General features: G+C 36.6%; 2 protein-coding genes across 6 annotated transcripts; one reads left to right on the top strand and one right to left on the bottom strand.

The window, feature by feature from the left end:
- The first annotated feature begins 11,303 nt into the window (after nt 1-11,303).
- Nucleotides 11,304-19,374, top strand: LOC147405914 (vacuolar-processing enzyme-like). Of its 2 annotated transcripts, none has more exons than XM_086433805.1 (9): nt 11,304-11,590; nt 14,832-14,996; nt 15,105-15,180; nt 15,583-15,668; nt 15,760-15,956; nt 16,340-16,388; nt 17,664-17,876; nt 18,448-18,654; nt 19,073-19,374. In XM_086433805.1, exons 1-9 carry the CDS (start codon nt 11,393-11,395, stop codon nt 19,253-19,255), a joined length of 1,374 nt encoding a protein of 457 aa, XP_086289931.1. In that variant the 5' UTR covers nt 11,304-11,392; the 3' UTR covers nt 19,256-19,374. The 2 variants fall into 2 exon arrangements, with proteins under 2 accessions (XP_086289931.1, XP_086289930.1); XM_086433804.1 differs by having other exon boundaries at nt 11,306-11,590; nt 15,105-15,261; nt 19,073-19,372.
- A 3,959-nt stretch (nt 19,375-23,333) lies between these two features.
- On the bottom strand, nt 23,334-57,000 carry LOC147405913 (uncharacterized). Of its 4 annotated transcripts, XM_086433800.1 has the most exons (12): nt 56,654-56,999; nt 56,261-56,356; nt 54,669-54,753; nt 46,539-46,685; nt 46,060-46,211; nt 45,460-45,572; nt 38,910-38,988; nt 37,369-37,397; nt 34,484-34,577; nt 33,918-34,007; nt 33,641-33,836; nt 23,334-23,960 (listed from the first exon to the last, which is right to left on the bottom strand). In XM_086433800.1, exons 5-12 carry the CDS (start codon nt 46,201-46,203, stop codon nt 23,590-23,592), a joined length of 1,116 nt encoding a protein of 371 aa, XP_086289926.1. In that variant the 5' UTR covers nt 46,204-46,211; nt 46,539-46,685; nt 54,669-54,753; nt 56,261-56,356; nt 56,654-56,999; the 3' UTR covers nt 23,334-23,589. The 4 variants fall into 4 exon arrangements, with proteins under 4 accessions (XP_086289926.1, XP_086289928.1, XP_086289927.1 ...); XM_086433802.1 differs by lacking the exon at nt 46,539-46,685 and having other exon boundaries at nt 56,654-57,000; XM_086433801.1 differs by lacking the exon at nt 56,261-56,356.
- Nucleotides 57,001-72,089: the final 15,089 nt, after the last annotated feature.

Here is a 72,089-nt window from a genome sequence, read left to right as displayed (position 1 = left end):
AAAATTTTGAACTTGAACTCGATGTAGGGTTCATCAAGAATACTTTTTTTGGAGGTACTTTACAATATAAGTTTTGGTAGTTTAAAAAATGAATGAACCAGCCATGTTTTTCTACTATTGATGAAAATGGATGTATACATTATTGTATGAGCATAATTTGCAAGATGATGTTGGATTATCCTCGAGGACTAAAGAAGAAATCCAAAGGTTTGAAAGGTGAATGGCGGAATTTAGGAATCTATAAGAACCATTATGAGCTAGCCCTCATAAAAAATAAGCTTAAGGATCATGATGGAAATCAAGGAATTTGATTGTGATTGAGCTCAACTGAGAAACAAATCAAATAAACATTTTTGCGTAAACCCTTGAATGCATGTTTTACTATAAATACAAGGGGGGTAGGGGCACAAAAAGGTACGCAATCCTTTCTGCATAAAACCTTGAATGCATTTTTTTACTATGATTCTGACTAGGGCGTCAGAGAGGTGCTGTTGTAGGCACACTTAGGATCACAGGAGGTGGACATCAATCGTCTAGTGGGAATCTCAAGGCAGTGTAAGGCTTTGCATCTACAATATGTATAAATCTTAAGCTTAGTTTGCGTATTTACATGATCTAGATCATGTGTTTTTACATGAATCATTTAATAGGAGTCACTAGAACGTAACCAATCAGCTATACCAGACAAATAAATAAGCTCAAAAAAATTTGTGGGGCGTGTTTTTTTACTGTGGTGAGCTACTTTCATTTAAAAGGTCATGTGTTTTTACATGAACCATTTAATGGGAGTCACTTACTACTTTCACTCACCTAAAAAGTGGGTACAGCGAGCAATCCCCTTTACTCATACACCCCACCATCCTATCCAAATCGAATTCGATTTTCTTCTCTCTCTCTCTCTCTCTCTCTCTCTCATTTTCTTCTTCTTTGCATCAATGGAAGTTTCAACTAAGGTTTCAACAAGAATTTCGTTGTACAAGAAGTAATACACTTAGAACTTGCAAAGAAATTTAGAAATGATCCTGAAAATCTCAACTCCTAATGTTGAAGTTGATCAAAAATCTCGACAACGAAAAAAAATGAAATGAAACTTCATTTAGTAGGTCAGTACTGAATTCGTTAGCATAGATTCAGTAGGATCCTACCAAGTTGCGATGAAAATTTTCAATTGATTTTTACCGAACAAAAAGTAAGTCAATTTTAAAGTGGGTGTGACAACTAATTTCACTATTTCTTAGAAAATAACATTTAAGTGGGCGAGTCAAGCAAAAAAGATGGGTGCAAATAGCCCCAACCCTTTTTTGTTTGGCTTGGTTGGACCATAAGACAGGCCAAGTTTTGGCTTGACTTAGAACTTTGAAACCCAATTTGCACTAGACCCTGCAATTAGCCCAATTAAGATGAATCATCTAGATTTTAGACTTTTACAATCAATCCAGACAAATAAATATAAAAGAAATCCAATTTTTCATATCCTTTTGATCATAGAAACCAAATATTGAAAAATAGATTTCATATTAGCATGATGATTATTAGATTATAAAATGACCTTAATTCTTAATCAACTGCATGACTTCCTAGTAAAAACATTGATCAAACTTTATAAAAATAAAAATAAAAACATTTTCCAAAAAATTTCATAAACTTGAACTGTTGGGTCTTGATACAAAAGCTCACCTTTAAAAAAAAAAAAAAAAAAAAAAAAAAAAAAAAAAAGCTCTAAACGAATGCCAAAATAGTTTGATTCTCTTCTGAATCATAAAAGTTTCAATACTTCGAATGAGTAGGGTACTTTGATCTATTTAAATTGTAGTAATAGTATTTCAAATAATTTGAAATTTAATAAATACCGTTTGACTTCAAGGATGAAAACTAAAACCACATAACCTAAGCCTAGTCTTATGTTATTGTAAGTGAGTTCATATTTCATATCTATTTCATCATCTTTATTGACTTGTTTTGAGTATTTCTCTTGATTTTTTATGATCTTCAACTTAAATACTTTTTATGAGTGAAATTATATTCGACATTCGTTAAACATATTCACTTAAAATTTTCTTTCGTCTATTGACCTACTCTAAAATTAATTTATTTTAAATACACTCGTTTCTAATTTTAACTTTCTTAAATTTTTTGCACTCAACATAGTATCTCTATTACATTCAATTTATTGATTATGTAACATTAAGTAGCATAAAAAAGCATAGTTTTTCTGACCATCATCTTATAAACATGGTTTGGTGGAATTTTTTACTTCAAACTCATTTTTGTTTCTGAGTTTTGTAGTATTTTTTTACTTCAAACTCATTTTGGAAGAAGTTGATTATCAACAAAACAACATTTTAACACCAACTAGGGGTGCACATGATTCGGATTGGTTCGGATTTTGGCAAAATTGGAATCGAATCAAACATGATCGGTTCTACAAATTTGAAACTGAACCAATCCAATCCAATCTTGGTTCGGATTGGTTCGGATCGGTTCTCGGTTCTCATACTTATTGAAGATAGATACCTTCTTTCTCAATCCAAGCATTCTATCTCCTCCAATCTTCAAACCTTAAAAACAAATATGACTTTTTTTAAACGTGGACTTTGGGATAATAAAAAAATTAAAATGAAGAAGAAGAAAGAAATAAAAAACCGAAATTTTTATTTTTTAAATAATTACATATATCTATATATATATATGGGTCAGGTTCAAAGGACAACCATTTCTACACACATATAGACAACGTGTTTTGTCTTATATGGGCAAAAATGTTTGGAATGGACTGATTTTTTGTGAGGATGATCTCTGTGATGAGGGGATCATCCTGGCAAAAAATCATCCCATTCCAAAACTTGTAACCCCATCAAAATTGATTTACAAAAATTGGACCGTTTATAATTTTTCAACAAAAATTGGACGGTCTAGAAGTTTCTTAATGAGCTGATTTTTGGCAAGGATGATCTCCTCATCACAGAGATCATCCTCACAAAAAATCAGTCCATTCCAAACATTTTTGCCCATATAAGACAAAACACATTGTCTATATGTGTGTAGAAATGGTTGTCCTTGGAACCTGACCATATATATATATATGGGTCCCGTTCGGCACCCTAAGTTTTACCACACACTTTAACAAACGCGTTTTGTCTTACATGGGTTAGAAGTTTTGGAATGAGCTGATTTTTGGTGAGGATGATCTCCTAGAGATCATCCTCACCAAAAATCAGCTCATTCCAAAACTTCTAACCCCATCAAAATTGATTTACAAAAAATGGACGGTCCACGATTTTTCAACGTGTAAACATGGGGCTAAACATTTCGGAATGGGCTGATTTTTGGGGAGGATGATCTTCTAATCATAGAGATCATCCTCACCAAAAATCAGCTCATTCTAAAACTTCTAACCCATGTAGGACAAAAAACGTTTGTTAAAGTGTGTGGTAAAACTTAGGGTGCTGAACATTTCCATATATATATAGGGAGGCGTTCGGATGCATGTGTTTTATCAGTTGTTTTAACAAAAGAAACCCGTCCGTTAGATATTATTGAATCGGACGGTCGAGATTGTTGATTTCGTTTAAGTTAAAAGTTATGGGCTTTTTTACAGCGCCATCCCTCATCTTTGGCGTTATTAGTGCCACCTCCCTGAATGAAAAACAGCAATCAACTCGTCTTTTCTCTCCAAACGCTCGAACTATTCTCTCCAAACTCTCGAACACAGAGAGCTCTCGTCTGTCTCTCTAAACCTTCGAACCCCTCTCTCTCTCTCTCTCGCTCTCGCTCCGCTGAAACCTCAAAACCATCCTCTCTCTCGCTGCAACTCCATCGATGATAACCTCTCTCTCTCCCTCTCTCTCTCTCTCTCTCTCTCTCGCTCCGCTGAAACCCTCGAACCTCCTCACTCTCGCTCCGACGAAGCACGAACACGAACGGCTTCTACTAAGTTGCACTCTCTCGCTCTCACTGCAACTTCGTCTCACGAACACGAACGATCTCGATAGAACTGTAAGTTTATTTTTATTTTATTTTATTTTTTATTTTGAAATCTCAAAAGCAGCTTCTTCAAAATTTTGAACTTGAACTCGATGTAGGGTTCATCAAAAGACTACTTTTTTGGAGGTACTTTACAATATAAGTTTTGGTAGTTTAAAAAATGAATGAACCAGCCATGTTTTTCTACTATTGATGAAAATGGATGTATACATTATTGTATGAGCATAATTTGCAAGATGATGTTGGATTATCCTCGAGGACTAAAGAAGAAATCCAAAGGTTTGAAAGGTGAATGGCGGAATTTAGGAATCTATAAGAACCATTATGAGCTAGCGCTCATAAAAAATAAGCTTAAGGATCATGATGGAAATCAAGGAATTTGATTGTGATTGAGCTCAACTGAGAAACAAATCAAATAAACATTTTTGCGTAAACCCTTGAATGCATGTTTTACTATAAATACAAGGGGGGTAGGGGCACAAAAAGGTACGCAATCCTTTCTGCATAAACCCTTGAATGCATTTTTTTACTATGATTCTGACTAGGGCGTCAGAGAGGTGTTGTTGTAGGCACACTTAGGATCACAAGAGGTGGACATCAATCGTCTAGTGGGAATCTCAAGGTAGTTTAAGGCTTTGCATCTACAATATGTATAAATCTTAAGCTTAGTTTGCGTATTTACATGATCTAGATCATGTGTTTTTACATGAATCATTTAATAGGAGTCACTAGAACGTAACCAATCAGCTATACCAGACAATAAATAAGCTCAAAAAAATTTGTGGGGCGTGTTTTTTTACTGTGGTGAGCTACTTTCATTTAAAAGGTCATGTGTTTTTACATGAACCATTTAATGGGAGTCACTTACTACTTTCACTCACCTAAAAAGTGGGTACAGCGAGCAATCCCCTTTACTCATACACCCCACCATCCTATCCAAATCGAATTCGATTTTCTTCTCTCTCTCTCATTTTTCTTCTTCTTTGCATCAATGGAAGTTTCAACTAAGGTTTCAACAAGAATTTCGTTGTACAAGAAGTAATACACTTAGAACTTGTAAAGTAATTTAGAAATGATCCTGGAAATCTCAACTCCTAATGTTGAAGTTGATCAAAAATCTCGACAACGAAAAAAAATGAAATGAAACTTCATTTAGTAGGTCAGTACTGAATTCGTTAGCATAGATTCAGTAGGATCCTACCAAGTTGCGATGAAAATTTTCAATTGATTTTTACCGAACAAAAAATAAGTCAATTTTAAAGTGGGTGTGACAACTAATTTCACTATTTCTTAGAAAATAACATTTAAGTGGGCGAGTCAAGCAAAAAAGATGGGTGCAAATAGCCCCAACCCTTTTTTGTTTGGCTTGGTTGGACCATAAGACAGGCCAAGTTTTGGCTTGACTTAGAACTTTGAAACCCAATTAGCACTAGACCCTGCAATTAGCCCAATTAAGATGAATCATCTAGATTTTAGACTTTTACAATCAATCAAGACAAATAAATATAAAAGAAATCCAATTTTTCATATCCTTTTGATCATAGAAACCAAATATTGAAAAATAGATTTCATATTAGCATGATGATTATTAGATTCTAAAATGACCTTAATTCTTAATCAACTGCCTGACTTCCTAGTAAAAACATTGATCAAACTTTATAAAAATAAAAATAAAAACATTTTCCAAAAAATTTCATAAACTTGAACTGTTGGGTCTTGATACAAAAGCTCACCAAAAAAAAAAAAAAAAAAAAAAAAAAAAAAAAGCTCTAAACGAATGCCAAAATAGTTTGATTCTCTTCTGAATCATAAAAGTTTCAATACTTCGAATGAGTAGGGTACTTTGATCTATTTAAATGGTAGTAATAGTATTTCAAATAATTTGAAATTTAATAAATACCGTTTGACTTCAAGGATGAAAACTAAAACCACATAACCTAAGCCTAGTCTTATGTTATTGTAAGTGAGTTCATATTTCATATCTATTTCATCATCTTTATTGACTGTTTTGAGTATTTCTCTTGATTTTTTATGATCTTCAACTTAAATACTTTTTATGAGTGAAATTATATTCGACATTCGTTAAACATATTCACTAAAATTTTCTTTCGTCTATTGACCTACTCTAAAATTAATTTATTTTAAATACACTCGTTTCTAATTTTAACTTTCTTAAATTTTTTGCACTCAACATAGTATCTCTATTACATTCAATTTATTGATTATGTAACATTAAGTAGCATAAAAAAGCATAGTTTTTCTGACCATCATCTTATAACATGGTTTGGTGGAATTTTTTACTTCAAACTCATTTTTGTTTCTGAGTTTTGTAGTATTTTTTTACTTCAAACTCATTTTGGAAGAAGTTGATTATCAACAAAACAACATTTTAACACCAACTAGGGGTGCACATGATTCGGATTGGTTCGGATTTTGGCAAAATTGGAATCGAATCAAACATGATCGGTTCTACAAATTTGAAACTGAACCAATCCAATCCAATCTTGGTTCGGATTGGTTCGGATCGGTTCTCGGTTCTCATACTTATTGAAGATAGATACCTTCTTTCTCAATCCAAGCATTCTATCTCCTCCAATCTTCAAACCTTAAAAACAAATATGACTTTTTTTAAACGTGGACTTTGGGATAATAAAAAAATTAAAAGGAAGAAGAAGAAAGAAATAAAAAACCGAAATTTTTATTTTTTAAATAATTACATATATCTATATATATATATGGGTCAGGTTCAAAGGACAACCATTTCTACACACATATAGACAACGTGTTTTGTCTTATATGGGCAAAAATGTTTGGAATGGACTGATTTTTTGTGAGGATGATCTCTGTGATGAGGGGATCATCCTGGCAAAAAATCATCCCATTCCAAAACTTGTAACCCCATCAAAATTGATTTACAAAAATTGGACCGTTTATAATTTTTCAACAAAAATTGGACGGTCTAGAAGTTTCTTAATGAGCTGATTTTTGGCAAGGATGATCTCCTCATCACAGAGATCATCCTCACAAAAAATCAGTCCATTCCAAACATTTTTGCCCATATAAGACAAAACACATTGTCTATATGTGTGTAGAAATGGTTGTCCTTGGAACCTGACCATATATATATATATGGGTCCCGTTCGGCACCCTAAGTTTTACCACACACTTTAACAAACGCGTTTTGTTACATGGGTTAGAAGTTTTGGAATGAGCTGATTTTTGGTGAGGATGATCTCCTAGAGATCATCCTCACCAAAAATCAGCTCATTCCAAAACTTCTAACCCCATCAAAATTGATTTACAAAAAATGGACGGTCCACGATTTTTCAACGTGTAAACATGGGGCTAAACATTTCGGAATGGGCTGATTTTTGGGGAGGATGATCTTCTAATCATAGAGATCATCCTCACCAAAAATCAGCTCATTCTAAAACTTCTAACCCATGTAGGACAAAAAACGTTTGTTAAAGTGTGTGGTAAAACTTAGGGTGCTGAACATTTCCATATATATATAGGGAGGCGTTCGGATGCATGTGTTTTATCAGTTGTTTTAACAAAAGAAACCCGTCCGTTAGATATTATTGAATCGGACGGTCGAGATTGTTGATTTCGTTTAAGTTAAAAGTTATGGGCTTTTTTACAGCGCCCTCCCTCATCTTTGGCGTTATTAGTGCCACCTCCCTGAATGAAAAACAGCAATCAACTCGTCTTTTCTCTCCAAACGCTCGAACTATTCTCTCCAAACTCTCGAACACAGAGAGCTCTCGTCTGTCTCTCTAAACCTTCGAACCCCTCTCTCTCTCTCTCTCGCTCTCGCTCCGCTGAAACCTCAAAACCATCCTCTCTCTCGCTGCAACTCCATCGACGATAACCTCTCTCTCTCCCTCTCTCTCTCTCTCTCTCTCTCTCTCTCGCTCCGCTGAAACCCTCGAACCTCCTCACTCTCGCTCCGACGAAGCACGAACACGAACGGCTTCTACTAAGTTGCACTCTCTCGCTCTCACTGCAACTTCGTCTCACGAACACGAACGATCTCGATAGAACTGTAAGTTTATTTTTATTTTATTTTATTTTTTATTTTGAAATCTCAAAAGCAGCTTCTTCAAAATTTTGAACTTGAACTCGATGTAGGGTTCATCAAGAATACTTTTTTTGGAGGTACTTTACAATATAAGTTTTGGTAGTTTAAAAAATGAATGAACCAGCCATGTTTTTCTACTATTGATGAAAATGGATGTATACATTATTGTATGAGCATAATTTGCAAGATGATGTTGGATTATCCTCGAGGACTAAAGAAGAAATCCAAAGGTTTGAAAGGTGAATGGCGGAATTTAGGAATCTATAAGAACCATTATGAGCTAGCGCTCATAAAAAATAAGCTTAAGGATCATGATGGAAATCAAGGAATTTGATTGTGATTGAGCTCAACTGAGAAACAAATCAAATAAACATTTTTGCGTAAACCCTTGAATGCATGTTTTACTATAAATACAAGGGGGGTAGGGGCACAAAAAGGTACGCAATCCTTTCTGCATAAACCCTTGAATGCATTTTTTTACTATGATTCTGACTAGGGCGTCAGAGAGGTGTTGTTGTAGGCACACTTAGGATCACAAGAGGTGGACATCAATCGTCTAGTGGGAATCTCAAGGTAGTTTAAGGCTTTGCATCTACAATATGTATAAATCTTAAGCTTAGTTTGCGTATTTACATGATCTAGATCATGTGTTTTTACATGAATCATTTAATAGGAGTCACTAGAACGTAACCAATCAGCTATACTAGACAAATAAATAAGCTCAAAAAAATTTGTGGGGCGTGTTTTTTTACTGTGGTGAGCTACTTTTATTTAAAAGGCCATTTGTTTTTACATGAGCCATTTAATAGGAGTCACTTACTACTTTCACTCACCTAAAAAGTGGGTACAGCGAGCAATCCCCTATACTCATACACCCCACCATCCTATCCAAATCGAATTCGATTTTCTTCTCTCTCTCTCTCATTTTTCTTCTTTGCATCAAGGGAAGTTTCAACTAAGGTTTTCAACAAGGATTTCGCTGTACAAGAAGTAATAATACACTTAGAGCTTACAAAGTAGTTTAGAAATGATTCTGGAAATCTCAACTCCTAATGTTGAAGTTGATCAAAAATCTCGACAACGAAAAAAAATGAAATGAAGCTTCATTTGGTAGGTCAATACTGAATTCGCTAGCATAGATTTAATAGGGTCCTACCAAGTTGCGATGAAAATTTTCAATCGATTTTTACCGAACAAAAAGTAAGTCAATTTTAAAGTGGGTGTGACAACTAATTTCACTATTTCTTAGAAAATAACATTTAAGTGGGCGAGTCAAGCAAAAAGATGGGTGCAAATAGCCCCAACCCTTTTTTGTTTGGCTTGGTTGGACCATAAGACAGGCCAAGCTTTGGCTTGACTTAGAACTTTGAAACCCAATTAGCACTAGACCCTGCAATTAGCCCAATTAAGATGAATCATCTAGATTTTAGACTTTTACAATCAATCAAGACAAATAAATATAAAAGAAATCCAATTTTTCATATCCTTTTGATCATAGAAACCAAATATTGAAAAATAGATTTCATATTAGCATGATGATTATTAGATTCTAAAATGACCTTAATTCTTAATCAACTGCCTGACTTCCTAGTAAAAACATTGATCAAACTTTATAAAAATAAAAATAAAAACATTTTCCAAAAAATTTCATAAACTTGAACTGTTGGGTCTTGATACAAAAGCTCACCTTTAAAAAAAAAAAAAAAAAAAAAAAAAAAAAGCTCTAAACGAATGCCAAAATAGTTTGATTCTCTTCTGAATCATAAAAGTTTCAATACTTCGAATGAGTAGGGTACTTTGATCTATTTAAATTGTAGTAATAGTATTTCAAATAATTTGAAATTTAATAAATACCGTTTGACTTCAAGGATGAAAACTAAAACCACATAACCTAAGCCTAGTCTTATGTTATTGTAAGTGAGTTCATATTTCATATCTATTTCATCATCTTTATTGACTTGTTTTGAGTATTTCTCTTGATTTTTTATGATCTTCAACTTAAATACTTTTTATGAGTGAAATTATATTCGACATTCGTTAAACATATTCACTTAAAATTTTCTTTCGTCTATTGACCTACTCTAAAATTAATTTATTTTAAATACACTCGTTTCTAATTTTAACTTTCTTAAATTTTTTGCACTCAACATAGTATCTCTATTACATTCAATTTATTGATTATGTAACATTAAGTAGCATAAAAAAGCATAGTTTTTCTGACCATCATCTTATAAACATGGTTGGTGGAATTTTTTACTTCAAACTCATTTTTGTTTCTGAGTTTTGTAGTTTTTTTTACTTCAAACTCATTTTGGAAGAAGTTGATTATCAACAAAACAACATTTTAACACCAACTAGGGGTGCACATGATTCGGATTGGTTCGGATTTTGGCAAAATTGGAATCGAATCAAACATGATCGGTTCTACAAATTTGAAACTGAACCAATCCAATCCAATCTTGGTTCGGATTGGTTCGGATCGGTTCTCGGTTCTCATACTTATTGAAGATAGATACCTTCTTTCTCAATCCAAGCATTCTATCTCCTCCAATCTTCAAACCTTAAAAACAAATATGACTTTTTTTAAACGTGGACTTTGGGATAATAAAAAAATTAAGGAAGAAGAAGAAAAGAAAGAAACCGAAATTTATTTTTTAAATAATTACATATATATAGATATATATATATTTTATATATATATATATATTATATATATATATATATATATACTTGTAGAGGCCCTATCAATGGATTGTCTTCCTGGGATTAAATTATCTTGTAAGGGTATTGTACTTATAGAACTGATTTCATCTGTCAATATTATTGACCTTTTGAATAATGGGAAATTGATTTCTATATTTCCATCTGGGTATTGGATGATTGATTCAGGTTCTTTAGTTCGGTTTTCAGATTGGTTAGGTTCTATTATATCCTAATCCGAAATCAAACCAAATTAATCGGATTTTTTTTCTTCGATCCGTACCCGAACCGTGGGTGTGTTTAGTCCGAACCAATCCAATCCAATCCAAAAGTTTCGGATTGGTTCGGATCTCGGATTTACCCAATCCAATGTGCACCCCTAACACCAACTAGGCTTCTTCGAAAATGTAACGTACACTCGACCCATCAATTGACAAGTAACTTATTAAACAAATCAAAAAAGTGTTGGACCCACCAAAGGAAAACCAATCATAACCGTCACCACCTGTGCTGTGTACTGTGCAGTGTGCAGTGCGGAGCATGGTGTGATTTCAACCAATACATACGGCCCTCTATCTCTCTATCTCTCTCTCGTCCTTGAAACTTTCGTTCTGAGCCACCGAAGAAATGATTCGCTACATCGTCGTCCTACTTATTTTCCTTTTGCTTTCAATATTGACCGTTGAGAGTCGAAATGTAGTCAATGATGTGCTTACGTTACCTTCGGAATTTATCCGCAAAGATGATAATGAAGATGATTCGGAGGGGACAAGATGGGCTGTTTTGATTGCTGGATCAAAAAATTATATGAATTACAGGCATCAGGTATAATCTTTTGATTAATTTCAATGTTAATGTTTGTGTTTGATTATTTTCTCTGATTCTTTTTTGTTTTCTAGTTTTTTAATGAGGTTTTGGGGTTGTTTGGTTTGCTGTACATTGATATTAGAGTTATTTTGTTAATGCAGTTTTTTTTTTTTTTTTTTTTTTTTTTAAGGGAGATTAGGGTTTAATTTGAAGTGAGTATTGGTAAGTTTGTTTTGAGAAGCTAGAGAATGAGATTTGATTTTTTGAGAGGTTAGTTTCATTTTGGATTGTTTTTTCGATTCGGATTTTCATTGAGGAAGGCTAATTTTTTGTTTGTTTGTATGATATGTGGAGCTGAGAGTTTGAATTCTGAGGGAAATCATGGTCTAAGTTTATGTTAGAAATGAGTTGCAAAAAATTTGAATTTCCAATTCTACCAAAAATTGCTTCAGATATGAACAAGAACAACAACAATAAATTTGTAGCAATTTACTAAGATTTAGTTCGTAATCCAAAAAATTAAACGGCAATGTCATGATGTCATCCAATTGTAGTAGACTATTTAGATTTCTTGAAAAGCACTGTAATAAGAAATTTTGGATATGATATTAAGGGAGAAAGAAGGACTTATCGATAACTGATGTTCGTGCTCTGCACAATTTCCTAAAAGATAGAAATGCCCTACTACTCCCCTAGTAAGATGTTTTCAGGCTTTCGCATTTCTCCTCTCAAGATTCAATGGGCCTCCTCTTCTATATAACCTACACAGACCTAGAGAAGAGAAAACTCCATATGTTTGTACTCCAAAAAAAAAAAATATTCTCCCAAAATTTAAAAGGGGACTAAAAATGATTATGTTAATGACAACATAAGAAAAAATAAGATGAAAGAATTGATCTAGTTGCAGGGATGATTTTGGGTTGGTTACAGAGAGAGAATCTCCATGGGAGAAGAGGACTATGTGGAGAGAACATATGAGACACATGGTTCCCCCAATCCCACAAATTTCTCAAGTTTCTCGAGTCATGAAAGAAATTAAAAACCGATTTTCTAGTGTCTGCCTTTCCAACCTTTTTTCATTTTAATTAATTTAAATGAATGAAAATTAAATACGAAATCAAAATTTGGAGTATGGTGGAAAATTCATACTTGGGCAATGGGGTCTTTTGGACCTGAATCTTTCTTAGTGCAGATCCATTGGGTGTACTAGCCATTCAGTGAAATTTGGACTTGAACTGTCTAACTTTTAAAACTAAATTGAGATGATGAATCTCACATACTAACTCTTTCAGCACATTTTTAGTTATATTGATTGTGTTTGTTTCGACCCTGAGCATTCCCAAATCCCAAGTTTTTTCATGAGCACTCTAGAGAGTTGGTTATAATTCTCCTATGAAGTGGCCTCAATTCCTCACTCTTATAGATGCTTCTATTAAAGGTGTCCTATGTATCTACATCTTACTGAAATGGACAGCTATTGAAAGCATTAAGAAGCAATGACTCAACCCTTAATGATACTACTACACCATAGAGATGAGCATGAAGTACAAGTCCAGTGTAATACCCTCAACAATCATTTTAACAACTTATTTTTCCAATTGAACCTAGATCTGGAGATTTCCGGTCACATAGGTTTGGTACCCATTGTTTTTAATTAATTTTCTATTAGCTTTAAGCGCATTAATTCCTCTCGTTGTACGGTGAATTGCTATGTGTTTTATTTTGACTTCATTTAAGTCAATAGTAATTGTTATTTTACACAATTGTATCATTGACGGATGTGTCAGTACTTCGCAATATATTTTCTTTGATTATTATCTTGGATTCATGAGCACTCGAGAGAATTAATCTCAATTCTCATCGGAAGCAATCTACTTCCACACTCATATAGATGTATCTACCTAGAGTTCCATGTATCACAACATCCCACTGGACATTCTAGCTATAGAAAACCTTAAGAATCATAAACACATCCTTTAACTATGCATGAGTTCTTCTATGTCATAGAGATGGGAAGTGTAGTTAATTCAGATTGCAAATTGTTTTTAACAAAGTGATGCAGATTTAGGGAAATTTGGTTGGGGATTGGGTTAAGGATTTGGTATGGGAGACAATAGGAGAGATAAGAAAATGAAATTTAATTTTGAAAAAATAGGGGATTTGGGTATAGAGTAGATTTGATTTAGGAGATTAATGAAATAAGGGTTAAAGAAAATGGGGAAGGATTAAAGGGTAAAGCAAAATGGGGTTTCAAGAATCAAAAATCAAGAAAGGGGTTTCAAGATTCAAGAATCCAAGAATCAAGAATTCAAAATTTCTTGAAAAAAAAAAAAAAATCAAGAAAACAAAAGTTTATGGGTTGGGTTCTAAAAAGGATTACAGGGTTCTTGATGGTTCCTTAATTTCTCACAAATAAAAAATGAAGATAGATGATGAGAAGAATATTAAAGAAAAGAAAAAAAATTATATTTACCTTGGAATCACCTCAATGATTTCCATGGCATCAACCATGTTGAATGCAATTACATTCAAAGAAAACAAAAACTTCTTGTTTATTCCATTCATTCTTTATAAATAAACCCTAGTATACTTTATAAATAAAGAAAATCAGCCAAGATTCCTAATAAGATTAAAATGTCTAATTTTCGTAACTTTCTCTCTCCTAATTTTCAAACCCTAATAAACTTGAATAAAAGACAAAGTAAAGTTACTAAACTAAACCTAAATATTATACTAAGATCACAAAGTAAATAGTGAGAGTAGGGAAATCAATTGTAATAAGACTAGGCAACTGAAAAAAAAATGAATAAACCTAACCCTTTCTTCAATAAAAGTATGGAAAAACAATTTCTAGAATCCAAACTCAATAGAATGCTGAACTTCTTGTTGAATTTCCTGAATACGTTCAACAAAAGCATCATCATCATCATCACTGTTTTTGCCTTGAATAGATATTGGGACCATATCTAACACATGTTGAGGAGTCCACCCATAAACAACTTCAAACAATGACTTTCCGATAACAATTTACATTTCCGTTGTAGGGAAATTTTGCTTATGTTATTGTTTGGTTCAATTGTGAAATGTGCTCACCAAAGGCCTCCAAGTGTGACTCACAAACTTGTCATCTTGATCTCATATAATAGTTTTCATCCATCTTTTATTGATTTCTCAAGCCAATTTTCATTAAGAGTACGAGACTTTCTAATGGTATTTCTTATCTTTGATGTTGATATTGTGACTTTTGAAATTTTGTTAGGCTGATGTGTGTCATGCCTATCAAGTCTTAAGAAAAGGTGGCTTGAAAGATGAAAACATTATTGTTTTCATGTATGATGACATCGCATTCAATGAGGAGAACCCCAGGCCTGGTGTCATCATTAACAGCCCTCATGGTGATGATGTTTATGCAGGAGTCCCAAAGGTTGGTTGGTTTGTTTGATTTTTTTTTGTTAGCTTGGTCTTGGCTTTGATTCTTATTATCTATTGAGTAGTCTGGTATCTTCTCATCTTCAGGATTTTCTCATTGCAGGATTATACAGGCAATGATGTTACGGTTGGTAACTTTTTTGCTGTTGTTCTTGGAAACAAAACTGCTCTTACGGGAGGTAGTGGAAAGGTCGTTGATAGTGGTCCTAATGATCATATCTTTATCTATTATTCGGATCATGGTGGTCCTGGGGTGCTTGGTTTGTATATTAAAACAATTTTGTGATTAGAATTTACAGATATTTATTGTTTATCGAAAATTACCATAATGGTTTAAAAGCTCCATCTCCCGTTGAGCCTGGGCCATGTTAGCTTACTCAAGACTCAGATTAAGAATCTAAGCAATTTTGTTTAAATTGCAAGCCATTCATTTGAGAGAACTTGTTTGAGTCTTGATTCAGTCCTAAATAATTGTTGCAATATCTTGCAAATTCAAACATTTTTGTTCTCTTTGTTAGCGTTCTTTAGATTTTGAATGATGAAAGTGACAACTTATAGTCCATGACATGCTTTATTTTTAGGGATGCCGACCAATCCTTACCTTTATGCAAATGATCTAATAGATATGTTGAAGAAAAAGCACACATCTGGAACCTATAAAAGCTTGGTAGGTAACTTACCAGTGTTATTATTTGCATGCGTATATGGAATTGTGGTATGAGTTCAATAATTTTTTGGCGGATTCTGTGATGTTGTAGTTGTTTTATGTTGAAGCTTGTGAATCTGGGAGTATTTTTGAAGGTCTTCTTCCTGAAGGATTAAATATATATGTAACCACAGCAGCAAATGCTGAAGAGAGTAGCTGGGGAACCTATTGTCCTGGAGAACCTGGTTCTCCCTCTGAATATGGGACTTGTTTGGGGGACATGTATAGCATAGCTTGGATGGAAGACAGGTTAGAATTTTCTTTTCCACCACAAATAATTTCTTTAAAATTTTGAAGTTCTTTAAATCTGAAAATAGTAATATTCAATGTTTGTAAACATGGAGGCATGGAGCATGAACCTCTTGAACATGCCCTTTTAAGTTCACACTAATAAATAAGTTTTGTAAAAATGTTAAAAAAGAAAAGAAAAGAAACATGGCAATATCATATGGTGAAAGAGATGCCATTGTTGATATCATTCAATCTAAAATAGCTTATATTATTTAACTAAGGGTTGATGGGGGAAACAAGTTAAAAAAAAAAAAAAAAAAACCCGAACATGATCCATTCATTTACAACTGATTTATGCTTGATTTTTGTTATGATCTTAAATCTTATCATGCATTGGACAGTGACATGCATGATTTACGGACTAGAACTCTGGAGCAGCAGTATCAACAGGTAAAAGCTTGGAATCTACATTTATTTCAGTACATGTCATGTATGTATAAGGGATTAGGCCGCATATGGGTGATTGTGCATACCAAACTCCGAATTGTGCAGTAACTATATCCAATTTTTGTTGCATTATGTTGCAGCATTTTTTAAGGTGTGAGATGTACACCTCAAGGAATGCCTCAGGGAATGATCTTTAAAATTTCCCTAAAGCACAAGGAAGAAATGTAAAAATAGCTGATGCTTACACCTCAGAACAAGAGGCGTTCCCCAGAAGGTGTACGTCTCACTTGTTATTTTTTTCTGGTTTTTTCCTATACCCTTTTTTTTTTTTTTTTTTCTGTTTTTTAAACTACATACTAATGATAACCCCAAGGGGTTGGCTTAGTGGCAAGTCGAGCCTTCATAAGCTGAGGAAGGGTGGGTCAAGTGTTCAAAACTCCATGAAGCAATAAATTCCTTGGGGCCACCCTCCAGGGTCGGTTTGACCCTTGACTCAACCAGTTGCATATGGAACTTTCCAAGGGGGCTCGTGTGACAGTGGGATTAGTCTCACCCGAAGGGTGGGGATACCCCACGATAAGCAAAAAATTGAAAATTAAATAAAAAAACTAATAATTCTTCCTGTTTTCTTCTTCTCGTCTTTTCTCTCTTATTATATTTATTTGTTGCTACTGGCATGCAATATAATCAATAGAATTTAGAAACAAATTTGAATATTGAATAGTGAAATATGCAAGTGAGGCTTACACCTAGAAGCGTTGGCCGGCCAAGCACTTTGTCTCACTTCTCAGTGTCTAAAAGACATTTTGTACACTCAAATACATAAAATAGATATGGCCACCGGTTCAAAAAATGATCAATAAAATAGATATGGCTACTGGTTCGAAGATGATCAATAAAGCCAATGTTTAATATGACTGGATCCATTTTTTCCTAGAAGATATCCCATCTAGTTCTGTGCAATGTTGGACGTGAGCCTCACCTCCCTCGGCATGTGGCCCACATGTTGTGCAGGAAATAGATTAGGCGTTCTTACGGTCCAACCAAAATGGACCCTAGATGTCCTGATTGTCCTCTAGTTTTTCTTTTCATTGTGTATGTGTTTTTTTTTTTTTTTAATTTTTTAGTGTTTTTTCCCAATGGGTATCCAGACTTAGTCCGACTATTCCCATGGACTCGTGAGTCACCCCTTCCAACACGTGCCAAGTTTTCTGGCCTCTTAAAGCATCAGGGGCATGGCCAACGAGGTTTTTTATTTGAAGATGATATTATTTGCAGGTTAAAAGCAGGACTATAAACCACAAGAATATGGCTCATGGGTCGCATGTCATGCAATATGGGGATATAGTTCTTAACAAGGAACCCCTCTTCCTATATATGGGTTCAAATCCAGCATATAATAACATTACTTTCATAGAAGACAACTCTTTGCTATCATCTTCAGTGACTGTTAACCAGCGAGACGCAGATCTCCTTCACTTCTGGAACAAGGTCTGACCAACTCCCTTTTACTGTAACTTATCAATTTAATCATGCTTTTACCATGTAAAATCCCTTGCCAACTCCTATATTTGAGAGCTGCTATTGGCACTCCAATTTTTTTAAATTATTTATCACACATCAATTAATGATTAAAACACACTCTTCAAACATTACTAAGGTTTGGCTTAGTGTATAATCTCAACATTATAACACTTGTTCAAACAGTTTCAGTAGTTATTTACTATTATGATTGGGCTCATATAAAATCCTAAACTCGTAAAAATAGAAATCTAGAAAGAAAAAATGAGTGAGCTCCTATTGGCATCCCAACCTTTAATTATTCTCAGCCATTCATTAATTTTCTTTATTTTTAATTGGGGAGTAATATGTAAAAGTTGGGGTGCCAATAGCAGCTCTCCTTTATTTTCATCAAATCAAGGTTATGTTTTATTTAGAATTACAACACCTACCTTTTGAACAAGTTCTATTTGGCTCTTCTTGCACTTGTATGGTCAGCCTTCTGTATCATTTGATTCTCACTGTCACCCATATTTACAAATTCTATCTATTACTTTATTAGTTTCGTAAAGCTCCTGAAGGCTCTCCTAGGAAACTCGAAGCTCAAAAGCAGTTTGTCGAAGTAATGGCTCATAGGACACATATAGACCACAGTGTGAATCTCATAGGAAAGCTTTTGTTTGGATTTGAGAAAGGTCCCGAAGTGTTGAAGGCGGTTCGGCCTTCAGGGCAGCCTCTCACAGATGACTGGGACTGCCTAAAGTCGATGGTAAGTAGCTCCATTTTTCACCAATCTTCTTTCTCTTACATATATACTCAGTTAATTAGATTGCCACCAACTTTTTAATTACCCCAAATTAAATTAATGGGGTGTATAGAGGTGGGGATAATCATTATTGTTTTTCATTACAGCACTCTCTTCTTCTTCAAAAAAAAAAAAAACTTATCTGTACTGATTGATAATATAGACTCAAGAAAGCCCAGCTTCTAAAAATTTAAGATTCATGCAAATAAGTAACCAAGGGGGTTCAGTTGTATTAAATGGTGTGCCTGTATCCTTATTTGGTGTGTTATATGTAATTTCATTAATTTGCGTGTTATATAAGATAAAGATTGGCTGTGGCCCTTAAAGAATCTTTTTAGAATCCTCCATCTCTGAGAAAATTTTCCCTTATAATTTTGTACAGGTGAGGACTTTTGAGGTGCACTGTGGATCTCTATCCCAGTATGGGATGAAACACATGCGCTCCATTGCTAATATCTGCAATACTGGAGTTCAGAAGCAGCAGATGGCTGAGGCCTCAGCGCAAGTTTGTATCAAGATTCCTACTGATTCTTGGAGCTCCATTCACAGTGGATTCAGTGCATGATTGATGACCGATTCACACTGTTTAAGACCATTGTTATTGTTCTAATAAACCTTCTTGTGGTTGATATACGTATATCCATATATATATATATATATATATATATATATGGATCAGGTTCAAACGACAACCATTTCAACACACATATAGACAACGCGTTTTGTCTTATATGGGAAAAAATGTTTGGAATGGGCTGATTTTTTGTGAGGATGATCTCTGTGTGTTGCAATGTGTGTTGCAGGAACCCGACCCTATATGTATATATATATATATATATACACTGGAACAGAACTTTGGGCTTGCCCAGATGATGTATTATAAATACTGCTGGAAAAGCTTTTACTAGATACCATGTTTGGATCCAAGTAATATATATATATATATATATATATATTATATATATATAATATATATATATATATATATATATATATATATAGGGTCCCGTTCAGCAACAAACATTTTGACAAACATTTTGGCAAAACATTTTTCAAAACATGGGTTAAAGGTTTTAGAATGGGCTGATTTTTGGTGAGGATGATCTCTACGGTGAGGAGATCATCCTCACCAAAAATCAGCCCATTCCAAAACTTCTAGCCCCAGTTTACAAGTTGAAAAATCGTGGACCGTCTATTTTTTGGAAACCATTTTTTATGGGGTTAGAAGTTTTGGAATGAGCTGATTTTTGGTGATGATGATCTCCACACCGTAGAGATTATCCTCACCAAAAACCAGCCCATTCTAAAACCTCTAACCCATGTTTTGAAAAATGTTTTGCCAAAATGTTTGTTGCTGAACATTTCCCATATATATATATATAGGGTGGCATTCGGAGGTCTTAAAGAGAGCCAAACATTTTTTCAATGTATGGATTAGAAGTTTTGGAGATCATCCTCACCAAAAATCTGCCCATTCCAAAACTTCTAACCCCATCAAAAGTGATTTACAAAAAGTGGACAGTCCACAATTTTTCTACTTGTAAATTAGGGTTACAAGTTTCGAAATGAGCTGATTTTTGGTGAGGATGATCTTTTCGTATATATATTCTTTGATTGGTAAGCTGGACTTGAACACATGACCTCAAAGTCGACTTGAACACATGACCTCAAAGTCGCATTGCAATAAGTCAGCCAACTGAGCTATGGGTCCAAGCCCAATGAAAGTAATGTTAATGTGCTTGGTTGCTGGTATAGCGCAGGAGGTGACATGTCAGGGACATTACATGATGGGATTCAGGCCTGTTGGCCCTCCTTAGAGCCCATTGAGGGGTGGTCTCATTCCGGGAAGGGGAGAGTGGCGGAGCAGTCAAAAGCAACAGACTGTAAATCTGTTGGAAGTTTTTCTACGTAGGTTCCAATCTTGCCTCTCCCACTTGTTGTAGACTCAAAGAAGGAAAAGGAGGCATTCGTCAGTGTAGAAAGGCCAAACGAGAGAAGCTCTTTATTTATTTGGCCGTGCCATGAAGTGAAATTGTATCGAATGTTAGTTAGAGAGGTTGGCGAACTTATAGATTCCCTATCTACATCCAATCCCAATGAGAATAGAAGCGAGTTGCTTCTTGCTTTGCTTGTAGTCGTAGTCTGTTAGTCTCTGTAGTTGGCATTCCTACATGCACACACCTGCCAGAATGCCTCCTTGGTGACGTTACGAGTGCTTGTTGATGGATAATCTCTTGGATGGGGCATGGCCCAAAAACTATTGTCAGAAGTATCTGAACCTTTCGATTAAGAACTAAACCTTGGAAGATTAGAAAGAACAAGGTTTATGCTAAGGTGAGTAATTTCAATTGATCGTAGCAGTGAGAGTGAGGATCAACACAGATAAGAAATGTCTCTAGACAAAATTGGATGGAGGAATAAGATTTGTTCGGTTGACTCCAAGTTTTGGGGATGAGGCTTGTACCAATGATGATTATGATGCATGGCATGTGTTAGTGGGTCATGAGTGCCTTCATCAGTATAGGGTGGAGACGAGTGGGATTGTGATGTTTTGGATTGGGTCACCAAATCCACTGAATTATTGCCACTCTTATGTTTCCTGATCAATGTCACATTCTGGTCTAGGTCAAAAATTGAAACGTTACATTCTGAAATAGAATGAAGCATGGATATGATAATTGATTCTCATTCTGAGGATGTTCTATCTAATTAGAATAACATTTGGTCGCATCAAGTGTAGAGGTATGGGGGGACAATTTGGAGCACCTCTCTATTCTAGGCATGTCAATAGGTTGGCTTTGTTCGGTTCCTAAGGTAATTAGAATCCAACCTTCATATTTTTCTGATTTTGATTTTTGTCAATTTCATTTCTAAAATAAGTGGAATTGTCACTAGAAGTGCCAAGAAACAGGGTACTCACCACACCTTGAATGATAGTAGAATGCTATCTTCTTTACAAACAAGCTTTTTTTTCCATCATAAAATTGAAAGAGTTGCGATTTTCTGATGCCCCCGCTCCCTCTGACATATCCTTCTTGACGTGTCATGGGCTAGAACCACAGATCTTTTTTCTTGAGATACACAACTGCACATCTCCATAAATATGTGCAGTTATGTATCACGAGGAAAAAGTTCTATGGTTCTAGCACACACCATGTTAGGGGGCCTACGTCAAAGGGGGGCATCAGAAAATCATCATTCTATGAAAAATATAAGCCTTCTATGAAATATTGCACAAAGCTTTTCCATTTCAAGAACATAAGTCATTACCCAATCTCTACTATAACCCTATTAAATCTCTCAAACCACGTTTTCGGAGACTTTGAGATCATAGATGGCTTTCCTGAGTTTGCACACTTTGCCTTCCTCTCACTTGCACATGAATCCAAGTGGAAGAGAGGAAATCTGCTCAAGTAAAGGAGAGGGCATGAAAGAGACTCTAAAAGCGTTAATAACATACTTACAATTTATTCTATTAAAGATGCATGTTAATTTTTGTTTGGGTGATTTAGACATGCCCTTCTACATTTTTTCTAATATTAGAGATACACCCTATATTTTGAAATTGATGGCATGCATCATTTCACCTTTGTCTTCTAAATAAATTAAGAGAAAAAGACTCAAATGCTCTCATCTTCAACATCTTGTCAAAAATCTAATCCAGATTTTTCTTCTCATTACCAGTCATCTTCAAGTTCTCCGACACCAACCTCCATGGTATATTTACTTAACTTAATCTTTAATTCATCGTTTTCAACATAAAACTGACCCTTTGCATAAAACTCTAGATTTTTCTACTTATAATCCCATCATTTTAAATTTTTTCAAAAATCTTATTTGTTTTTTCTTCTCAAAACTAGTCATCTTCAAGCTCTTAAACCTCTAAGATAATTTTAATATATTTAATCTTAATTTAATCCATCATTTTCTACCTTACCTTTTTTTTTTTTTTTGTGTGTGTAAAAATTCATATCTTTTTTCAATCCAAAATTTCATCATTTTATACTTTCTCAAAAATTCTATCTTGCCTTTAGATTTGAAGGTTGAGACATGAAGATTACTGATTTTTAAAAGAAAATATCTGATTTTGAGACTAGAGGTTGAAGATGAGGGCATTTGAGCATTTTCTCCTTTATCTGTAGAAGACTGAGGTCAAGGGACAGCATATCTTCATTTTCAAAACATGGGGAGTATCTATAACATTTAGAAAAACATAGGAGAGCATGTCTAAATCACCATATTATTTTCGAAAAGTTAAAATTCTTCTTCCTGTACCAATAATAAACTTTTAAAAGAACTTGTCCTTGTTTAATATTAGTACAAATATTATTTAACTAAATTCAAATTTGAAAAATAGTCATGTTTGATTGATTTTAGTGTCGAATTCACAGGATATTAAAGTAAATATGGGTTAATTCAAACTAGTACAAATTGAAAGATCTTCATTTACCTCTTTTCTCATTTCAGAAATGAACAAATTCATCATTAATTAAAAATAATAATAATAATAACAAGTCAATATTTCTTATTTCCTATTAATAAAAAATAAAAAACGAGACATTTAATAGATTAATTTCTCAGAATGTAATTTTTTACAAACTCGGCATAACAAAAATTCTGAACCATCTTCCAAGACAATCCTCTTAATTTGAGAACCTCTTTTTTGCAATATTTTCAACAAAAAATTTACAATCTCTCTCAAATTGCAAATCTTTTTCATATACCATTTTGCAGTAGTGCAATTTGAAAACAATATTTAGGTCAAACCAACCGATAGCTCTGCAGTTCGTTATTATTACTGCAGTAGTTCGGTTGGAGGTTCAGCCCCAGATTAGCAATCAATCTCTCAGCACAACAAAAAATAAAAATAAAAAAGGCAAATCAAAGCACCCACACCAATTAGAATAGATTATCTTTCATGTTCCCACCAATTAGTAGACTAAAAAATTGATCTTCTCTGTCATTTGCAGGTCGATCAGTGTCAATCACTCTCTTGGGAAACCCAATTTCATTTGTTTGTGATGGTGTGGGTTTTCTTACAGACACAAATGCAACCTTTTTCCCTGATTTTGCTTCAAGTTTCAGAGATTGTGGGCTTGGAAATGAACCTGTAGTAATTGCAACTTTGCCTCTTTCTTCAGAAAAAATATTGTCAGGTGATCCTCCATGGCCCTTATCGTCATCCCCATGAGCTCTAACCTCTGTCGTATTGTGGATCTTGATGGCCTGATTTTTATGTCGCTTTGTGTCTGTGGGACCAAGTTCATCACCTGGAGATGGAATAGAAATTGAGCAAGACTGGTTTCCAATAAGCAAGAAATTCTGGATTAACTTATGGAATGCCACACTGGTGAAATCATTGGTTTAAAGTCAATTAACAGACACATCAAACTATGGAAAATGATGGGTATCATTGGACATTACTGTCAAACTGTACTTGTTTTTGCCATAGATATGGCCCACAGTCAAAGAAGAGTGGTGCCGAACATCCAATTGATTGATTCGTCTTCGATAAGATCTGTTAGCCTAAAAAATTAACCATCTGGTACATGGAATTCTCCTCTGACCCCAAGCCTACTCATCTTCCTTCGTTTATCCACTCAAAAGAAAAACAATTGATTGGTTGGATAGGATCATCCTGACTTTCCAGTTTACTGGATTTTCATGGATGGTTTCTATTGCACAATTTGCATAAAAGTATAATGTAGAGAGAGAGCTACTATATTATTCTAACAAAAAAAAAGCACCAACTTGGAAGGATGAGAAGATGTCCTGCTCTCCACATTTTCCATATCCAAAATAATACAAATAAATGTATGTAAAACTGACACACACATACATATATATGTAGGGAAGCGTTCGGAGGCCCCAAAGAGAGAAACATTTTTCAATATATGGGCTAAAAGTTTCGGAATAATCTGATTTTTTGTGAGGGTGATCTCTATGGTGAAGAGATCATCCTCACAAAAAATCAGTCCATTCTGAAACTTCTAACCCCCATCAAAAGTGGTTTACAAATAAATGCCGATCCACGATTCTTCAACTTGTAAACTAGGGTTAGTAGTTTCAGAATGGCTTGATTTTTTGTGAGGATGATCTCCTCACCATAGAGATCATCCTCACAAAAAATCAGCCTATTCCGAAACTTCTAGCCCATATATTAAAATGTGTTTAGCTCTCTTTAGGGCCTCCAAATGCTCCCCATATATATATATATAGATACTAGAGTTCACCCGTGCCTACGGCATGAGCATCCTCTCTCACGTTAAGGGGGTAAAGCAAAAAAAATAAAGTTTAAGGGTATTATTATAAAAAAAAAATTGAGATTAAAGGGATAAAAAATGAAAAATAATAAAGTGGATTAAAGAGATAAAAGAGAAAATATATAAAGTTAGAGGACGGGGCATCCTCTTTTGGGTTAAAGGGGTAAAAGTGAAAAAAAAAATAGAGTTGGAGGGGTATTATAAATTTTTTTTTTTTAGATTATAGGGATAAAAGATGGAAAATAATAAAATGGATTGAAGAAGTAGAAGAAAAAATATAGTAAAATTAAAGGAGGTGAAGAATAAAGGAAACAAAATGGGTCCTATGAAACTATAGCTTGATGAGAGGTTTAACCCATAAAATTGTAATAAAAAATTTGAGATTAAAGAAGTAAATGATAAAAAATAATAAAGTAGATTAAAGGGATAAAAGAAGAAATATAGTAAAGTTAAGGGAGGTGAAGAATAAAAGAAATAAAGTGGATCCCAAGAAACTATAACTTGATGGAAGGGGTATTATTAAAAGAAATTGAGATTAAAGGGGTAAGAGATGAAAAAAATAAAATGGATTAAAGGGGTAAAAGAGAAAATATAGTAAAGTAAAAGAGGGCATCCTCTTTCAGGGTAAGGGGGGTTAAAGTAAAAAAAATAAAGTTGGAGAGGTATTATTAAAAAAAATTGAGATTAAAGGGGTAAAAGATGAAAAATAATAAAGTGGATTAAAGGCATAAAAGAGAAAATATAATAAAATTAGAGAAGGTGAAGAATAAAGGAAATAAAGTGAGTCCCATGACACTATAGCTCAATGGGAGGTTTAACCCACAACACTGGATGATGGAATGTTTATGTCACACACAACTGTTCCAACTCAGTTGTGTTTTATTATATATATATATGGAGACAGCTCATGGAACAATAATTGTGACAAAATCTATGACAATGGTTTTTTTCTTACATAGGTTAGAAGTTTCGGAATGGGCTGGATTTTTGGTAAGGATGATCTCCTCACCATAGAAATCATCATCACCAAAAATCAGCTCATTCCGAAACTTCTAACCCCATCAAAAGTTGTTTATAAAAAAATTGACGGTCTACGATTCTTCAACTTGTAAATTGGGGTTAGAATTCGGAATAGGCTGATTTTTTGTGAGGATGATCTCTATGGTGAGGTCCCATGAACCATTGTAATGGATTTTGTCACAATTATTGTCCCATGAACCACCCGCTATATATATATATATCTATATATCTGTGTGTGTGTGTGTCTCCAAACAGGGACTTGGTAAGTATGAGATGACACTTTTGAGAAGCCCAACACACCAATACATCTATGCGTATTACCATCACCATCAAAGCCTAAGTCCAAAAATATAGGATCTGCTGGACGAATATCTTGTTTTGCTGTTGTCCTAGAAATTTTTTTCCTTAAAAGGAAATTCCTGCTGTTTTGGCACTTGGAAAAAATGTCTTTTAAGTTTCCATACATAGCCCAAGTATGAGATGGCGTCTAAACCTTTTTTCTTTTTGGCAATCGTAAAATACCAATAAATCAGGTGGTTAGAATTGACCAATCAGGACGACTTTTTGGTCCAAAGACCTCGGTTCAATCTTTCCCTTATGAAGTATAATATAAATCCCAAAAATTCAATTTGTGAAAAATTTGAGTTCTATTGGAGCGAAATGGAGAGGAGAAGAGAGGTTTTAGTGGAGCGGAAGGTATTTGAGCTAAGGGAAGTTTGGGTTCAACGCAAGAGAGGGATTGAGATTAAGGAAAAGGGAAAAAGGCTGGACTCAACTATTCAACTGGTAGCGGAGGAAGCAGTTTGGGTTTCTAAACAACTCAATCTAGCGAGATCTTCGATGAAATTTTTCAGAGCAAAGTTTTCTAAACCAGGAAGAATTTTCTTGATACAGGAAGACCAAAACAACTATGGCAGATTTTTGAAGCTCCAACAATTCTCAGATAACGTTTGTTCGAGAGATATTGTGTTTCCAGAAGGTTTAGGGGAAATGGGTGGGGGGTAGTAAGCACTGCTCTTTCAGCTTTGGTAAGCCTAGAGGAGAAGATGAAGGCAACTCAGGAGATGAAGGCAACTCGGGAGGAAGGTGCAATGGCCAACCCATGGGTGCAAGCTCTTCCTATTCCTTCAGTTTCAGAGTCAGTTATTCCGGCTGATGTAGGTGAAAAGTCGAGCTCCAGGTCTATGGTTAAGCAAGCTCATAACAACGGTCCAGTGTTCGGAAGATGGAGATGGGCTTTGATTTGTACTTCGAGTTCTTTGGAGGTAGATTGGGTAGAATTTTTGTCGGAAATGAAAAAAGATTTAGCCCAATCCACAAATATTAAACTATTAACTTAGGAACCCTGTACTCGGATTTTGATGTTGGGTAGCAAATCAGAATTTTTGAAAGTGAACTCTAGGAGGGTTGTTGCGATGGGAACCAACTCTTTTTACCTGAGACCATGGTTTGCAGATTGTAATTCCTTCAAACCAATTTGGAATGAAGGGGGTACTTGGGTAAACATTACGGGGGTACTTGGGTAAACATTACGGGGTTACCATTTCATTTATGGATGAATCACGTTTTCCGTAAGATTGGTGATCAATTGGGTGGACTCTTAGAGGTGAACTCGTTCACTCTAAGTCGTGCGAGTTTGGACAGTGCAAAGCTTAGGGTCGGTGGCTGTCCTTGGAAGATGCCACGAGGATTATTTGTATGGGTAGATGGGTTTCGTTACAGCTTGGGGGTGGAGTTGGGAATTGAAGATCATAAAGGTCAGGGTCTGCAAGAAGAGTTAAAGAAAGGAGATGTAAGTGAAAACAATCTCTCAGCGGCAATCGGTATTCAGGTAGATGAAGAGGAATTTCAGAAAGTGGAGGAAACAAATCCGTTGGAGAAGAAGGTACCTGGAGATAGCGGGTGTAGCTGGGACTTATCAAAACTAGATGGAGGTACTGTGCGAGTTAAGCAGTCGAGTATACAGAAATTCAAATTCCGCCCCATTTTAGGACACGTGTCAGACTTAGCAATAAGGTGAAGCCACACAGATGGAGTACACAGCAAGCTAAAATAGTGAGAATGCTAGCCAAAACAGCTAGAAATCTAGAGTTCATGAGTTGGCTACGCAGGAATGATTTGATTGACTCAAATAAGCCCGAGGCAGATGGCACAGATAGGATGAGTAAAGAGGCCCAATGGGCTGTGGGTTGGACTGAAGATAAGCAGGCCTGTGTATCAATTGCGAATGGGTTGGATCAAGATGGGACAATAAGAGACACTGTGGGCTTCATAGATTCAGATCGAGGCCCAATCAGGAAACAAAAGGTTATGTTTCTGGTTGGCCCACCATCATTCAAGCTTAAATGGGCTGGACTAATAAGGAGTAAGGCTTGTGGGTCTTATAATAAACAGATTGCTGCAAGAATTGAGTTGAACCAGATCGAGTCGTCTTCTTCACAAACAGGTAACGAGAGAGAGATAGCCTAGGTGACTGCAAATTTTGGGGAGGTCGGGAATGATTCTGAGAATAGGATGGGTTACGATGTCAAGGGTAATTCTAATCTGATGGAGGTAGCTACGGGGACTATTAGAAAGGAGAGAGGAAGAGAACCAAGTTTAGGCGATGTTCGGTTAGATTATAGAAGCAATAGTGGGGATATAGTTTGCTATAGGATAGGGGTCAGTGGGTTCGACAGTGGCAGATCTTGGAGCTATAGTGACATGTGGTGACCAGTCAGTGAATTTTCCAGAAACCGAGAGGAGGATGAAAGGCAGAAAGGAGCAGTCGACTCTCTATCTTGAAGAAGGAGGAAGATCAGTTTGAAGAAAGGTAGAAAGGTTCTGAAATCTCTGTCAGATTCGGAAGCAACTCAGAGGAGAAGTGGGACAGACATCGCAAGAATCTTTGTGATCATTATGGGTTGCTGCTTGATCCAGGGAGCTCGATTATGTTGAGTTTGTGGCAGGATAGCCGATGTGTATTCCCTAGGGAAGGTATTTCTAAATCTCCACCATTCCCTGTTGGCTTCTTTCTTCTCCGTCCTTTGAATAATTCTTTGTTGGCTTTTTGTTTGGGTGCTGGTGGGGTATCTGGTTGTTTCTCTGTGTTTCCTTAGTGTTTTACTAACAGGTTTCAGATTCCTTTAGCCTTGATCAATTCCCCCCTGGTCAGTGAGCTCTTTCTAGAAGATGATATTTTGAGGGAGAGTAGCAAAGATGCCCTTCGACCTTCCTCGTCGATAGTTCCCATGACTCAGACACCGGACGAGGTGACAGGCTTGAAACACTCAGAAGCGTATTTAGATGGATATTGGGCTGATAGAGGGTTGGAAGATCCGGACTCGGTTCAAGGAGAGGATATGTTAGTTCAAACAGAGATGGAAACAGTCGAATGGTTAGTAAGTCAAGCCTTGATTATGGCGAAGGAATTTGGAATAATACCTGAGACAGAAGATAAGGATTGTTCGCTCATCCTAAGAGTAGTTATAGAAGATTCAAAGGATAGAGCTCTTCTAGAGTCAGAGTTGCAGGAAATAAGCAAGGAAACTGGAGTAGGTGTTGACGAGTTGGGTCTAGATGTGTCAGATAGCCAAGAAATTCAAACCTTCAGGGATAGTCAATCGAATGAGGTGGTTGTGGTGGCTCCTATGGATTCAGTGAAGAGGCTCTCTTTGCCAAAAATGGTTAGGGGGGGGGGGGGAATTGTAGAGGTTTTTTGTGGTTTAGGTCTGGGTTTTGCTTAGGTTTCTATGTCGATTAAGATGTTGTCTTGGAATGTGAGAGGATTAGGGCATAGAATGAAAAGGGCAGTTGTGAAAGCATTCATCAATTCAAATAGGCCATTTTTAGTTACTCTTCAAGAGTCGAAGCTCTCAATTTGTGAGGATAAGGTGATTAAGGATCTTTGAAGGGGGAATATTGGGTGAGTAGCTCTTCCAGCTCTTGGGAGTGCAGGCGGGATTATTTTGATGTGGAATAAGGATTTAGTACAAGTGATCGACAACTTAGTTGGGACTTTTTCTATTTCTATCCTTTGTAAGTGTGTAAATGAGGATTTTCAATGGGTTTTCTCAGGGGTTTATGGTCTCACAATTAGTAGGGAGAGACAACAATTTTGTGAAGAGTTGGAGGATATAGCGGGTTATTGGGATAAGCCTTGGGTGGGGGGGGGGGGGGATTTCAATGTCATCAGATTTACTAATGAGATGAATGGGAGACAAAGAATTACGAAGGGGATGAGGGATTTCAATGCGTTTGTGAATAGATTTGCCTTAATGGACTTTCCCTTAATTGGTAGAAGGTTTACTTGGTCTAATAATCAAACTGAACCTAGAATGTCCAGACTAGATAGATTTTTGGTATCAGGGGAATGGGAGGAGAAGTTTAGTAATGTGATACACTCGGCAACCCCCAGTTTAGTTTTGGATCACTCCTATTGTTATTGAGGCGGGTCAAGGTCGTACTAGTCCGATTCCTTTCCGGTTTGAGAACATGTGGCTTATCCATCCAAATTTTGCAGATTTAGTCAAAGATTGGTGGGGTGAAGGTCCAACGGTGGGGTATCCAGGTGTTGTTTTCAAGAACAAGCTCAAATATCTAAACGAGAAATTGAAAAGGTGGAATAAGGAAGTAGTGGGGAAGGTTGAATTGAGAAAGGAGGAGATTCTTGAGGAAATTGATGCCATAGATTACAAGGAGGAACTAGGGGACTTAGAAATAGATGATAGAGTGAGAAGAACTGAGCTTAAGCTAGAATTTCGAAGAGTGGCTTTGATGGAGGAGACGAGTTGGAAACAAAAATCTAGGATCAAGTGGCTTAAGGAGGGTGATAATAATACTAAGTTTTTCCATAAGATGGCCAATTATCATAGAAAAAACAACCATATGGACAATTTGATGATCAATGGAACTATGGTGGAAGGGGAAGAGGGTATTAGGGAAGGTGTAGTGAATTACTACAAAGAACTCTATAGGGAAAGAGAAGACAGGAAACCTCGTCCTGACAATCTCGAATTTAATACGTTAACGCAAGACGAAAGGTTGTGGTTAAAAAGGCAGATTGGGGAGGAAGAAGTGAGAACAGTAATTGCTTCCATGGGTGGGAACAAAGCGCTGGGGCCAGATAGTCTTACAATAGAATTCTTTAAACACTGTTGGGCTATTATTTGTGAAGACTTTATGAAGGTGGTTTGGGAGTTACAGGAAAATATTGTTTGGATTATGCCTTTAATAGTACTTTTGTGGCATTGATCCCCAAAAGAATAGGGACGGTTGACTTGGGCGATTTCAGGCCTATTAGTTTAGTGGGTTCGGTGTATAAGATTATCTCCAAGGTGTTGGCTAACAGATTGAAAGAAGTAATGAAGAATTTAATTGGGTATGAACAAGGCGCTTTCATTAAGGGAAGACAAATTTTGGATGGTGTGCTTATGACTAATGAGTGTTTAGATTCTAGGATGAAAGATGAGAAGGAGGGGCTTATTGGTAAAATTGATATGCAAAAGGCTTATGACCATGTGAGTTGGGATTTTTTGAAGTATATGTTGGGTAGGATGGGATTTGGTTCTAGGTGGATCGGGTGGATTATGAAATGCATTACATCGGTTTCTTTTTCTATCTTAGTCAATGGTAGTCCGGCAGGGTATTTTAGGAGTTCCAGGGGCCTGAGACAGGGTGATCCATTATCCCCTTTTTTATTTCTTATAGTGACAGAGGCTTTGGGAAAAATGTTCAGGAGGGGGGTTGAGATAGGGAGGCTTTCGGGTTTTAAAGTGACGAATGAGGGTCCTTTGATTTCGCACTTGCAATTTACTGATGACACTTTAGTGTTCTTAGATCCTTCTAGAGAACAAGTGAGAGCTCTTAGGGTTTTATTATGTTGTTTTGAAGCGATTTCAGGTTTACATGTCAATCTTCAAAAAAGCAAGTTATTTGGGGTTGGCAAGGTTCAGAATCTCCAAATTTTAGTAGCTACACTGGGGTGTAGCAGTGATACGCTCCCCTCATCCTATTTAGGTTTACATATAGGGGCTCCATATTGTAGTAAACATATCTGGGAGGGAGTTATTGAGAAAATGGAAAAGAAGTTGAGTACTTGGAAGGCTAAATATCTATCCAAAGGGGGTAAGGTTACGCTGATTAAGAGTACTTTAACGAGTATTCCGATTTATTTTCTATCCCTTTTTTCGTTACCTCAATCAGTGGAAGTTAAGATTGAAAAACTTATGAAGAATTTTTTGTGGAATTATAAGAATGGTGGTAGAAAGTATCATTTAGTGAATTGGAAGATGGTTTGCAATCCAAAAAAGAGTGAAGGTTTGGGGATTAGAGGGCTCAGATTAACTAATAAAGCACTCCTAGGCAAGTGGCTTTGGAGATTCGGGGAAGAAAGAAATAATTTGTGGAGGAAAGTAGTGCAGGCTAAATATGAAGAAAAGAGGTTTGGTTGGTACAGTGAAGAGGCTAGAGGGAGATATGGGTGTAGTGTGTGGAGAGGTATTCTGAAGGGTGTGGATAAGTTTGAAAAAGAGATTAGATACAAAGTTGGGATGGGGGATAAGGTGAGTTTTTGGGAGGATGTTTGGTGTGGAACTTCAGCTCTGTCTACTCAATATCCATCCTTGTACGCTTGCTCTTTGAAAAAGAATAACTCAGTAAGGCAGTGTCTGAATCGGGTTGAGAACACGGACTCTTGGGATCTGGGATTTAGGAGGAATTTCAATGATTGGGAATTGACGGAGGTTGCATCTCTTCTAGATCTTCTTGATTTGGTTCAATTCAAAGAGAACAAACAGGACAGAAGGGAATGGGTCAAGGCTAAGGATAAGAAGTTCTCTGTTAGGTCCTTTTATCATTGTCTGCTTCCGGTGGGTGAGGTTTCTTTCTCTACATCTATCATTTGGTCCTCTCTTGTTCCTTCGAAGGTGTCGTTCTTTCTTTGGCTTGCCTCTTTGGGTAGAATTCTTACCTTGGATAACTTGATCTATCGGGGGTGGATTACTCCAAATTTTTGTTTTCTTTGTTCTAGGGATGGGGAGTCTGTCAACCACATTCTTATTCATTGCCCTTTCTCCCGTGCCATTTGGGTGTTCTTTTTATCTCGCTTCCAGGTGGATTGGATCCTTCCTTTATCTTTTTGTGCACTTCTAGAGGGTTGGAGCTTCAACATCTTCCATTCTAGAAGGAGGCATCTTTGGGCTATCCTCCCTTTTGTTATTGCTTGGGGTCTCTGGAGAGAGCGCAACAACAGGGTATTCCTTAGCAAGGAGAACTCGTCTCACGCAGTGATCTTGGAGATTTTGGGGCTTCTGTTTCTTTGGTCAAAGTTGAGTAAAGACTTTGAGGGATTGTTGTTTCAAGACTTTGTATTTAATTGGGATACCGTTTGTGACGTGTAGGTGCCCGCTGGGTGTGTTTTTTCTTTTTATTTGCGGTTTTTGTTTCTTGTAATTTTTCTCTTGTTGTTAGGGGGCTATCTCAACCTCCCCTTCTTCTTTTTTCATTAATATAATTTATATTTATAATATATAAAAAAAAAGTATAATATAAAGTAGTATTCATTACTCCCCAGAAATAATAAAAAAGAATAATATGGAAATCCAAAGCTCCTGTTCTATTAGGAATATCATAAATAAACAAATGTTCCATAGGTATCTTATCTTATCAAAACAATATGAAATTCTCACCTCCAAGCCAAGCTTCAATACTTTGATACGCTATATTTGATGATTGGAGAGGAACCTCTATTCCTACTCCAAGATGGCCATCTCGTTTCTTGGTCTCACTTTTGTTGACTTTCTCGAGCAATATAAACTTGTCTGTCTCCCAAACGCACTCCAAGGTTATAAATTCCTCATTTGAGGGATAGTACTCCCTAAAAAACTACACAAAAATCAAAGAAATATTCAGAACTACTAGAAACCAAAAGGAATAGAGGTAGCTATTAAAATCAGGAAAGCAGACCTCGAGTCCTTCACCATTGAGTTTTATAGATTGCTCCTTCTGAGCGATAGATGAGACCATGTTGAAGACCGAAACTACATCAAGTAATATCTGTCGAACAGTGAAAGAAATCGAACCCAAGCTAGTAAATCAGAAGAAACAAGCAGCACATCTTGCTTACAAATAAGGCAAAAGTTATTTATCCATGCAGTACATGATGGGCCCCAGCAATGAGATCCTAATACCCAAAAGTTGCAAGATTCAACGGTCCTTAGCATGGTCCCATTAAAAAACAAGATGTATTAAAATGAAGTATCTAATAGAACCATTAGTGACACCCAATTGGTGTATGTTTCAAAGTATGTGGATCTCTGAGGTGGGACCCATCATTTGGACATCTTGAAAAATAAGTGCCTTTGTCCATCTATGCATACAGCTTGACTTGTAAAGGCTTTTTTATTTGTCGTGATAAAATTGTTCAATTTTTCTAGATTAACAAATATTATACTGATAATCACATTGAAAAACAAATGTGAACAATGAAACAAATACCTTAAGATTATTGTAGAAAATGCAACGGTACTTACTTGTTGGACCAAAACTCGAAGCCGTGCTAGGAGAGCCAAAATTGTTAGAGAAAACCCCATGAAAAATGATCGAGCCAGCAAGGAAGATATCTCACTAAAGAATTGGTTAAGATAAAACTGTGATCCATTTTGTTAACCTACTCCAACATGAACGTGTTGAATAAGCCTTCTATTAAAATACTGTAACAAAATAGGAAAAAAAATATTTAATTATTTTACAATGGTTTACTCGTTATGATATTATATGATCAATGTAGAAGGATCTATGAAAGGCGGTATAATAGGTGCAAATAAGGCTTGCTTGCTGAGCATAGGTATAGAGATTTCTTTCCAGTTAGGTGACTTTGGTTCCCGACTAAACCAAGCAATGGCCGTTCGGTTTCCATTGCATCAAGAGAGGAAAGGGATGATGTATTGGAAAGGAGAAACAGGAGACTATGGAAAACAATTATGGCTCTTGGGATTCTAAGTGTTTCGACCACATGTTTTGCTTTGAATCCCCCCCCCCTCTGGTTACTGAGGCAAAAGGGGAACCTAGACACCCAATTATTGGTGCCAGGAGACTGGGGAAAACAATCCCACGGTCACACGCACCGCCTCCTTGGAAAGTCCTACATGCAACCGGTTGAGTTGAGGGTCAACTGGACCCTGGAGGGTGGTCCCAAGAAATTCATTGCTTCGCGGGGTTTTGAACACTTGACCTACCCTTCATGAGAGCTTTATCAAGGCTTGGCCTACCACTAGGCCAACCCCTTGGGGTTATATATATGTATATGTGATTATTTGGTTGAGACTTGAGAATGCTAATATTATAACTTGGATTCAATACACCAAGTTTGATGAGCCTCTGGTGTAATAATAAGGTTGCTATTAGTATCACACATAATTCGGTTCAACATGAACCAAAAATGTTGAGGTTGATCGATATTTTTTGAAGAAGACAAGTCTGATTTGTACAGCAATTGTGAAGTCAAAAGACCAAGTGGCAGAATATCTTTACCAAACTATTTTACAAGAATACATCATGTGAGAAGTTATAAAAGTTGAGCATGTCAAATATCTATGCACCCACCAACTTGAGGGAACGTGTCAGAAAAAGGCCATACTTGTCATTTTCCTTAGTTTATGTGTTAATTATATTTACCTCTTTTTAGAAGGGCAATATATATATGGGGTGGTGTTTGGAGGCCCTAAAGAGAGCCAAACATTGTGCCAAACATTTTTTCAATGTATGGGTTAGGAGTTTCGGAATGATTTTTGGTGAGGATGATCTCTATGATGAGATCTTCCTCGCCAAAAATCAGCCCATTCTGAAACTTCTAACCCTATCAAAAGTGATTTACAAAAATCGAACGGCCCACAATTCTTCCACTTATAAACTAGGGTTAGAAGTTTTGGAATGAGCTGATTTTTGGTGAGGATGATCTCTTCACCATAGAGATCATCCTCACAAAAAATCAGTGCATTCCGAAACTTCTAACCCCTATTTTGAAAAAAAATTGGCACAATGTTTGGCTCTCTTAGGACCTCCGAACACTTCCCATATATATAGGGTCAGGATCCAGTGACTCATGAAGAATGACTCATGGAAAAAACACATGATCCCAACCATTCAAAAATAAAATCCAATGGTTGAGATTTATCTTCGAGATAAGTGTTTTAGAGATGTATGTTATGGAGATACACATAAATCTTGGCCGTTGGATTTTGTGTTTACACGGTCAGGATCATGTGTTTTTTCAATGAGTCATTCTTCATGAGTCAACGGATCCCAACCCATATTTATAGAAAAGTAAATCCCTTACAGGTTCCAAGGAATTCCTTGAAGATAAGGGGATTCCTCATTCGAAGGGAGGTAGACTATTCAAGAATTTCCCATTTCATTGAATTTCTGTCGTAATTAAATTAAGTAAGGAATTTAGAAAATCTAAATACTAAATAAAAGTCAGGATCATGTGTTTTTTCCATAAGTCATTCTTCATGAGTCAACGAATCCCAACCCATATATATATATATATATATATATATAGATGTATATATGGGTGAGGAGTTGTGTAACAAGACAACTTTTCTCCAAGATTTCTCCCGTCCCATTTCTTTTCCAATCTCAAACATAAACCCCAACCTAGCTAGATTTCAACCGTTACAAATAGGCTGCTAAAGTGATTATTTTAAATTACTTATAACTTTTATTTAAACTTCCAAACAATGCGTATAAGTTCAGACTTGGCTCATAGCATTCTTCAAAGGTTACCAAACACACTAAGGTGAGCGGGAAAGCCGACTGCATCAATACACAAAAATGATTACTAAAAATTCGCAAAATTTTAAAACTTCAGAAAATCAGCAGAATGGTGGTGGATTCACAGACAACTATCCCTAGTTTCCTATGTTACTCATATACAATAGAGATAAGGCAAAGATACATCATGGATGGACACGGCATTCAAACCTAAACATGAAGTGTACTACATGGTTATGGCATTCATTTGAAGAGTCCAGGTAACACTACGTTAGTGTGAGATTGAGATAGATTTGGGCAAGTATGAGTTATCGACACCTCTTGACTCACAAGGAGTGATGGAGTATTAATGAGCAGAGACCACTTGATAAGTGGGCAATCAACTAATCTAATTCATGCAAAGATTTGCAAAGAGAAGCATAATTTTTAAGATATAGAAACATCACCAGAGCAGTGGTAAATTCTCAGGCTCCCTTGAGTCACTGACTTATGGATTACCCATGACCCACTTGGAGGTAAATCTCAAGAAAATCAGTCATGGTCCAAGTTTCAACTTTCAAACATGGTTCCATATCTTCTAATTAAGAAGCTTCCCAAGGCATGATTGACATACTTAAATATTTAATCAGCAAGTAAAGGATACATAGCTGCCTTCAGCATGGGCTCAACCATCTGCAAAATAATTAGAAATAACATTAGAATAGGAAAGTGACACTATTTTTTATCTCTAACAAACTTAAAACTTGTGTCGTGCATCTCGTGTCAATACACCCACTCTCCCAGAGGGACCATTCAAGTGGTGAACCATGTTCTGAATAGCCCATGTCAAATAAACCCAATTGATCCAACAATCTTCCAAAACATAAACAGTATTCTTACTCGTACACATTTTAGCTTACGATAAAATACAGTTAAGATGGTCTGTTTGACATGACTTTGGGGGATATGGCTCACTAGTTGAACAGTCTAAGTTTATGATTAGGATGACAATATGTACACGAGATGCGAAGAAGAGAAATTCTGTCTAAGAAAGACTAGCCTAGTATAATCCTTGATAGTCAAAATGGTGCACATGAAGCACAAGCATTACAAAGAAATGTTATTGTGAAACTTTCCTGTTCACTTCAGCCCACAATTTAAACTATATAAAAGAATGTAAGATAGAGAAAAAGGGGACTTCAATTATATTTATAGGAAGATGATGGGAGTTGCATATTTAGACAGTCAGGTCATGGCCCAATGCTTGACTTTCAAACCTACAGTTTTTTGTAATGTTGCTGAAGGAACGGTTTATGTAAGATTACGTAAGGAAAAAAAAAACGGTCCTATTATAGATGATCTTTAGCAACAAACATTGGCCTAAAAAGTAAAGAAATATATAAGCACCACATCTTAGCAGGACTTCATTCTAATTGCAGTTTACAACAAAGAGTGCACTATAGCTGCTAGTCATCAAATAGGCCAGTATTCCTTCCTCAGTTTGGACCATGTTCTACGTGAAAGAAACCCAGAGGGTGATGTAAATCCTGAGATGGTCCAACTTTGGGAGTTCCGACACTGAGAATATTTGGACCACAAGAAGCTACTGTACAAGGAGCGCGCCCTGTAGTTTTCTTTACTTCCTCTGATCAAAGAGATTTTTAGTCCCAAATCGACCGATAAGGCAGTCTCCGAAGTATAAAACTGTGAAACTTCTACCTGATGGATTTGAAGACTCGAGCTATCCCATTCTCTGAGGTCAAATGCACAATAACAGATTCCCCTTCTTTCAACCACTATATCCCAGTGTTGGCTTAGGCAGACCCTTCCAACTCATCTATCTCAGCCTCAAATAAGTACATCGAGTAGCACACTTTGATCATGCCATGATGCCACATTCTCCTTAAAAAATTCATAATCTGAGTCCATGGCCATGAAGGATATGTGCGTATTACATTTTATAACAAATTCTAGTCTGACAGTTCTTCTCCAATAGATCATATTGCTAAGAGAAAGGAAACATATCTATTTCAATATAACAAGTTCCTAATGCCTTGGTTTACAGAAAGGAAATATATTTCTTAAATATGAAAAGTGCAACATGCCTTAGCTTGCCTTGGTTCAGTTAACTTATAGGAGAGTCACAATACATGCACAAGAAAGACCAAACAGCCCAAGAAAAAAAGAAAAGAAACAAGACTGCACCTGTGATAATAAACGTGCAACTCCCAGCAGTCGCTCCTGAAAATTATGCTTCTCACTGTTACATTTTCTCTTCTTTAACCTAAACCCCAAAAATTAACTTATCAGTCAAATATGGACCTAGAAAATATTTTCTTGTAAGATGATATACAGCTCATCTCAAAAAGAATAGAGTACAAATAGAACAACAATTGAAAAGACATTCCAAGATTCATCAATATCAAGCCTTATCCCAAATAATCCACCACCACTAGTGGTTTGCATAGCTGAGATACCAGATACAGATTTAATAAGGAAAACCCACAAAGGGAAAAAATATGGCATAGAGCAACAAGACAATACTATAAATAATAACCAAGAGTACAAGGTCTTTAGAGAGCTCTCAAGGCATATATTCTACCCTACTCTACCAGAACTAAATCAAGAAAATTCATACACCACCACGAATTAAGGCCCGTAACCACTTTCTTTGTTTTCTTTGTAGCATTTTTATAACCTTCTAGATTTTCCACATTTCTAATCAATTTGCCAAGATGTGTAAGAGATCCTTCTCTAATGACCTTCGGAACCCCACAATTCCACCACTAAGTTTCTTTACAAGTGCAACTTTTCTCCTTAAATTCCATCACCATATTATTTGGTATCTTATATTTACACCCCTTCTCTTCCATCTCTTAATGGAAAAAACCTAAAATCACTATCCTAGATGTTGATAACATGCATCTCAAGGTAGCACATCTACAATCCAGATCGAATTTGAGTTTAAGTATTACAATCACTCCCTCTTGGGATTACAAGACCTCGGTCCATGTTTTGAGAAGTCCATTTAGTACTGTCACTTATTTGGTGCTTCAATAGTCATTTTCTTTGTCACTAGTAGCTTGATTTCTCGCGTGCTGCCTACCAGATACAACAAGCAGCAAGATGAATGCGCACTCATAATGCCATCCCCACCCAAGATGATAGGTGTTCATTTGAACCTCATCTTTTCCTAGCTTTAGGCATCTCCAATATGAGAAATCAATACAGATCAAACAGATTTCCCAACCTTTCTTTTTTTTGTTAAGTTACAGATTTCCCAACCTGACGCATGTCTGTGCCATATGTTTTAATATTTTAAGGCTCACCTAAAAATTATGTATAATTTGTCAAACAATAAATTAGTAATAAATAAAACGTGTACTGATGAGCCTATGACATGCAATTTTTTTAATATAATCTGTACATCAAAATTCAATCAAAAATTTGTAAGTAAAACTATTTAAATTGAAATAAAATTTAAAAAAAAGAAACGTAGGATAGATATACATCTAAATGTATAACTGTGACAGCGAGAGTTCAAGTCATAAATAATTGAGTAGGCACGTACCAACAATATTTAAATTGCTTCTATAAAATCTTGTTGATGTATTATGAGCTATGAAGGTTCTTTTCTATTTGTTTTATAATTTCCTATAGAATAAAGCTGAAGTAACCTCAAGATTGTACCTGACATCGCACATCCTGACGTGAAAGTACATGGGAATCATAGATGCTTTTTATCAAGATACAAGTGAAAAAGCATCTATGGTTCCTATCCGCTTTCACGCCAAGATGTGTGATATGAGGTACAAGCTTGAGGTCACTCCAGCACGACTATTTCCTAAAATGTTAAAATCATATTTTCTACATTTTTGACGATTTGTATAATATCTCCAAAAAATTTGGAATTCTACAATATTTCCATACTGAAGAAATATTTTTATTCCCAAGTTGATGGAAATATAAACTGAAATTGAAATTTAAAATTGTGCTCCTAGTAAGTCAAGAGAATGCACTTTAGTTTGGCAGGCACGAGACATTCTTTGGATGCTGGTCAGCAACCATCATTCTGTTAGATGTATACCATTGATTGTGTATAGAGAGAAATTGATTGGTCTCACTTTCCCTCTATATTATGAGGCAATCGAGAGTTCATTTGATCCATAATGGCATTTTTGAAAGCTTTATGGGAAAGGGTTAAATACAGATTAAATATATCCAATATTTCAGGTGAAATTAATGTTAATAGGATCATATCGTTACCAATATAAGGTTGGAAGAGAAAGTAAGGATATGAACTAGAGTTCTTCTTTTCCCTTAATTTTGTGGGGTATTTATTGATTTGGGTAACATTATGGAGGGTCAATGACAGACTGGACTCTTATGGTCTATAAAGAAATATTGCCATAGGCAATGTGGACTCTTTATCTTTATCTTTTTTTTTTCTTTTTTTTTTCTGATAGGTGTAAAAAATTTATTAAAGGGAGAAGAATTTACAAAAGTCAGTGGGAAGGTGGAAGGGTAGAAGCATCTCCAAAGACTCTACTCCCCTACAATTGGAATTCTTTGAAAATGCTTGAAAAGGGAAAGTCAGTTGGAGTTATCATCGATAGCTCGCGTGTTGGTGTGGCTGTTCTGTGGGAGGTTGCGAGTAGCAAAGATAAAGTTGTTGAAGATATGTTGGCCGAAGACAGTCACAATAGTGCTGAGGATCTTGAGTTTTCGGGTGAGTTTGTAGAGTGCTCATCCACTATGAATTCATTAGCTTCGGAGGAAGAGAGGTGTCTGTTGTTGGGGGTAAATGCAGAAAATGTTAGAAAGAAGAAACTTTCGATCATGAAGGAAGTCGAGGAGCAAAGGATGACTTCCCCTAGAAAGGGGCTGGGGCAAAAGAAATTGGGTTATAATGTCGCTTAAGATTATGTCATGAAATGTTCGGAGTTTAAATGATAAGAAAAGGGTAGTTGTTAAATCTTTAGTCCAAAGTGTTAATCCGCTCATCATTTCTCTTCAAAAGTCGAAGCTGGAGGTGGTCAACAATAGTGTGGTTCGTGAGCTGTGGGGGTGAAAGAAGATTGGTTGGTGTTGTGTTCCTATGGTTGGGACTTCAGGCTGTATAATTGTTAGGTGGGACAAGAGCAAAGTGTTGGTTGAAGATTCTCTACTTGGAGCCTAGCATCCATTGTTTGCACTTTGGTGTCTGATTTTCAGTGGGTGTTTTTAGGTGTCTATGGTCCCACCAAAGACCAAGAAAGAAATCAATTTTGGGATGAGTTAGGTGATATTAACGCTTATTGGGATAAGCCTTGGTGCCTTGGGGAGATTTTCATGTCATCCAGCTCTCGTTTGAAAAGTTGGGTTCGAGAATTACTTCAAAGATGCGTAAATTCAAGAGTTTGTCCAGTCTTTTGAGCTAGTGGATTTGCCGTTGTGCGGTCTAATAACCAAGATTTACCCACCTTAAAAAAGCTTGATAGATTCTTGGTGTTGTCTAGTTGGGTGGAGTTCTTTTCAGATGTTACCCAAGAGTCAGTTCCAAACCCGACTTCTGACCATTGTTTAATTCTTCTTCAGGTTAGTCCATTGGTTAGGCAGCCCTTCTCGTTTAGGTTCGAAAATGTATTTTTTACATGATAATTTCAAGGATCTTATCGAGAGTTGGTGGGGGGTGTTCGAGTTTTGTTAGTAAATTGGGGGTGGTGTTTAGATTGAAGTTGAAGGACATCAAAGAAAAGCTCAAGGCATGGAATAGGGGAGTGTTTGGGTGGGTGGAGGTGAAAAAGAAAGAAATTTTGTCAAAAATTGAAGAGTTAGATAGATGGGAGGAAGGAGGTCGTCTCTCTCCCGGGGGTAAGGCTAAAAGGGGGTCCCTTCATGAAGAGTATAAGGAAAGGGTGAATATGGAAGAAGAAGTATGCTGGCGTTAAAAGTCGAGGATTAGGTGGTTGAAAGAGGGGGGATGGGAATACCAATTTTTTTCATCCTATGGCTAACGTGCATAGAAGATCCAACCTCATTACTAAAATCAAGATTGAGGGGAATTGGATTGAAAGGGAAAAGGAAGTTAAGCAGGGCGTAGTAAAATTCTACATTGGGTTATACTCGGAATCTCACAAAGTGTGGCCCAAGCTCAATGGGTTTCATTTTGATTGTATCTCCGATACTCAAAGGGGTGGTTAGAGAGGCCATTCGCAGAAGAGGAAGTTTTTGCAACTCTTTCTAATTTGTGTTCGGATAAAGGGTCTGGGCCTGATGGGTTCACTTCTAGGGTTCTTCAAAACTTGTTGGGATACTATTAGAGAGGAGTTGATGGCAGTAGTGAATGACTTCTTTGAGAATGGTGTGTTGGATATGGGGTCTAATTGTTCTTTTGTTGTTATTGTGCCAAAGAAGGTTAGGATGGAAGACATTGCGGATCTTAGACCTATAAACTTGGTCGGTGCTACCTATAAAATCATTTCTAAGATGTTGGCTAAGAGAATGAAAGTGGTGATGAATGGGATCATTGGTCTTAACCATGGGGCCTTTTTGAGGGGGAGACAGATCATCGATAGGGTTCTTATTGCTAACAAGTGCTTAGATTCAAGGTTCAAATCTAAGGTATCGGGTGTTGTATGTAAGATAGATTTGGAAAAGGCTTATAAACACATTAGATGGGGATGATTGCGATATTTGCTGGAACGTATGGGTTTTGGGCATAGATGGATTTATTGGGTTATGAAATGTGAATTCTTCTTTTTCCATCCTAGTTAGTAGTTCCCTAGAATGTTTCTTTAAGAGTTCTCGAGGCTTGCGTCAGGGGGACCCGCTTTCGCCTTTTTTGTTTTTGTGGTGGCCGAGGCCTTGGGGAGGATGATTGGCAAGGCAGTGGATAATGGTGACTTAGTGGTTTCCGTCCTACTGCGAAGGAGGACTCAGTTACGTAATTGCAGTTTGTAGATGATACGTTGGTCTTTTTGGATGACGACATTAATCAAGTTAGATTCCTTGGAGGTTTATTATGTTGCTTTGAAGCTATTACGAGGTTACCAGTAAACTTATGTAAGAGTAGAGCGTATCCAGTGGGTTAAGTCATGGATGTAGATTTTCTTGCAGCATCATTGGGGTGCCTAGTAGGTTCTCTTCCATCATCTTACTTGGGATTACTGTTGGGAGCCCCTTATAAGTGTAAAAGTATTTGGGAACCAGTGATTGAGAGGATTTCAAGAAGGTTGAACCCATGGCAAGCAAGGTACATTTCCAAGGGTGGTAAGCTTACTTTGATCAAAAGTGTTTTGTTCAGTATACCCATTTAGGTTCAATCATTGTTCTCAATTCCCAGAAGCGTGGAGTTGAAGATGCATAAACTCTTTAGAGATTTTTTGTGGCATGACAGGGAAGGGAAGAGTAAGCTTCACTTGGTTAGTTGGAAAATGTGTGTACGCTTAAAGAGTTTGGGGGGTCTTGGGTTTAGAAATTTGGTGTCTTTAAACGGTGCATTGTTCGGGAAATGGATATGGCAATTCGGAGTAGAGAATGAAGGATTATGGTGTAAGGTGATAGTTGCAAAATTTGGGGAAGACTCCTTCGGATGGGAGAAAGGTGAAGCTAAAAACCCATATGGTTGTGGTGTTTGGAAAGATATTCTTAAGGTTCTTCTCCAATTCAAAAAGAGGGTAGCTTTTAAGGCTAGGAGAGATGATAAAGTCAGATTTTGGGAGGATTATTGATGGGGTGTGGGTCCCTTGAAGGAAAGTTTCCCATCTTTGTTTGCCATTTCAAGGAAAAAAATCTTCCGATTACAAGTTTTCACGGGGTGGATGTTAGAGACTCCACTTGGGACCTGGGGTTTAAGAGGTTGTTGAATGATTGGGAGTTGTTGAAGGTTTCTCGTTTGTTGGAGTGTCTTGTTTATGTTACTGGAGGGACGGATGGGGAGGATTCAAGAATTTGGATTATTAATAATAATCAGTTGTTTTCTGTGAGAGAGTTTTATAATGATTTAAATAGGAGTGGGGATTTTGCTTTCCCCCATTAGGCGGTTTGGGGCCAGAGTGCCTTCTAAATCCAAATCGACCCTTTAAAGGAGGGCAGTAGAGGATTGAACTTGACCAAAGATAGGAAGTTCTCAGTCAAATCTTTTTATAACTCTTTGATTTCATCTTTGAATCAGCCAATCACCTTCTCATTCCTTGTTCTTTTGCCAAAAGAATGTGGTTGCATTTTCTTTTTTCGCACTTTAAAATTCCTTGGTACTTCCCTTCTTCTATTCTAGCTTTGTTTCAAAACTGGTTTCTTTCAGGCATTCATCTCAAGAAGAGAATTCGTTGGTCCCTAGCCTTGTTTGCCATTTCTTGGGAAATCTAGTTAGAGCAAAATTGTACGATTTTCAAAGGGGAGGAGCACCACCTATAGGAGGCCATTTTATCGACTTTGATCCTTATTTTCCTATGGAGTACATTGTTCAAGGAGTTCAAAGGAACTTTTTTTGAAGACTTTATATTTAAGTGGGATTTGATTTGTGACTTTGGAGGATCTTGTTTTTGTTTGCTCTCGTTCTTGCTTTTTTTTTTTTTTCCCCTTGTATGGTGGCTGCCTTGGCCACTCTCTCTATTGTTTTTCTTTAATAAAATATTTTACCTTTACCAATTAAAATAATGATTTTGCATAATGATGGTAGTAAGGGCCTTCCACAGGCATATAAGACCCAACTACTTTACTATGAATATCAGTCAGTATCAAAATAAATAAAGAACCAAGAGTGAATAGTAACCTCTCGAGAAGATGAACTATTTGTTTCGGATTCTTTCCATTGATAACTTGAAAGAAGAAGTTCAAAATCTCCTCCAAGCGAGCTGATTGTAGAAGTCTCACATCCCTTCTCACCTAGTGATTTAAACAATATTACTAGAAATAAATAGACAATAGAAAAAATAATACAATTTGCTAGAACTATATATTTATAATGGAAAGCAATGATAACAAACTATGTGTTATCGATTCTAGGTGTGTTCTACTTTAGGAAGGGTAGTAAAAAGGCTAATTAGATAGTGACAACAAAGAAAGAAAAATTATAAAAAATAAATAAAAAAGTCTTCAAAAATCTCAATTGTAAATACAATAAAGTTTGCAATTAGATTATTGTAATTAGGTTTAGGGGTACCTAATATGACAAGTTTTGACCTTTTAAAATAAGATCTAAAGAAAAGTGATGTGAATAGACTCCAAGAGGTCTGGATACCTCGATTTCAAAACAAAATCTAATAGGCTAAAAAAAAAAAAAATCTAATAAATAAAGAACCGTGATCTATGAAGACCCCATGAAGCAAAACAAACATTCAAACTAAAGCTGGTAAGGAAGAAAAATGACAACCTTCAAGAGGTATTGGAAATACGAACACCGCCGGTGCTGGTTCTTGCCCTTGTAGACAATCCTATCAAGGATTCCTGATTCGGTTTGGAGCTGAACAATATGAGATTTCAATCTCTCCTCAAGATTTAGACCTTCTGAACCCATGGACAATTCTACATAATGAAATATTAAAGCATGCTTTAAAATTTTGTTTTGTTTCGGATAAAAAACAACGACAAAAAATAATTGAATCGCAGCAATAATTGTACTCAGTTCTGTTCAAAATCAACTTATAGCTCTTCAAAAAAACAGAGATTCGCATGACAGAATCTCTGCCAAAAAAAAAAAAAAAAACAACGGAGATTCGCACAGCCGAATCTCTGTTATTTATGAAGAAAAAAAAGCAAAGGCTTACTAAAAGGAGATCAATGAAACTCTTCAATCCATGGTTTCTATCTCAACACTCAGAGAGAGAGAGAGAGAGAGATTAGGGTTTGAACCTGAAAGTTGGATCGGGATTCGGAGGAGAAGTCTCGATTTGGAGAGGTAGCTAGAGACCCTCTCTCACAGAGTCGCAGGGTCTGTTCTTTACAGAAGCCAACTCCAGCTCCAGAAGTTGGCTTCTAGAAGAAGTAGAAGCCAAGAGCCTGAAAAGCCATATTTAGCAGAAGTTTGTTCGTTACAGAAGCACAAAAGCTAGAAAAACCTGTTCGTTTTACAGCTTTTTATTGCTGGATTCTGGTAAAATGACCAGAATACCCTTAATGTTGATAATGCACGTAGAATGCACAAAAAATGACCAGAATACAATAAATATATAATTACACTAATATATATAATAAATTTTATTAAAAAATTATCAAAATAATTATTTTCAATTTTAAAAAATGTATAAATTTTATGATTTTATCGAAATTTCGACAACATCTCCTCTTAAAAATGGACATATGAAATTTTCCTGATAAATAAAATACCTACATAATACATAATCTAATATCCACATAATGGACATGTTTAAACTAAGGTTGCATTCAAACCCATAGAACATACAAAGTATGATAAAACTGCAAATACTCAAAAGTGTGCATGCACTATGAGGTTACCATGGACTAATGAGATAGTACTGAAAATTTACATATGATTATGAGTGAATAAATGCACTATTAACAATACCTCTCAAGCAAAGTCCATCCTAATGGATTCCAAAAGCCAATGAGCATGCCAAACACTTAAAAAAGAAGAAAAAAAAATATAATAACAACTCCATCTTTCTTGATTATGGATTTCACTTATAAAAAACAAAGAATGGCATTTTACTTTTGCAGTAGTTTGAGAGATATGATTGAGTTTTGTAAGTTTAATAGAGTGATGGACTAATGGTAATGGTTTTCATAATTGGCCAGAGATACTTCAGCTCATCAAGTCACAAAACTTGAGCCATGTTGACAATCCCATGTAAGACATTTTCGTTTTCATTTCTATTATAAACAGGTAACACAACTTATCAAAAGAAAACATACACATACAACACATGCAATACACTCATTCATTCGGACATACTCATAAGAACTAGGCACAAAATTCTCCATTTTTTTTCTAAAAATTCAAAATATTCTTTGATTAAGGGACTACCCGATTAAATTGGTGAATCAGCGAATCAATAAGATATTTGTTGATTAATCGTCAAATATGATAACATTTTTACCCTTCACTCTTAAATTTAATGTTCATTCAATAACAAAATCTCAAGAACGAGATACGGTTTTTAGGGAGGTTGAAGATGATGGGTTTTGGTAAGAAACCGAAAAACATTATACATAGGTATAAGAGAGCCAAACAACCAAAGCAACTATATTCTTAATTAAAATTAGAATAATATCACATTAACTGCAAAAATCTTAATATTTATTATATAAATAATTTTTACATAAATAAATAATTGAAAAATAGAAATATAACTACGTATTACAAAATATTTACACGAGGTGTTTCCTTTTCAGAGTCACATTCCCAAATCCCCTCCATCAACCAATAAATAAGATGCATCTACAGAGGCAGAAGGAAATGATTGACAATCTTTACATGGGGAAGGTAATGACTCAGGGTCCCATAACACTGCATAGAAAGTTGATTGTCTTCTTCCAAAGAGAACTGACAATATATTGTTTTCATTCAACATATCATTTATGAACACTTTCTTTACTAGTAGCTCTCTTTCTTCCCTTTGGCGATCTCTCAGACGAGAACTTCGTGCCCCTGGAAGTAAGGCTCTAGGTACTCTAGCATTCAAATAATTCCAGCAAATTCAAACTGGAGAAAAAATTAGGTGCCCACTTTAATAAGTTTGGACACCAAAAGAAAAGAAGAAAATCTACATAAGCATATATGAAGAATAAATGCATGGGAGACATCCATCAGAAAATTAAATAAAAGGTAGGCTTATGCTCAATGTATAAGCATGTGAAATCAAGACTGAGCCATCGGGAGAAAATGCACACACTATTTATTAGGCATTTAAAATACTAGACTGCCCATTTGACAGATTATCCTCTTATTGGCCATGTAGATGGTGTCATTGCTAGGTCATTCTTATATCCTACCATATGATAATCCTTCCCCACTAAATTGCAGCAATTTTAAATTACAAACAGTTGAAAAGAAACAAGAAAGAAAGAAAGAAATATGCATCTCTTTACCACATGGAAGAGTCCAAGTGGGCTGAAACTCATAGAATAGCTAAGTTGGGTCTAAGGATCTCCAAGGGCATGCACATTAATTTCCATATGTGAAGAAAACCCTGCCACATGGAAAACACCCTACAAACCTGTTCCATTATTGAATTTGGCAATTGGAATCAATGTTTCCAGAGGTGTTGGAGGCTTACACCTCAAAGCTCGCCTCTGGGCGAGGCTCTTATAAAATATTTTGAGGCTTTAAGGAAAGCCCCCCCTCCCCAATCACACTGTAGGCATCAAAATTTTGATAGGGCTTTTACAAAATTTTGGTAAATAAAACAAAGTCCCTAAAGTTATAAATGGGCCTCAAATCCAAATTGAGTCCATTAAATGGAAAATGCCTTTTACAGGCCACATATGGTTTGGATTTGGGCTTTTGCAGATAAAACCCATGATCTAAATAAAAATCAGGTGATCCACACATTAAATATTGAGCTTTATACCCAAATAAATGAGTTTGGCCCAATAATAATCCTTAAAATTGGATTTGGACAAATTTAACCTTTTAAATAAATCAATTAAACCTTCTTAAGTTGAGGGTATAATTGGAAAGCTAAATTACCTTTAAGTCTATAAATACAAGAACCACTCTCATTGAGAGGGGATCTGGATCACTTTCTCTCAGAAGACAGAAGCTCTCCCTCTAGAGAAGAAGAAGCTCACAAGCCCTCCTCCAGAGACAAAGCAAGGTTCTTCAGAGATCCGGACTCCGACTAAAGAGAAGATCAAGTATAAAGCCCTTCTCCGGAAGCCAAGAAAACCTTCTCAGCCAAAAAAAACGCGAAGCCCGGAGAGAAGAAAATCTACAGAAGCCTCTACAGAAGATTAAACACAAAGCAAAGTAATCATCCAAGCAACCTTCTCAGCCGATAGAGCGCGAAGCTCGGAGAGAAGAAAAGCTACATACGTCATCATCACTATTTTTGTACTTAACTGTTAATCAGAGGAAACACTGAGATCTGTATCCACTTTTCATCAAAAATCAAAATAATCATTTGCGATTATTTTTCACGGATCTCAAGGTAGATCCGTTGAAATTTATTGTCGACAAATTTCTGGCACACCCGGTGGGACCATCTCAACCTCTCATCTTTCAGTCAACTGCAAGAACATCACCTAAAGCATCGATGGCATCTCGCAACGTCAACGCTATCGCATCTGCCGCTACTGAGAAAGGTAAGAAAATCCTTTCTTCCAATCTTGAATCTGATCAGGTTACTAGTCGCGATCATCATGTGACACGAACAATGACAAAGACTGGTGGAATCAAGCTAGTAGAGCCTCTCCAGCATCACTCTAAGAAATGTACCACAAAAACAACACTTACCACGAAAGAATCGTGGGCGGACGTGGTAGAAAATGACTCGTCAGATTCTGGATCTGATTCGAAGTCAAGCGAGGGATCCTCTAGATCTCTATCGATCACTTCTCCGTCGCAAACTCACACCTCTATCAGAGCAATGATGACAGCTGAAGCGTTAACAATGGAAGAACAAGTTGCCCAGATGACAGACACCATCAACAAATTAACAAAAGCAATGGAAGACAAAGACATTCAGATTGCAACCCTTGTTAGTCGTTTGGAGCATAAAAACAAGGAAAATGAATCGAGTGCTGGACCTTCGCATCCTCCAGGATTCACCCCTGAAGCATACATGACTCCGCACGAAGAGGAACAACGAGCAGACTATTCTGGTTCACGAAAAGCTACTCGAGATCCACCACAAGGATCTGTTGCCTCGCTTTCTGTTCAACAACTACAAGCAATGATTACTGACACCATTCATGCTCAGTATGGGGGCATGCCACAGTCCTCATTGGTTTACTCCAAACCCTACACTCAACGCATCGAACAAATGCGTCTTCGGATAGGATATCAACCACCAAAATTCCAACAATTCGAAGGAAAAGGCAATCCAAAGTAGCATATTGCCCACTTTATCGAAACTTGCAACAACGCCGGTACATTCGATGATTTCATGGTGAAACAATTTGTTTGCTCCCTTCGTGGTAATGCGTTTGATTGGTACACCGATTTGGAACCCAATTCAATAGACAGTTGTGATCAACTTGAAAGAGTTTTCCTCGGCCGCTTCTACAGTACTAGAAGAACAATAAGTATGGTGGAGCTCGCTGCCGTCAAATAAAGGAAAGATGAACCAGTCATACATAGAGCGATGGAGAAATCTTTCCCTCAACTGCATGGATCGATTTTCCCAATCTTCTGCTATCGATATGTGTGTTCAAGAGATACACTGGCAACTCCTTTATATCTTGAAAGGAATCAAGCCACATACTTTCGAAGAGCTAGCTACTCGAGCCCACGACATGGAGCAGAGTATAACTGTGCATCAGACTCCACGACTCAACAAGCCTCGAAGACAAGAAAAGAAGGATGGCAAGTCCTTCAAAACTAAAGAAGTCTTGTCTACTACCACCAACAAATCTGTCAAAATCACAGGTAAAAGAATAGAAGATCAGCCACGAGCTAATTCAACACAAGAAAAAGGAAAAGCTTGGAAAACTCTCAAAGAGCTTGAGGCAAAAAAATACCCTTTTCCTGATGCTGATGTCTTGGGCATGTTCGAGGAGCTATTGAAATTAAAGCTCATTGAACTACCAGTGCCCAAACGACCCAAGGAAGCAGGTCACGACAATGATCCAAAATATTGTCGTTATCATAGGGTGATTAGTCACCCAATTGAAAAATGCTTCGTCTTCAAAGAGAAGATTATGGATTTGGTACGTCAAGGGAAAATTGAACTTGACTGTGTCGAAAATGTTGCTACTTCCAACATGACCTCAGTCACTTTTGAATCTTTTGATCCAATACTCTTGACAAGTCGATATGTTACGCAGATTCCATCTCCTCAGATCACCAAAGTTTTACCTAAACCATCAAAACTCATATCCGTACATTTTGATGTTGAAAAGACCCATCCCACTCTGGGGGCAAGACCACATCAAAGAAAAATCATCACCTTTCCCACTTTACTTCAACAAGGACCACAATCTCATTCGATTTCAAAATCAAAGTCAGGCATCTCAGAATCTGCTTCAGTTGATGATGAAGGGTGGACAGTTGTTATTCGTCGAAAAAGACGCCCTACATATGTGCCAACTCCTTCCATTTCGAAACCAAAAAGAAAGAGAAAAAAGTCAAAACTAAGTACAGGGTTAAAGAAACGAAAGAGGACAAGAAAGAGGAAGGCTTTCCGAGTTCCGCCCGCAGACCCTGAAGACATCCTTCAGCAACATTCTCGTCTACCGATCACACTTCTAGAATTCTTACCCAAGAAGCTCTTAAAGGAAGTCTGCACAGTTTCATATCATCAAGTAGAAGCAGAAATGCTAGAAGATGATGTTGGTGATAAGCCCGAAGAACATCCTACTACTTCCAGTAATGGAGATCAACGACTTGAGAAAGACTCGGAAATAGAAGATTCGCAAGTCGACTTGGATTTGTCCAATGAATTCCAAAAGGTTCAGCTTACTTTAAAGCAAAGCTCAACTGAGTCAAAATAGGAAGTTCAACCTGACATAGATCCACAACAAGATAGTATGTGTATGGCCACAATTACCTTCACTGACGAGGATCTCCAATTGGGGTCTCGACCTCACAATAGACCTCTTTATATTACAGGTTATGTGAAGAAAACTAAAATTCAAAGAATCCTCCTGGATTGCGGTTCTGCGGTCAATATCATATGCCAATTTGTACTATGAAACAAGTTGGCATCTCATCGGATCAACTTGCTCACAGTAAGTTGATGATTCAGGACTTCAACTTAGGAGGTCAAAGAGCGATCGGTATGATAAGAGTCAAGCTTTCAATCGTAGATTTGGAGTCAACAACACTCTTCCATGTTATTGATTGTAAAACTTCATATCACTTGCTTCTCGGTCGACCATGGCTAAATGAAACTGGAGTAGTATCATCTACGTTACATCAATGCTTCAAATATTACCAAGATGGTGTGCAGAAACGTGTAATAGCTAAAGATCAACCGTTTGACAAGGCAGAGACGTATTTTGCAGATGCAAAATTTTATTTCGGAGGGGACATCATTCAAGAAGTACTTCCAGTTTCGGTTCCTCATTCTAGTAAGCAAAAGCCCGACAAAGGAAAGCATACTACGAATGTGCCGAGGAGATTTCTCCTGATCTTCCGCTTCAGAAAGAACGAAATAAGAAACAAGAATCAGAAACTCGACAGATCGAGGTGGGTCAATCAATGGTGGACGCGTCATCCACAATTATGTTGCCAACCCCAATGCTTCGTTACGTGCCGCAATCGAGACGGAAACCGGGACAATCACCTTTCGAAGATATTCTTCAAAAACCAAGCCTTCTGTCTCTAAAATCGAATTGGAGACGTTGAAAGAAAAGTTAACCTTTCCGGTTACACCTCTCCAAAAATCTTACATAGTAAGGACACCCATGCAAAACGTTGTCCAAACTATGTCAATAGCGAAAAACCATGAAGACAACCTCGCAAAAGTAGAATCTTAAAGTTGGTTCAGTCCTAAAACTTCCAAGTTATTCAAGATTGTCGGTTATGGAAAAGGTGAACTTGTGCGGTTGGGTGAACTACCCCAAACTGATCAAATTCATGGTTTAACTGCAACACAAGTCAAACTCGTTCTAGCTGGACAAATAGTTCGTCGCATGGATCTTCTACGTGCATAAAGCTTGCGTACCGTGATTCTTTTAGCCAGTTGACGTTTGTCAGCCAGTTGACGGCATCCACTTCTAAGCATTACTGATAAACAGTTGCTTTAGAAAGTTAGTCAAGTAGCTGGACAAATAATTCGTCGCATGGATCTTCTATGTGCATAAAGCTTGCGTACCGTGATTCTTTTAGCCAGTTGACGTTTGTCAGCCAGTTGACGGCATCCACTTCTAAGCATTACTGATAAACAGTTGCTTTAGAAAGTTAGTCAACTAGATGAACAAATAATTCGTCGCATGGATCTTCTATGTGCATAACGCTTGCGTACCGCGATTCTTTTAGCCAGTTGATGTTTGTCAGCCAGTTGACGTCATCCACTCTTAAGCGTTACTGATAAACAGTTGCTTTAGAGGTTAGTCAACTAGTTGGACAAATAATTCGTCGCATGGATCTTCTACGTGCATAAATCTTGTGTCCCGTAATTCTACAAGTCAGTTGACGTTTGTCAGCCAGTTGACGTGATCCACTTCTAAGCATTATTGATAAACAGTTGCTTTAGAAGTTAGTCAACTAGCTGGACAAATAATTCGTCGCATGGATCTTCTACGTACATAAATCTTGTGTCCCGTAATTCTGCAAGCCAGTTGACGTCATCCACCCCTAAGCATTATTGATAAACAATTGCTTTAGAGGTTAGTCAACTAGCTGGACAAACAGTTCATCGCATGGATCTTCTACGTGCATAAATCTTGTGTCCCGTAATTCTGCAAGCCAGCCAGTTGACGTCTGTCAGCCAGTTGACGTCATTCACTCCTAAGCATTATTGATAAACAGTTGCTTTAAAGGTTAGTCAACTAGTTTGACAAATAGTTCGTCGCATGGATCTTCTGCATATACAAAACTTGGGTCATTTGATTCTTCTAGCCAGTTGACGTTGTCACCTCCTAAGCACTACTGATGAACAGTTGCGCTAGAGATTGGCCAACTAGCTGGACAATGGTTCGTCGCATGGTTCTTCTACATGTACATTGTTTATCATGCAATACTTTTAACAGTTCAACATTGGCCACCGTTAAACAGACTAACAGATAAATGTTCTAAAAGTTGACTGATAAGAATTATAAGTTCTCAATTTGTAATTCTGGTTACAATTCATAAGAAAGGAAATGCGAGGATGACAAAGTTCAAAGAAAATATATGGGAAGAATGACTAAGATCCATACCTTACTGTGGTTTCAAAGTTGTAGTCGAGCTGCAATTGACCAAAAAGAATCAGATCTTTGTATCAATATATTGGTAATCCTGGATCTGTAAGAAAAAAAGAAGTTCCAATGAAATTCATTCTCAAGTTCTGAATCGTGAAAAAAAAAAAACAATACCCAATAAGGAAAAGAATTCAAGCATGGCAAAGTAATCAAAATTAGAATCAATTCAAGAAGGTTATGCTCAAGAACTTTATTCATATTGTTCAACAAATCTTTTAAAAAAGAAAAAGGGTTTGTTATGCTTCAGCAGAAGTTACTTCGTCATGAGTGGTCATGTGATGTTTTCATTAAAATTAAATTTTAGAATCAAGCTTCTTGTCAAATTATTCAATATTATTTGATTTGAATTGATTAATCAAGCAAAGAATCTTCTTTTCCCTCGATTATGATGATTCAAACAATGAATCTAACTCATCGAGTCTTTTTTTTTTTTTTAAAAGAGAGCCGCTCCCTCCAAAACCAACACAGATCTTTTGAATTACTGAAGAAACCGGATGAGTCGATAAAAAGTTTAAAGGTGTTGACTCAAAAAGACCAAAGATATTAAAGTTTATCGGTGATTATCTTTTAAGAATGGCAATTCCCGTTGGTTTCCGCTTTCAAGTAGACATCCCAGACTGGACTTGTTCATCCAAGATGGATAATTCATCAAAGTGGTTAGATACCCGGATTTGGCCGATTGAAAACACAAATACAAAAAAAAAATTAGTAGGGAATTGCCATCATCCGAGATCCACAAATTGCATCCAACAACACATGTCCAAGGAGAGGCTTCGGCTAAAATCTGAGTTGAGTTCTACTTTCTTTAGTTAGAAACTTCATGAGATGAGAGAAGTTGTTTCCAAGACATGGACACTAAAGGAACATGAAAGTTTCAAGAGACTTGTGAAAATGAATCTTGGATAAATAAATAAATAAATAAGAATCTTATGAAGCTTGCAGTGATGTGCTTCCCTCATAAAGACAAAGAAAGCATAGTGAGTTAATACTTTAATGCATTCATCCTTTGTATGAGCAGGCAGATCAGATTGGCCTTTGTAGCGGTCGATAGTGATGATGACAATAAGGTCGATGAAAATGTAGACAAGTCTAAAGAATTAAAGATACTAGCTTCAGCGATGTTGATTCTTCTAGTTTAATTCAGTTATCAAATCTATCCCAATTTCAAAGAGGGTCCAAAAGAGACTTTATTTTGTTGATAGATGTGAACCTTTGGTTTGCTACGAAAAGTTGGTGTGTTCGACAAATTTCTAACAAAACCAGTCGATCCAAAAGGTTTGTAAATCTTTGTTCCTCAATATCCATTAATGAAGGAAGGAAAGTGAAAAGGAAATCAAAGAAATCACATCACAAAGTCAAATCTCTAATGTTTCAATCTATCCCATGAATAACCGTGGTTTCTTCGGATTTATAAAAAAAAAAATTTGCTGAAATTCAAGAGTCTACAGACTCATACATTCATCTATGGCGTCAGCTTCAGACTTCAGAATCGAGGAACTTAGATCAAAATAAATTTTCTCTATTACAGATAAGAGAAAAAGAAGACGAACCAGTGCTGAAATCACGAAATCAGAGAGAGAGGCTATTAAAGTTTCGTATGAAATTAGAGGAAGACCTTGAGAACTACTGCGACCAATTTGAAGATTCTGTTTCAGAAATCAGAGAATTCAATATCAATGACCTTTAATCCATAACGTGGAGGTCGCAGCCCCCGTTTTGAAATTTATTCTAAAAAAAAAAAAAAGAGAACCCAGTCTCAATCCTTCCTTCTTCATAAATGGAACGTCATCCTCGATTTATAATCCACAGACGTTTCACCCATTTCGAATTAGATTCAAATGCCCAGATGATTTGTTTGTGGGTAGAAGTTGCAGCCCCTGTTTTGGGCAAAAAAAAGAAACAAAAAATTTTAAAGAAGAAGAAGGAGAAGGAAGAGAGGTTACCTATAAGCATGTAACGCTCAAGAAAAGAATTTGTTGCTGCGAGTCCCTGCAAGAATCGATAATCCAAGTCGCTGAAAATCTCTTCGAGACTCAACCACGCCGGTAGCGGACGTATGCTCTACCTATAAGAGGAGAATCCTTCTTGAATCTCAGCAAATCTGTTCTTCTTGGACACGGCGGCTAGGGCAGATACATGAAGAAGAAGTGAAGAAAAGGAAGTTGAGAGGGTTAAACGACCAAGGTTCGCCGAAGTCGATGGTTTGATCGATCTACAAAGTTCCATGGCAGAAATCTCCCATTGCTGAAATCTGGAACGAAGAGAGCAAAGAGAAGGAGAATTGGCGTTTTTGTTTGGATACAAGTTCTATCGGCGCCCCAACGTTTTATATCGGCACTCCAATTGTTTTGTATACAAAACTACGGCTTACTACTCCTAAAAAAATTAAAAAAAATTAAAAAAAATTAAAAATAAAATAAAATAAAATAAAAGCTTTGAAAATATTTTTTATAACAAGAGAAGTTTTGAAAATATTTTCTAAAAATTGTAATGAAAATATTTTCATAAATTTCAGGTGTTTTAAAGATGTTTTCGTAAAGAAAATTGAAAAAAAAAAAAGTTGAAAATATATATTTCATAAATAAATAAAAAAATACTTTCTTGGAATATCTTGGAAATTTTTTTTAAAGGTATTTTATGAATAAAATATTTTGAATATATTTTCATTAAGAAAAAAAAATCATCATCATTTTTCTTAAAATATATATTTATATGTATATTTTTAATATACATATATGCGTACTATGAACAAATGATGAAAACATTTTTTTTTTGTTTTGTTGTTCTTGTTGTAGGATTATAAAGCGAATTCGAACGTGGATAGCCTCCTCCAAATTTGAGGATTTTTCACGATTCTTAAACTCAATTCTTGATATGGACAGAAAATACAATATTTTTCGAATTGGAAAAGAAGTATGACTGTTCGTAAAAGAACTCAAATATGTCAAAATAACTCAAACTTTACTATAAAAAAATGATGGCATCAAGGACGTGCTATCGTCAGTTACACATTCGAGAACACATCCTTGAGGGGGCATTTGTAGGCATCAAAATTTTGACGGGGCTTTTACAAATTTTTGGTAAATAAAACAAAGTCCCTAAAGTTATAAATGGGCCTCAAATCCAAATTGAGTCCATTAAATGGAAAATGCCTTTTACAGGCCACATATGGTTTGGATTTGGGCTTTTGCAGATAAAACCCATGATCTAAATAAAAATCAGGTGATCCACACATTAAATATTGAGCTTTTTACCCAAATAAATGAGTTTGGCCCAATAATAATCCATAAAATCCTTAAAATTGGATTTGGACAAATTTAGCCTTTTAAATAAATCAATTAAACCTTCTTAAGTTGAGGGTATAATTGGAAAGCTAAATTACCTTTAAGTCTATAAATACAAGAGCCTCTCTCATTGAGAGGGGATCTAGATCACTTTCTCTCATAAGACAGAAGCTCTCCCTCTAGAGAAGAAGAAGCTCCCAAGCCCTCCTCCAGAGACAAAACAAGGTTCTTCAGAGATCCGGACTTCGACTAAAGAGAAGATCAAGTATAAAACCCTTCTCCGGAAGTCAAGAAAACATTCTCAGCCGAAAAAAACGTGAAGCTCGGAGAGAAGAAAATCTACAGAAACCTCTACAGAAAATTAAACACAAAGCAAAGTAACCGTCCAAGCAACCTTCTCAGCCGATAAAGCGCGAAGCTCGGAGAGAAGAAAAGCTACATACGTCATCATCACTATTTTTGTACTTGACTATTAATCAGAGGAAACACTGAGATCTGTATCCACTTTTCATCAAAAATCAAAATAATCATTTGCGATTATTTTTCACGGATCTCAAGGTAGATCCGTTGAAATTTATTGTCGACACACACCTTACTCAAAGAGGAGTTGAAAAGGTTTATGCCTTAGGGGATATTCACACATTTTTGGCACCTTTCATCTAAGGCGTGACGTATTGCATTTCTTCCTCTTTTTCCCCTATATTTTTGTAGTATCATTAATAGTCTTTATATCTATAAAATTATTCTTGTTATGAGATTCAATTTATATATAGTCTCCAGCTCTTCTTCAACTAGTTTTTTTTTCTTCCTTGTTGCTATCTTTCTCTTTATTGAACTCATGCCTCTACTACTCCTTATAGTATTAGGTGATGTTATGTTTTTTTAGTTAGAGTAGTTATAAAGTATGAAACTAAGGATATGATATAATTTTATTTGATTTTGATGAATTTGGAATTTTGGATTTTAAACTTCAAATCCTAACTTTGTCACTATAATAAGAACCTACCAAATGGAGAGATTAAATCAATGAGATATGCACTTCTCACAACCAGCTGGAAGAATGGTTAACGCATGATCTCCACCATTATCAAGGAATATCATGTAAGTCAGTCATTTCATTGAACATATAGATAGTAGACGCAAGGGGAAATGAGAGAAAATCTGAATTAAACAAATGGGATAATCTCATATTGGAAATCTAGAATATAACGAACGCATTAACAGATACAAATATTTTGGCATATTGGTTTGGCTACATATGCTTTCCACTAATCTGTCATCGCATCTCACACATCCATCAAAATATGAAATTAACCAAAATACAAGTTAATAATTAACCAAATAAAAAATCGATACCTTAAATATGAACTCTTCAAAATTATAAACAATCAATCAACTAAACAAGATCCAAGAACTCCCAAACCTGATTCCTAAATTAACTTATCAAAAAAAAAAAAAAAAAACTAAAATTACATCACACACAAAACTCTTCAAAATCAGAAAAGAAAAAAATTTAATTAAACAAATAACCACCAAACAAAATGGGAAATAAAACTCTATATCTGAATCCCAAGTTGCAATCCTAAATAAAACCCTTCAAAATACTCATTCAGCACTAAACCCCAACATAAAATTTCGAGACATAAAAAATCGATACCTTAATTGGTTGTTAATGGCTGAGAGCAAGAGATGAGATCTGTCTTCTGTTGTTAGGACTTTTCGTTTGATTAGTTATGAGGAAAAGATGAGAGAGGCGAGCTGCGACAGTCGATCGACGAACTTGCAGGAGATGAAGATGAGAAACGTAAATCGTTTCTCGATTTCTTATAACATGAGGAAAAGATAAGAGAGGGGAGAAGGGATCTTGATTGCCGATCGTTTGGGTGAGGCTCTTGCAGTAGATGAAGATGAGAGAGGCGAGAAGGTTGCCACAATCGATCGATTTAGGTTATATTTTGATTGAAAATTCAATTAAAAGTGGAGGGCATTTAGGTAATTGTAATTGAACCGTTTTTCGATAATTGGCTTCACATAAGAGCCTCAGCAAGAAGCGTGCACGGGACGTCTCTGAAAAAGAGCCCTTTTTTGGCTTTTTAAAAAATTTGTTAGTGTGAAACGAACATAGATGATCCGGCTTTATATGCTTAAAAGCCAAAAAAGTAGAAAAAGCGGGCTTCAAAAGCCCAAACGAACAGCCCCGCACTGTCTGGCTTGGCTTCCTTCTTCAATCAATCAAATCAAAACCATCAAAAGAAGAATTAAAATTAAAAAGGGTTTATTTTTAAAATCCCCTATTCTTTAAAATACTTAGTTGGAATTGATTACATATCCCCGTGACTTCAGTCTTCTCTTGAAGATTCATTGTTTTTAAACCGATGACATGCGCTTGACCTCCTCTGTATGTTTTTCTCTCCAGTCCCTCACGTAGGGTTTTCGATTTCCTTTTGTTTAGAATCGATTTATTTTATGATTTCTTTTTATATTATTAATAGATGATTTAAGGTATTCCTTTTTTCTTTTTTTGTTTTCAAAATTAAGGTATGATAAGTAAAGCTTTTCAATTTTTCATATAAATTATGTATTGAAGTAAAAATGGGTTATCTCTTTTAAAAATTTATTACTTTTAGAGATAGTTTGGTAAATCTTTTTTTTTTTAAATATCATTAACTTATATATTTTGTACAATAAATTATAAATAAGTCAATAATTATGGATTGAAGTTAAAATGAGCTATCTCTTTTAAAAATTTATTACTTTTAAAAAAGTTTGGTAAATCTTTATTTATTTTTTTAAATATCATTAACTTATATATTTTGTATAATAAATTATAAATAAGTCAATAATTTTATAAATAATATGTTATTTTTTTTTAAAGTAAAAAATGTTCTATAATGATTTATAGATGATTTAAGGTATTCTTTCTTTCTTTTCAAAATTAATTTATATTATGTAAAGCTTTGCAATTTCTCATGTAAATTAGGGATGAGAGCTTAAATTGAGCTAAAAATAAAACGTTTGAATGTTTACAAAAATGAGATGTTTCAAAATATTTTTCCTTTCTAAAAATTATGGATGCAGTGACATATTTTTAAAATAAAACGCGGACACAATTTAACTTATTCAATGTCGTCAACATTAACACATGTGAATTTACAAAAACATTTATATCAAAACTATAGTAACTTGCATATTACCCATTGTAGATGCAATTTCTTGAACTACCTCAAGATCTGCGACACCTATCTTGATTGTAAATTTCCTTAGCGTTGGGGTGTGCCTACAACACAACTTCTCTGACAATCTAATAAAAAATAAGTATAAATGTGCCGAGTTTCTCCTTTATCCCATAAAAACATACATTTTGTACTGCTATTCTCCTCTTATTTATAGAGGTCTTTTCATGATCATTTTGAATTATCTATGATATCATCTTTCGTAAAATTCGATGTATTAGTTGGAATGTATTTCCTCATTTTTTAGGTCTAAATTCACTAAACTATATTTAATAACGACTTCCTTAAATCTAGGAAAATCCCTAGTTTTATGTTCTATTAATCCCGTATATTTCGGGGTTGGATTATATGTTCCACTTCTCTAATTCTATGTTCTAACCTGGGACCCATCTCTTTATATCTCTTGGACTCGTCAAATTAGAATTCTCGAACTCAGATACTAACGACATCTTTTCATGTTCGTGGGACTCGATTTGTATTCTTGCCACTTTTGTGATCTCGAGTTATTACTAAAATGATTATCCACAATACCCCCTCTCAAGGGTTCAGATTTAATTCGCATTCCTTGAGACCCAATTTAGTCATTTATGGCACGGCGCCCTCCCTTTTGTTAGTGTGTTTTAATTGTTATGCCAATTCACCCTCGGGAATCTGAACGACGCCACAACAGGCATTTATTGTGATAACTTAATGGTTGTGCCGCATGTGAAACTCGATAATTACACTATTACGCACTTTGCACCACGTGACCTCACTTGATTGGTTCTTTGGCATGCGTGTTCATACTGGCTGTCTCGATCATCATGTTCAATCACTGCGGAGGTTGTTTATTATTGGCGTGTTCTCCTACACCATCTCATTCGTTTATTTCAAATCACGGATCTTGATATCTCTAAGTCTATAACTACTCCTCAAACTCCTTCCTTTCCTCTATCTTTCACAATCCATTTTACTCTAATTCTTCTCTTCCTTCCTATTTTTTTCTCTAGTTCACTGTTGTACCTCCATCCAAGTCCAAAAGAGGTTGAAGGAAGTCTTTTCTTATCGATCGTTCTTCCATTTTAGGTAAGGGCATTACATTTTTTTTCTTGGGGGTTTTCTTTCTCTTCTTCTCTATTTTCTTCTTTGTTCTTCCATGACTAAGGGGAAGTCTTATTCCCCTTCTTACCCTCCCATGGATGCGATTAGGGATGCCTATGGTATCCCTGATGAAGTTGGGACTTCCTATACTGAGGAGTCCCCATTCTCGCTAGATTTTCCTCAGGATACCACTACGGTATTCTAGGGACAGTTTAAAGCTAGCTTCCGAGTTTCGCTTAGTCAATTATTTTGGGGGTCTTGAATTATTATAAGAGGGCTCCAGGTCAAATGAGCGATAACTTATACTGACTTATGCACACTGTCGAACAAATTAATGCTTGGCTCGATGAGAGTAAGAAGCTCGATTTATTAGATATTCGATCTAACATTACTCTCAGGAGGTGCCCTGGAAGGAAGGGCTTCTTTTAACTAACAAAGAGGAGAAGGAAAACACCCCTATTCATTTTGTCCAACTCAGATAACGACTGGTTTCAATTAAAATGGTTGAAGAGTGGGAACATGCAGTTGGGGACGAAGGTCCTCCTATCTTCTTCAACACCATCAACCAAACTGGTAAGTGTTCCAACCTATGTTATTTTGATTTATCACTTCATGCCTTTCTACTAATTTATTTTCTTCATTCTTTCAGATTCGAGCAAGGACAAGAGAGTACTGGACTCAGTTGTCATCGCCAATCTTCTTACCTTCCATGCCCTTTACAACAGGGTCACTTACTTTCTTTCTGCCGAGGTTGACGAGGAAGACGAGGCGATAAGAATAAGCTTTCCAGGCCCTCTTTAGAGATTTCGCAAGGAAGAAGAAGAACTCAATGACATGGTCTTCATCAAATCACACACTCTTGTTGATGACTCTAACACCGAATCAGATGTCCAGAAGATGTGTTTGGCCCCTTCTCTTACTAATGTCACTGCAACTGTTATTGTTGAAGAGACATCTTATAGCCCTATAAGTAGCTACGGAAGCATGGTTCAACCCCATTCGTCCCTACGAAGGCGGCTCCTCCTAAGGAAAAGGAAGGGACTTCGACCCGTCCTTCCCGTTTTACTGCTTCCCCATCTTCCAACGATAAGTCGGGTTTAAAGGGTTATAACCTCTCTAGAATCCCTTGGTCAATGATCCCGAGGGTCAGTCACCGACCAACATGCTGTCTTCAACTGTAACACCCCGGATTTTCAACTCATATCTCGAGAAAATTAAATGGTGAGATTTGGAAGAAAATATCGAAGGAGAGACTTAGAGTAAAATACTCGGATCTTGTTATGATTAATTTCGAGGAAAATCAACTTCTCCATTAGATTCAAAAGGATTGAAATATACACATTAGCCTGTAAGCAAGTCCGAATTCGAATTCGGATAGAGAAGTTATAGAATCCTCGAATTTCGTGTTAAGTGGGACCCAAAACAGTGGAATTTCGTTAGAGCGAGAATCGAAAAGATTTGATGACACCATTAGATCCGAATCGAAAAATTATTCGAAATAGTATATTCGTTTGTCGTTTTCCGAGTCCGAATAGTTAAGTTACGATCGAAACTAGAAATAAGGGGGAAATTACAAGTATGCCCCTCAGCTTTATTATAAAAAGGGATCTGATTTCTTTTATTTCATTTTCCTCTTCTTCTCTAAGAAAACCCTAAACGACAGCCACTTCTCCACCCTAGGGTTTGAACCCATTCCTATCAAGATCTATCCCAATCAAGTCCGAGTTGAACCTCGACGAAGAAGGCAAAGTCGTCGGTGTTGTCGAGCTTTACGTCCTCACCCCATCCAACCTCCATTTCCTCTTCTTTTCTCTTGGTCTCCCACAAGAATCAGCAAGTGGGTTTTTGTATAATCACTTGGAACCTCATCCATATCATAGGAGAGTCGTTGTTGGTCATTAGGAAGCGGGGAGAACACCTTCAAAGAGGGTTTCACAACCAACCACTCCGTTGGCACCCGAGTTCAACCACTTTCGGAATTTCGAGCCGCCTAACATTGATCCTTAGTGTTGATTCATCACCATTGGCGTCTACAAACATGTAAGGGACTTCCAATTCTTATTGGTAGCTTTAGATTTCTGAAATTTGCATTTAGGGATTTTGTTAAAAATGTGTTGCTTGTTTTAAATCATAGAAGTCTTTATTTGAATTGAAATTCATGCTAGAAATAAGGATTTGATGTGTTTAATCTATATTTTAAATGTTGAATTCGTGGGTGGATTGAGGGATTTGAAGAATGGAACAAAGATCCAAAGAAGGGATCGAAAAACCCAAAAATCGCGAGCGAGGTTCAGGCTGTCGGCGGGAAGGGTCGGTGCCACCGGCACCTGCCGAAGGCATCCTGTCGGTTCCACCGACAGAACGAAGCTTCTGCCATCGAAAATTTTCTTCTGTCGGCAGGAACCATCGGTTCCACCGACAGAACAAGGTTCTGCTGCCGACAGCACTGTTCTGAGTCAAAAACAGACTCTGACTCTTGGCTTGACCTCCTCACACCTTGTACACTATTTGTCACCCTCACACCTTGTACACTATTTGTCACCCTTTATTTAAGTAAATGTCCTCTTTAATTTTTACTTTTCATTTACTTTAAGTTCTTTAATGAAATTAAGGTTTTACCCCCCATTTTGGAACAATGGGAATGGTTTTAAGATCCAAATCTCAAAGGATCAAAATCCGAATTTTGGTTTAAAGAACAAAACGTAATTTTCGACGTTTTAGGCAAGTTTTCAAAATGAAATAACTTTCGCGTTTCTTTGAATTAGATTACAAAAACTATATGGTGTCGAATCTCATGATCGAGACTTTCATTTCGAAAAACCCGTTTTCAATTTCGAGAACTTTGAAAAATTGAGTTTCTAACACTTAGCCAAATTTTCGCCAGCTTTCTCTATTTTTAACAGCCTTGGTCCCGAGCATCGCTGGGACCTTGTTTTTGAATAAACTTCGGTGGTTTTCAATGGAAAGACCGAAATAATGACCTTGAAAGATTGGAAATGGATGGTTGATTTGAAAAGACGAAAAATGAGAATGTTGAAAGAATGGGAAAGGGATGAAACGGTAAATTGTCAGAATCACACCCGAGGGGTGATGTCTGCATTTTACATTGTATGTTGTGTGTAGGTTGTGTAGACACCCCATTTTTGCATCCGCCTGATTAATCAAGTCGTCGACCCGATCGCAAAGGTTCCCAATGATGGACGTCTATTCCAATGCTTTATTTTGTTACCAGATATGTTTCAGAAATCCGGATGAGGTATCTCGAACTGACAAAACTTAGAAACCACGCTACGCTAGGAAAATACGACCCCAGAAACATAGAAATCATCATCTTGCCAAATTAAAAAGAAGCTTCACGATAAAAATCACTAAATTACCAAAATACCCCTAACATCAAAACAACTCTAGAGCCTGCATTACGCTTAGGAAAACCCACTCAAACACATAAAATAATAAATCGAAAACCAAGTAAACCACTTCGCCAATTTTCACAAAATTTGACAAAATTACGAAAATACCCCTCATAAAGTTCACGATCATTTCATATAAAAACTTCATAAATTACAAAAAACCAACATTCCCATTGAATTCCTTACGAAAAACTGATTCCAAAACATCCTGGAACATTGAAAAATGACTTAAAACGTAAAAAATCCTCTCCGAGGGCAAAACGGTAATTTCACAATTTTCATAATTAAAAAATTTGAAATTAATAAATAAAACATTAAATAATTAAAGTGAAACATTAATGAAATTAATTTAAAAAGTTGAACCTAAAAAATCGATTAATTAGACTCTCAGGCAAAATTGTTGAGGGTTCGTGGGATATTTCTTTAAGGACCCCTCCATTTGGGTTCAAAGAATTAAAGATATAATAGAAGGGGGTTCTCCAAAAATTAAAAGTAAATCAAGCAAGACTGAAGTCAAGGTATTAAAGTCAATCAAGTGAGACTGAAGTCAAAATTAAAAGTAAATCAAGCAAGACTGAAGTCAAGGTATTAAAGTCAATCAAGTGAGACTGAAGTCAAAATTAAAGTCAATCAAGCAAGACTGAAGTCAAGGTACTAATCGAGTCAATCTCATAAGACTAAGGTCAAAACCCTAAATCAAAACCCTAATCTAAACTAATCAAGTCAATCTCATAAGACTAAGGTCAAAACCCTAAATCCAAACCCTAATCTAAACTAATCAAGTCAATCTCATAAGACTAAAGTCAAAACCCTAAAACCCTAAAGACTAAGTCAAAACCCTAACTGAAACCCTAAAAAGAACCCTAATCAAACCCTAACTGCTTCTAAAAACTTTATAAATAGGAGCCTCCACACCCTATTTTCGTATCAAAGAAAAAACCCTAGGAAAAGTAGGTGAAGAAGCCTCCACAACCTCCCCAAAACCCTAATTTTGGAGCCCCAACTCCTTCCCTAACACCTCTACTCCGATTTTAACCTAAAAAACACCCAAAAATCTCTCAAAAACATCCCAGAAATCCACAACAAATTTGAAGCACTCAGATCCAAGAAGGAGACACCTTGCCTCGGAGATCAGAAATCAGATCCGGAGACAAAACGAAGCAAGGAATACGGTGCAAGGAACTGTTTTTCAGATCTGAGGGAATAGTGCTTTTGCAGATCGAAGGTAAGGTTTTTTATTATTTTTTTAATCTAGGTTTTATCATTAGCAATGTAGATCTATTTGGGATAAGTAGAGACCGGCATTGGCCGGGCGGGGTTGGTGCCTAACACCTTCCAACCCCGTAACATGATCCCCGGATTCAGATTTCTATAGTAGATTAGTTCTTTTTATCCATTGTAGGGTCAATTTGGTTCCTAGACCACAATAACTAGGTGGCGACTCCCAAACCTCAAGGGTCAAAAGCGGATCCGCGCACCCCGCGGATCGAGGGCGCTTTCAGGTTGGTGAAAGGATATCCAGGTTATTAATGAAAGGGTTGCATGTTTATTTCCGATTATGTTAGCGCGTGCGCTGAGTACTGTTATTTATTTTAGGCCGGGTGGCCACAGTTGCATGGTAGGAACTGGATATCCATTCTCAACCCTGTTCTGTTAATTTCTCTTTTGTTTTAAATGAAAAACTATATATATACGTAACTATTTTGTGAGCTGTTAAAGGGTTTGTGAATGCCTGAAGGGATAGTGTGTCACATCATCCGGAGGGGTGCACTATCCTGGGATGTACGGTAGGGACCACCAAACTCATACGTGGTATGGGACGCGTATGAGAGTGGAGTCACAACTGGAATCCGGGTCCATTCCTTTCTTATCTTTACCAGTGAACGTGTATTGTAAAGGTGGTCGTATACGAGTGGAGTGTCATTTGGGAATCACATGCACGCCTGATAGGCATAGACGAAGATGATTAGTCAGTGATCACTAACAATCTAGTAGTAGTCAAACGTTCTGACACATCGAAAAGAGACCCATTGCTTACGGTCACGTCAAACGGCCAGCCTGAGCCGGATAAATGGTCCCACAAGCGTGGTAGACACGACCAGCCACAAAATCAAGAACTACGATGTTATTGAGGAATATCATGTCCCGACTGGGAGCGATCCAGTCGTGAATCCCAACTCTTTAATTCCAATACTCCACCACTTGTACTATGTATCTGCTGTTATATTTCGAACTATAAACTGAAAAGCATGTTTATTATTTTAATGTTGCCAACTGTATTTGCATAAAATAGAATTTGTATAATGAGTATGGATGATAGATGTTATGTGTTACTCTTAAATTGTTTAGTTGCTCATCCCTGGCTATATGTACCAGTTGATCGTATTTTATCTTATAAAACCTTGCATGTATTCAAATGTTCAGTATGCTTTATTCGATCATACTTAGGAAGGGTTATTAGTAGGAATTGGCTGTGGACTTACTGGGTAACCATTGTTACTCACCCTTTCCTTCCTATTTTTTTTTTAGTTTTAGCACTTGCAGCTACCGAGGCAGGCGTAGAGTCAGTAATTGAGGAGTAGCTGGTCGATCAGATCGACGATCAGAGTTTATTGCCTGGTGAGCACTAGGGCCACATCCCTTAGCGTTGTCAGTTTCATCCAGCATGTGTGTAGTTTTTGGATTGAGAGTTTAGGCCTATGTTAGAGTGAAAGTATTTTGGTAAGCCTGTATATTGATAAATCTTCCGCACTCTGATCTACTTACATGTTAGATGTAATTAGTCTTCCACTGTTAATTTCTTGTATCTACATTTTTATATACAGGTTTTGTTATAAATTGGTTTATCAGGTTTGAGTTCCGTGAAACGCTAACACAAACAGAGGAGACCATGCCGAAGTTTCGAGGTGCCACCTAGTACCTTGGGATTTGGCCTTGGGATTTGTGTTAGCGTTTGGCGGGGCGTCACATCAACAACTCTTGAGTGGAAAAGATGATAATGGAGGCCATTTGCTTCCCAAGGGATCTGGCCATCACAGGCCAAAGTTGCTTTGATAACCCTTCGAGGTTTATTAATGATGTTTTCCAAATTCTGGTGGTGCTAAGCTCTTTTTCTTTTCTCATTATTTATCTATTTTTTATTTCTCCAATCAATTACTAATTTCTTATTTTCTTTCTTTTTGTAGCTACAACATGGACTCGCCAAGCTCAGGCAATCTCGAGATAATGATGTTTTGGAGAAGAAAAAAATTGAGGCAGCCGTCCTTAAGCTGCTGATGGAAAGAAACAACTTTCGGGTTCAAATGAAATAGTCAAAGACTGACTTCAAGACTTCCAAGTCCGAGACCTTGAGTCAACAGCTTCAGGCCGAGGAGGTTGTCAAGGAAGCTTATATTTTAAAACAAGAATGAGACTCTGACACAATCCATGTTGGCGGAGAATGTTGTTGAGAAGAAATAGAAGAAAGAAAAAGCTTTGGCTGATTACGTTACCACCATCCAAAAGGAGGTTGATGTTTCAGATGCTTAGTGGGAGAAGGCTTTGAACTTAATTTAAACCTCAGCTTGTCAAAGTCGAGAATGCCATTGCTAATAAGGCCTCTCTCCTTCTCATCCAAGCTATAACTCAAGAAACCCCCTTCCATGGTGGTTTTAAATGCAGCTATGTTGAGTGCATTCTTTATGCTGACCATATTACTCCGAAGAATGATGAGGTCACAATGGACATGCCAATTCAAGATAGCAGCGACCCCCCAGCCCCTGTCGCCTAGGTTTTTTTTTTTGTTTTTTCTTCTTTTTTACTTATTGTATTCCATTGTAACTACTACTCTTTAATGAAATGAAATTTTGATTTTCGAGTATATATCTTTCCAATTAAGATTTAACATTTATTCGATTTATGTTACCAATCAAGCTTGGCTCCCTTCGTAAGCCTAGATTTAGTTTTCCGACTCCTTTATGGCCAAGCTTGGTTCCCTTTACGAACTAGGACTTCTGTAGTCCAACCCCTTATGGCCAAACCAAACTCCCTTCGTTAGTCAGGATTTAGTTTTCGACCCCCTTATGGCTGGGCCTAGTTCTCTTTCCAAATTAGGACTTCCATAGTTCGACACCCTTATGGTTGGATTTGGATCCCTTTGCAAACCAGGGCTTCCGTGGTCCAACCCCTTTATGGTTGGGTCCAATTCCCTTTACTAGCCAGGGTTTCTGTAGTTTGACCCCCTTATGACTGGGCCTGGCTCCCTTTACGAGTCATGGCTTCTGTGGTCTGACCCCCTTATGGTTGAGCCTAACTCCCTTTACGAGCTAGGGTTTCCATAATCCAACCCCCTTATGGCCAGGCCCAGCTCCTTGTACGAGCCAAGGCTTCCTTGGTTCAATCCCCTTATGGTTGGGTCTTAACTGAAAAACAATGAAAAGTATAGTGATAATAGTAGGATCAATCTTTATTGATAATATTTTTTCAAATTAAATACAGTCCAAGGTGAAGAGATCATTTCTCCCAACATCATTTGTAAGTAGTAAGTTCCTACTTTTTCGAGCTTTAGCACTATGTAAGATCCTTCCCAGTTTGCTCCAAGTTTCCTGATGTTAATCTCTCACGTGTTTTGAAATACTTTCCTTAATACCATATCTTGTGGTTTGAAGGTCTTTCCCCCTACTTTTTGATCATATGCTTTCTTCAATTGTTGTTGATATCGCCCCAACCATTCAAATGCTCGCTCTTTCATCCAATCGAGGTTCTGAGTCAACAACTCCTCAATGGTTATTGTTTGGGTGATCTGTTTTTTTTTTTCATTAGTACTTGTATCTTGGTTGGGATAATTGCTTCCAAGCCATATGCCAATGTAAATGGTGTGAATCATGTTCCTTTCCTCAGGGTTGTTCTATAAGCCCACAAAATGCTATAGAGCTCGTCCACCCATTTTCCTTTGTGCTCTGCTAGTCATTTCTTCAAATTCTCCAATATAGTTTGATTTGATATCCTACTTATCCTTTTCCTTGGGGGTATCTTGGTAATGATTGTAGAGATCTAATCCTATTTTTTCACAGTAGGTCTATACCTATTTCCCTTTGAATTGTGTGTTGTTATCCGAGATGAGCGCATACAGGATATCGAATCCAGTGATGATATGCTCTTATATAAATTTGATGATCTCTTTCTCTTACCCGAGCTAATGGTACCGCTTCAATCCACTTTGTGAAATAATCTGTCGCTACTTGTATAAATACCCTTCTTTCTGATCCTCATGGCATAAAGCCTATCACATCCATTCCCCATATTGTGAATGGCCATGGCATCGTCATTGGGTGGAGCTCTCTTGGTAGTTACCATATCGTCCAAGTGTGTGTTTTGACATTGATCACACATAACTATCTTATTGCATCATCGCCTAATAATACCCCTGCGTGATTATTTTGTAAGCTAATGACTATTTTCCAGAGTGATTCCCACTAATTTTTTTGTGTATTTCTACCATGAAGAGCTCAACTTCTTCTGTATCGAGACATTTTAAGAGTGGCCTTCCATTGGATATTCTGTACAACTCCTCTTCGACCATTGTGTACTTTGGTGCTCTATAAAAAAGGCTTCTTACTTGTTTCTTGTCTCATGACAATTTCCCTTCCTCCAAGTACTTGATAATCCCGTCCATCCATGAATGCGCCATGTCCACCTGCATGTATTCTATCTTTCGATCGTCAATTATTGACCTCTGTTGATATTCTATTGGCACTTCTCTTACCTCTAATTATCCAAGAATAGAAGCTACGTGTATTAGTGAATCGGCATATCAATTTCATCTCTCAGTATTCTCTTTCGTACATTGCTAAAACTTTTGAGTTCGGTTCTTAATAGGTCAAGGTATTGAGACATCCGTTCATCCTTCGCTTGGTACCCCTATTGCATTTGTGACGCCCCGCCAAACGCTAATACAAATCCCAAGGCCAAATCCCAAGGTACTAGGTGGCACCTCGAAATTTCGTCATGGTCTCCTCTATTTATGTTAGCGTTTCACGGAACTCAAACCTGATAAACCAATTTATAACAAAACCTGTATATAAAAATGTAGATACAGGAAAATAACAACGGAAGACTAATTACATCTGACATGTAAGTAGATCAGAGTGCGGAAGATTTATCAATATACAGGCTTACCAAAACACTTTCACTCTAACAGAGGCCTAAACTCTCAAATCCAAAAACTACATACATCCTGGATGAAACTGACAACACTAAGGGATGTGGTCCTAGTGCTCACCAGGCAATAAAATCTGATCGTCGATCTGATCGACCAGATACTCCTCAATTACTGCCTCTACGCCTGTCTCGACAGCTGCAAGTGCTGAAACTAAAAAAAATAGGAAGGAAAGG

Source organism: Akebia trifoliata, chromosome 3 (assembly GCF_017979445.1).
Source record: "Akebia trifoliata isolate Shusen 1 chromosome 3, ASM1797944v1, whole genome shotgun sequence".
Lineage (NCBI taxonomy): Eukaryota > Viridiplantae > Streptophyta > Magnoliopsida > Ranunculales > Lardizabalaceae > Akebia > Akebia trifoliata.
This window is presented reverse-complemented; position numbering and strand designations above follow the sequence as displayed.

What these genes read in the sequence shown, in the direction of transcription:
- LOC147405914 (XM_086433804.1), top strand. Translation starts at nt 11,393, where the DNA reads ATGATTCGCTACATCGTCGTCCTACTTATTTTCCTTTTGCTTTCAATA. An exon ending in TTTATGCAGGAGTCCCAAAG is followed by an intron (nt 14,997 to 15,104) that starts GTTGGTTGGTTT and finishes TTCTCATTGCAG; the next exon opens with GATTATACAGGCAATGATGT. An exon ending in TGGAGCAGCAGTATCAACAG is followed by an intron (nt 16,389 to 17,663) that starts GTAAAAGCTTGG and finishes TATTATTTGCAG; the next exon opens with GTTAAAAGCAGGACTATAAA.
- LOC147405913 (XM_086433802.1), bottom strand. Translation starts at nt 46,203, where the DNA reads ATGGGTTCAGAAGGTCTAAATCTTGAGGAGAGATTGAAATCTCATATT. An exon ending in TCAATGGTGAAGGACTCGAG is followed by an intron (nt 33,837 to 33,917) that starts GTCTGCTTTCCT and finishes ATTTTTGTGTAG; the next exon opens with TTTTTTAGGGAGTACTATCC. An exon ending in TATTGAAGCTTGGCTTGGAG is followed by an intron (nt 23,961 to 33,640) that starts GTGAGAATTTCA and finishes TTCCATCTCCAG; the next exon opens with GTGATGAACTTGGTCCCACA.